A 64,510-nucleotide genomic window follows, 5' to 3' on the forward strand; every position below is an offset into this window, starting at 1 on the left:
GGATGGGCAAAATATCTATATGTCAATTTCTTTTTTTTTTTTTAAGATTTATTTATTTATTATGTATACAGTGTTCTGGTGAGTACACTTGCTCGCCAGAAGAGGGCATCAGATCTCATTACAGATGGTTATGAGCCATCATGTGGTCGCTGGGAGTTGAACTCAGGACCTCTAGAAGAACAAGACAGTGCTCTTAACCTCTGAGCCATCTCTCCAGCCCCTATATGTCAATTTCTAATCTGAAAAATGAGACTAGTAGCTGCCTTGCAGGGTGGTTTTGAGGACTTAGGTTTATAAATACAGTATACTTAACAACAGTATCTGGCACATAATAAATCATTGAAGTATCAGAGAGTCAGTCTGTCTGTCTGTCTGTATCTCTCTCTCTCTCTCTCTCTCTCTCTCTCTCTCTCTCTCTCTCTCTCTCTCTCTTATCTGAAGTACCTATCAGACTTTACTAGAGATGTGGAATAGGCAATGGCACACACACAAGTACTCAAGTCAGGGGAAAAGCACTAGCTACAGATGTATACCTGGAAGGCATCAGTATACAGACAGTACTGAAAATCATGACAGTACTGTCCCTCCCATTGGCTCAAATTTGAAGTAAATTTTATCATAAACCATTTATCTGGTAAGTCAAAATTTAAATTAAGATATAGTAACTTCTGAACCTTTACTATATTTTTAGGTGTTTTATCTGATCCTTTGGCTACAGATTAAATTCACATAATCGTTTAGCAAATACTTTCCGTGTGTAACTCTGCTAGGCTTAAGGAATCCAATAGTGAACAAAGTCAACATAATTCCTTTCTTTACAAAGATTACAGCCTGAACAGAAATGTGGATATTAGTCGAATGGTCACATAAATACAACATAAAATTATAAACTGTGATACAATATAAGAAATTATAACAAAGAACACTAACAGCATTAGTGAGAGGGGGCATTACTTAAAGATTTCTATTAAAAATTTAAAGTAGAAGAGACCATAAATGGGGGGGGGGGCACAGGAGGAGCCAGAGTGGAGGGAAGGAGGAGTAGGAGTCAAATGCAAGTTTAAACAATACCAACTGTGCCAGGCGTGGTGGCGCTGATCTGTAATCCCAGCACTCAGGGAGGCAGAGGCAGGCAGATCTCTGTGAGTTCGAGGCCAGCCTGGTCTACAAAATAAGTCCAGGACAGCCAGAGCTGCACAGAGAAACCCTGCCTCAAAAAAAGCAAAAAAAAAACAAAACAAAACAAAACAAAAAAAATTACCAAGAGCAAATTCTTAAAATAATAAACACAAACAAGGAGAAACTATTACACACCTATTAGAAGGTGTCAAAACAACGACACAAACAAATCCAGGAAGGACGCAGAGCAAGTAACTCCTGCTCTTTGCTACTGGAAATGCAAAATTTTACAGCCACTATAGAAGACCGTTTGGCAACTTCCTGTACAATTAAACATTCTTTGTTGTTTTTTTGAGACAGAGTTTCTCTGTGTGACAGCCTCACAGAGATCTGCCTGCTTCTGTCTCCCTAGTGCTAGGATTAAAGGTGTGAGCCACCACGCCGGGCTACAATTAAACATTCCTATCACACCATTCTGCAGTCCTACTCCTTGATATTTACAGAAGCAAACTGAAAAGTAATACCTATACAAACTCCTCCACACAAATGTTTACCACTCCTTTATTACTGCCCAAACTTGAAAGCAACCAAATGTCCTTTAGTAGGCAAATGGTAAACTGCCGTGCACAGAGGACATGGAGGTTTGGATCTTAAGGGCTGCCCCCTTAAGGATCCTGTGCTGAGGAAGGAACTGTTTCTTGGCTGATGGCAGATGGTACTACAGGATGTAGCAGAAAATAAGGTAGGGCCTAGTTGCTGGAAATAGGTCACCGATATTGGCACAGAGGTCTCTTCATCTTTTTTCCCCCTTGTTTTATAGCTACTACAAAGTAGATAACTTTCTTCTTCCATGGTTTTCTGCCATGATGGGCCTCATCCAAGCTCCCAAGGCATGGTCATTTCACCTAATTGAACTGAAACTTCTCAAACCATAAGCTAAAATAAACCTCTCCTCCTTTAGGTATTCTGTCACACTGGCAAAATGTTCTCTCATATAGCACTAAACCAAAATGAGATATACTGACATTAAGACATAGAACAGGAACAAAGTGATGACTGAGTGGTTAAGAGCACTTGTTACTTTTTTTTTTCATTTGGCAAGACAGGGTTTCTCAGTGTAGCCTTGGATGTCCTAGAACTCACTCTGTAGACCAGGCTGGCCTCAAACTCACAAAAGTTCACCTGCCTCTGTCTCACAAGTGTTAGGATTAAAGGCGTGTGCCACCACCACCGGCATTCTTGTTGATCTTGCAAAGAATGTAGGTTCAGTTCCCAGCATCCACATGGCAGTTCCCAATCATCTGTAACTCCAGCTCCAGAGGATCCAACATCCTTTCTTGGCTTTCAGGAGCATGAGGCACACAGGTGGCACATACACATACAGTGTAGGCAAAACACCCATGCACAGAAAATAAAGAGAAAGAAATCTTGAAAAGACACAGAGGACAGGTAAATGACCATCACTAAGTGAAAGAAGCTCATGGGAAAAGGCTACTATATGATTCCAATTACATGATACACTGGAAAAGGCATTACTATGGAGACAGGGAAAGTCTTCATGGTTGCCAAGAGCTAGGAGGATTTTTAGGGCAATAAAACCTTTCTTTATGATTCTCTAATGGCACATATGTGTTGTTAAACACTTGTCAAGATGTATACAGCCTTTTCTTTTCCACATGGTAACATCCACTCTTCCTTTCACTCCACTTAAATGTCAACACCACTAAGAAGCTTTGGCAAATCCTCTAAGTAAAGCTCTTTCTCCATCCTCCTGCAGCGCTCTGATCATCCCTCCCATAGTACTTAGAACCTACTATTATGACGTACGTACTTTTTTTTTTTGAGTTTTTGAGATAGTGCTTCCCTGTGTAGCCTTGGCTGTCCTGGACTCACTTTGTAGACTAGGCTGGCCTCGAACTCACAGCGATCTACCTGCCTCTGCCTCCCGAGTGCTGGGATTGAAGGTGTGCACCACCACACCCGGCATGACTTACTTTCAAACCAGTTTCTACTATAGCATGAGCTTAAGAAACAGAGGCAAGCGGATCTCTGTGAGTTCGAGGCCAGCCTAGTCTACAAAGTGACTCCAGGATAGCCAAGGCTAACACAGAGAGACTGTGTCTCGAAAAACAAAAAACAAAAAACAAACAAACAAAAAAAGAAGCAGAGACAGAGACAGACTCACTCATCCTATCTCCAGCCTCCAGGAAATAAAAGGCACACAATAAACATCTGAACAAATGCAGGCACAGATAATGGACAAGGCTTCAGTTGTAAACCTTGGTTTGCATTGTTTCTGTAGAACCTTCCAAATGATCCACTTGCTTATTTGCTTCATAATGTGGCCTGGTATTTAGACGCGAGTGGCATTATGCTGACATATGGCCTTGCCAAAACACAATGCACTTATTCTACTCTCATAAATGTTCTCTAAGAGCCCAGTCTCCATTTTATAGTCACTTTCTCTTTATCACTTTCTAGAGAATGCAACTTAGAGTTAGGAAAGAAGAGAGTAAGTGAAGACAAAGTCAAAAGGATTCAGCCAATAAATACTTTAATGAGAACCAAGGTCGATAACATCCATAGCATTAACTATGCTGGTAGCCTTCTGCTGTAGCCTGTGTCTGGGGATAACCAACTACATTTAACCCACATTTGGAAAAAAAAAGGCCCTTTTGAATGTCACCCATCAGTATCCATCTTCACAGAAGACACCAATCTGGGGTCACACTCTCAATGTTGACGCTTCCTCTCAGGGAAGAGGTAACACAAATGCATAAATGACTTGAAGTCATCCTACTACTCTTCAATCAGGGGGCCCTTGGGAGACCACTGGTTCTGTAAACACATACATCTTTGTCAAAATACATTAGGAACACAAAGGAGAACAGTAGAAAGGGTGGCAGGGCTGGGCTGATAGATTTTCAGTTCTTAGATTTGAAGCCTCTTGAGCTGCTCATATGTAATAAAAAACTGAAGAATGAGTCATGGAAGATCTCCAGGTTGGTATTGAAAGCTAAACCCATCTTGAAAATTGTGCATTTCACTCTCTTACACTAATTTACTTAGTCTAAAGGAAATTGGCTTAACAGACTTTTCTTGAGATAAAAATATGTTGAGTGTCTACTATGTACCCAGAGAAGCTCTTATATACAATTCCAAATAGAGAAAGTGATATTGTCTCTGTTCAGCCTACAGCTTCCAGAAGGGTAAGGAATTAATTTTCAGCCCTGCTAAGCTCCCAAGCACACACATAGCACCACACGCAGGATTGAGCACATGGCTCTGCTCATAGGAGGCACCCAAGCACAGCTGAAGGACAGAAACGCACCCATGACAAAAGATTCCTATTTGGCTGTGGATCCTGTCACTCTGTATGAATGTGTTGTGTCCTCTTGGTATTTTCAAGCTATCTGGGTCTCATAATTCTAGGTTACAAAATCTAGACCACAATAGCATGGACTTCCCTGTGAGCATCTTCCATTGGCACTGCTAAAAATGTCATAGCCCTCTTAAGATTGGCTGTCCTTGATGGTTTATTTTATTACATTTATTTGCTTGCTTGCTTTTCTTTTTGTTTGCTGGGGAGGACATGAACCTGCCGGAGCATGTGCATGAAAGTCAGAGGATAACTTATAGGAGCCAATTCTTCTCTCCTTCCACAAGTCCCAGGGATGAAGCTCAGGTCATCAGGTACTGAGGCTAGGACATCTACCCACTGAACCATCCCATCAGACATTTTGATTTAAATAGAACATTTGGCACATCTTTTCTGTCCCTTTAAATGTGTATTTGCCTCCAAAGGAAGTTGTTTCTCTACTTGGTTCCATTCACAGTGGTCTCCAATGGGATGCTTGAGTTTCTTACTTGACTATACAGGATTTAATAATCAAATTTATCTTCCTAAAACCTAGAATTACCTGAGACTTTGAAGCACTGGCTTCCATTCTTGATTTCTAAAAGGATACAATGATGTTCCAGGGTCCAAGTCGAAGCCAGTTTGGCCAAAATCCTTTATAGAGTGCAAAAAAGCCCTCATGTTTCCACATCTGAGGTAAAGACATAACCAAAAATAGTGAGTTTTCCTTTCTTTTTTACATTTGACAACCATTCTCCATGCCCACCCCAGCAACTATAGCTATTATGAACGGTTTCTTTTCTGAAGATATACTTTGTAGTCTAAATAATTTATAGTCTAAATCCATCAAACCACTGATCGATAATTATTTATTGAATACTCACCATACACAATATATACTCCTTAATACTGGGAATATAATTGAGATATAACTTATAATTAATGTAAATAAGAGATGGGCATAGCAGCACATGCCTACAATCTTAGCACTCTGAAAGCAGAGGAAGTAAAATCAGGAGTTCAAGGCTATCCTTAGATATACAGTGCATTTGAGAACAGCGTAGGCTACATGATACCCTGTCTCAAAAAAAATCCTAGTTAATTGTAGTGTGCCACAAACAAACAAAAAGACAAGAAACAGGAGGTGTTGGGTAATGAAAGGCAGTTTTGGGGGAGAAGAACAGGAACAAGAAAAGATAATGCCTTTAAAAAAGGATAACGCAGGATAATTGACCCACGTACATTTATATGCCTGTGTGTAATGAAACTGTGAATATCTGAATTATGAATATATATATAAATCAAAGGTAGCGTGTCTGCAATAACAGAAATAGCTACATAAAGTGATGGCACACCTAAGGGACCCTATCCCCAATCATTCATGCCCTTGCGTAGTCCTCACACTATAGCAGACCGGGACATAGCTGAAATCAACACTATGAGATTATAAAAGGTATTTGATGTACAATAATGTACCTATCTACTTCTTTATTGAATTGTTCATTCTGAAGGAAACCAGCTGTCACACCATGACTAGAGGCCTACGTCATTAGGGAGCTGAGACCTTTAACTCATACCCCTATGAGTCATCTTTGAAGCAGATATGCCAGCTCCAGTCAGGCCTTGATGATGACATGGACTACAACCTCTTAGGAGGTCTTAATGTAGAATCACTCAAAGAAGCTGTTTCTCAATTCCTGATCCACAAAAGCTGCAAAAGAAGAACTGTTCTTTTACAACCAACCTGAGTTTTAGAGGTATTTGTTACACAGAAATACATAATGTATACAGTCCATGCCCCCTATGGAACATATACTCTATGAAGTTGACAAGCAAATACACGCATTGTTATAGACAGACAGATATTGGTAGATACTAATATGTTGATACATACTGTATCCAGAAATGATCAAAGGGATGAAGAAAACCAAGGAAGTGAATTGGGACTTGAGAAAGTCACTTTCCTTCTCTGACTCTTGTTTTCTACTTTTAAAATGAGTGCAACTCCATGGTATATTTTATGAATGGTCTAAGGACTATGTATGAGGAACATGAACTACTTTGCACTCTGGTGCCCTGATTTATACAGTGGGGGTCTCTATATGCACCAAATGGTTTCAAGAACAAGATGACATAGTAAAGGTCAAAAGCTGATGTCATATGCTGAATTCTACATATATGTATATATGTTTATATAATAGACAAAGACTTATTAAGTAATAGCAATATGTTGGATGTTTTGTCAGATACTAAAAAATGTTGTTCTGCTTTTTCATTGGTGAAATAAATTTTACCACTGCTTAAAGAAATGGACACATTTTAATACAATAATGATATGAGGAGGCAGATTTATAAATATCTTTTCTGCCATCCCACAATTTAAGATCCTAGAAATGTGTCTTTATAAACCACTTGGTTAGGGGAGGACAGAAAAATAACATAGTAATGTTACTACTGATGGACAGACATTGATAATATGCTTCTACCAATGGACCTCCAGCAAATTCTGAAGGACTCAAGCCAAAATTCATGTTTTAATTTTGAAAGTTACTCAAAATAAAGCTGAGATGATGGTAACCTAAAAATACAGAATTTCCCTCAGACACAATCCAGTCCTATCATTACCTCAATTACCACAATAAATCCCTAATTGGCCTAAAATCTTCACCTACAAACTCAAATCAAGCTTTAAGAATTATAAATCATAGCCAGGCATGGTGGTACACGCCTTTAATCCCAGCACTTAGGAGGCAGAGGCAGGTGGATCTCGGTGAGTTCGAGGCCAGCCTGGTCTACAAAGCGAGTGTAGGACAGCCAAGGCTACACAGAGAAACCCTCTATGTAGAGAGAAAGGAAGGAAGAAAGGAAGCGAGGAAGGAAGGAAGGAAGGAGGGAGGGAAGGAAGGGAAAGGAAGAAAAGGAAGGAAAGGAAGGAAGAGAATGTTTCCTTAATATTAAAAAAAGGAAATCATGAAATTCCCAGGCAAATGGATGGGACTACAAAAGATCATCCTGGTGAGGTAACACAGATCCAGAAAGATACACATGGTATGTACTCACTTATAAGCAGATTTTAGCCATATACTACAGGAATAACCACACTACAATACACAGATTCAAAGAAGATAAGTCACGAGGAGGATCCAAGGGAGGATGCTTAAATCTCACTCAGAGGAGGAAATAGAATAGACAGAGGAAGTGGTTGAATAGAGGGGAAAAGGTAGTAGAGGGAGCACAGAGAGAAGTAAGGGTGGAAATCAAACCTGGAAGGAGGGCAGGAGGACAAAAGGTATGCAGAGAAAAGAGAAACTAGGGGTGGAGGCGACCCCTGTGACAAGCTGGAGACATAAGTCAGGGTAGGCTCCTGGGGGTAATATGAGGGGGACTCTAGCAGAGACTCCTAGTAGCTGGGGCCACAGAGACTAAGAGGATGCCCTCTAACTAGACCAAGTCTCCTAGCAGAGGGAGGGGAACACCAACCCACCCACAAAACCTTTGATCCAAAGCTTAGCCTGCCTACAAGATGTGCAGGGATAAAGATAGAGCAGATAGAGCAGAGATTGAGGGAAGGCCCAACCAATGCCTGGCCCAACCCAAGACCCACACCATAGGAGAGAGCCAACCCCTGACACTATTAAGGACACTCTGCTATGCTTGCAGACAGAAGCAAAATGATCCTCTGAGAGGCTCCACCCAGCAGCACTTCAAAACAGATGCTGAGACTCACAGCCAAACATTGGGCAGAGGTCACTGATCAGAACACAGAGAGGATGAAGGCAGTTCTGATGAGACTTGATAGGCTGGGGTAAGATGGTAAGGGAGGAGGATTCCCCCTTTTTGAGGACTAGGGGGCCATTGGGGGGAAGAGGGAGGGTGGGACAGGGAGATGAAGGAGGGGGCTACAATTGGGGTGTAAAGTGAATAAAAAATTTTAAATTATTTAAAAAAATGGGTAGGGCACAGGGAGCCTAGTGGGAAAGTGGGGGGAGGGATAAAAGGACCTAGAGATGACAGGAGCTTCACAAGAAGACCAACAGAGCCAATTAACCAGGGCCCAGAGGAGCCTGTGGAGTCTGAGGCACCAACCAAGGACCATGCATGGACTAGACCTAGGCCCCCTACACAGATGCAGCTGATGGGCAGCTCAGACCTCATGTGGGTCCTCTAGTAAGGGGAGCAGGGGCTGTCTCTGACATGGACTCCGTTACATGATTTTCGATCACTTCCCCCTGGTCAGACTGCCTGGCCAGGCCACAGGGGAAGAGGATGAGCTCAGTCCTGATGGGACTTGATGAGCTGGGGTAGATGGGAAGGGAGGCTGTCCTTTTCTGAGGAATAGGGGAGGGGGGAGAAGGGAGGGAGGGAAAAGGGAGAGAGGGAGGGTGGGACTTGGAGGAGAGGAGGGAGGGGGCTACAAGCAGGATGTAAAGTAAATACATTAATTAATTAAAAAACAATTTATGTCCCAGATTTTAAAAAGAAGAAAATTGCTTCCTTAAGCCAAAGGTCTACGCTTATTGCAGCACTAGTTCTTGCTAACTATGAAACTCTCAGGAAGGTGATCCTTCGCTGCTTCAATATCTATCTCGTGAGATAACGGGGAGAATTAAATGACTGAATACATGTAAGTCTCATTGGGACAGCTCTTGTCATACACTAAAGCATTCAATAGACATGAGTTATTATTATTCAATTTACTAACATCTCCAGAGAGCTTATTTCAAACTTCTCCAAGAGTGGGCTATAATTTCCTACCATAGATTTCTGAGTTTATCACTTATGAGGCTGTATTGATTATCTGTTTGTAACTGCCAGTGCTTTAGTAACAGCAATAATTTCCCTGTACCTATTAAAATAGTGCCCCTTAAATAATACATTGCTGTTCAATGAAACTGATAACAGCAGAAAAGCCATATGGCCCCTTCACATTTTATCCTTAAATTTGTTTTTATAGTAGTAATATAACCAGTACTTCTGTATACATTTCTGATATTCTACCCCAACAGAAATATTTACAGCAAAAATGTGATCAACATACTTCCCCCTGGTGGGGCAGCCTTGCCAGGCCAAAGAGGAAGAGAATGTAGGCCATCCAGAGAGGACTTGATTAGGCTGAGGTCAGACGATACTGGAGTAGGGCTCCTGCTTTCTGAGGACTGGAGAGGGGGATGAGAGAGGGAGGGCAGGCCCGGGAGCACACAATGGAGGGAGCTACAATCAGGATGTAAAGTGAACAAATTAAAAATAAAAAAAATTTTTTTGGCTTTTCTAGACAGGATCTCTCTGTGTAGCCTTGACTGTCCTGGACTCCCTTTGTAGACCAGGCTGGCCTCAAACTCACAGCAATCCACCTGCCTCCGCCTCCCGAGTGCTGGGATTAAAGGTGTGCGCCACCACGCCCAGCAAAAATAAATAAAAATTTAAAGTGTGATCAACAGAACAACCTGGAACTTATATAAAGCACTGGGTGTTAAGGTTTCTTAAGTACCAGGCTTTCAACTACACAGACTCTCTCTCTCTTTATTTTATTTTTTGAGGGGGGTGATTCAAGACAGGGTTTCTCTGTGTAACAGCCCTGGCTGTTCTCGAACTCTCTTTGTAGACCAGGCTAGCCTCAAGCTCACAGCAATCCACCTCCCTCTGCTGGGATTAAAGGTGTGCACCAGTATGCCTGGCTACAGAGTCTCTCTCTTATTTGAGGTTGACAAATCTTATTAATTTTTTATTTTACATGTATTTATTTATGTGTTTTGTCTGCATGTGTATCATACACCATGTACATGCAGTGTCTAGAAGGCCAGAAGAGTGCCTTGGATTCCTAAAGTTATAGGTACCATTTGAGTGGTGGGAATTGAACACAAAGCCTATGGAACTTAACTTGTGAGCTATCTCTCCAGCTCTTAATTTAAAAAATTTTCAAACGTAAGTATTCCTTTATGTTATTTCCTCCCCTCGTGTCCCCCTTCCAATTTCCCTATTCATGTCCTAGGATTCATTAAATCTTGATATCTGTAATTCTACAGTTCTAGTAATATATGTATGATATATTTTAAGCACTCAAATTGGAATAAAAGAAGCACTATGCATTAGCAAATTTCCTAGGAGAAACTGTAACCCCAACCTACAGCATACATACCTTTAAAATACCATCCAAAGTCCCCTTGTAGAGGTCCACATGTCCCACTATTGCCCTCTGATTCATCATCCGAGTTCTCACCACATCAACTGGGTTAGATGCCAGAGCCCCAGCCAAACCACAGGTGAAGCTGGACCTGAAGGTGAGAACGAATTTACGAAGATAGGTGACCCTACTTCCACTACCTGCCCACTTCAGCAGAATTTAGCCAAACACAAAAGGTATAATTATTTGGATCCATCAGATAAAATTGGACATCCCTTCATTATAGTCTAAAGAGAAAGAAAATATTTTGTAATAAAACATCATTCAAAGGTTGTTCCTTCTATTTTCATTCTGGAACTCAGCCTCTTTTTTTAAAGGAGATAGTCCATAGACCAAACAACATCCCTAAGCAAGACATGCCCTGTACATGTCCTGTACCATTGACCAGTTACATAAAATTTTCAGACAATGGGATTATATGTCAAATGCATTTACATAGTGAAACATCAGAAGTTATATGACAAAGAAAATGCAAGATGACAGCAGAAATAATCTTCAGCCAAAAACTGTTGAGCTTCAGAAACTCAACAAAATTTTGCCCTTTTATTTTTTTCTCAGTCCTACTGAAAGGAAATTTGCCTTCTGATAAATAAAAAAGTACAGGTTGATGGAGCGGAGGCCATGGCTCTCAGTTCACAATGTTTGACTAGGAGGCATGAAGCCCTGGCTTTCATGCCCAGCAACAAACAAACAAACATACATACATACATACATACATACACACACCATACACACACACACACACACACACACACACACACACACACACACACACACACGTGTAAATCTGAGGCCAGCCTGAGATCTATGAGACTTTTCTTCTAATGCCAGTAGGTAAACAAAGTACAAGCTGTGAAAGAACATCTAAAAACATCTAGTATGCTTCTAGACTACACACAGTTGCCAAGTGGCCAGCTGTCCACATCATCTGAGGGTGTGGGTAATGGGTGGGGAAAATACAATCAGAGTGCTTTACATGCATGTTATGAATATGAGCATAATATATGATACACATGAAGAAAATGTCACACTCAAACACAATCTTCTATAATGAATAATGAACTAATAATGAGAAAAGTGAATAGGACATGCCATAGTAAAACCGACCATTTTATATAGTTAATATATAGCAATTAGTTCAAAAGTACAAAATATTCAGAACGCTTTAAGTATTGGCCATAGGAGATGAGTATTAAGGCCACGTGTATTCATTATAAATCTACCTGAGGATATCAGTAAAAGAGGCTTTTTATGTTCAAACTGCTAAACAGAGAATGAATCAAATATAACTCACTTACACAAAGTGTGTTAAAATTGTGTCTCCCAGCATTCCTGAAAGTATCAGGTGCTTCTTGGTGATATCATAAACTGGCAACTCTACTCCCACCACGATGGCAGCACGCTGAGCAGTCGGGACCACACCCTACAAAACCAAAGTGAGAAATACTGAGAGTGACATGTCTTAAAGTGAAGAAAAATCAGTCGATGGTGGAAATTGCCAGAAAAGTAAACTCTGAAATGTATAGTTCATTCTTTCAAATCCAGGGCTAACACTGGGATGCTGATAATTCCCAATCTACAAATGCTATAGTACAAATAAAACCATTTATAACATCTAAGGAACAAGAGACAAAAAATAGATCAAATATATAAGTTGGGCTTCACCATAATTAAAAACTTGCAATTTAAAGATAGCATTAAGTGAGTGAGAAGATAACCCACACAATGGAGAAATAATTGAAAATCTTAAAAAATTGAATCATTAGAAAAATATACATCAAAGCTGGGCATGGTGGCACACTTGGGAGGCAGAGGCAGGCAGATCTCTGTGAGTTTGAGACCAGCCTGGTCTACCAAGTGAGTCCAGGACAGCCAGGGCTATTACTCAGAGAAACCCTGTCTCGATAAACCAAAAAATGTACATCAAAACCACAATGATAGCTGGGTAGTGGCAGTGTATGCGTTTATTGCCAGCACTAAAGAGGCAGAAGCAAGTGATCTCTGAATCTGAGACCAGAACAGCCAGGGCTGCACAGAGAAACCCAGTCTCGAAAAATCAAGAAAACAAACAAAAACCACAATGATATACCATTTCACACCTGTGAGTATGACTGTAGTCATTTTCTTAAAATATAAAAGTGTTAGTAAAGATGTGGGGAAATCGGAACCCTTTCCAGCTGTTGGTAATATAAAAAATAGGCTGGGTGTGGTGGCGCACACCTTTAATCCCAGAACTCAGGAGGCAGGGGCAGTCAGATTGCTGTGAGTTCGAGTCCAGCCTGGTCTACAAAAGTGACTCCAGGACATCCAAGGCTAACACAGAGAAACCCTGTTTTGAAAAATAAATAAGTAAAGTAATTTAGCCAGGCGTGGTGGTGCACACCTTTAATCCTAGCACTTGGGAGGCAGAGGCAGGTGGACCCCTGTGAGTTTGAGGCCAGCATGGTCTACAAAGTGAGTCCAGGACAGCTAAGGCTACACAGAGAAACCTTGTCTTGAAAAACCAAAAAGAGCACCAACCTGATAAACAATTTGGCATCTCAAAATATTAAACATAAAATGGCCATATGACTAGCAATTCCATTCATAGGTATATACCCAGGAGAACTAAAGCACAGTTTCTTTTTTTTTTTTATTTACTATTATGTACATATTGCTCTGCCCACATATACATCTGCGCACCAGAAGAGGGCACCAGATCTCATTATACATGGTTGTGAGCCACCTTGTGGTTGTTGGGAATTGAACTCAGGACCTCTGGAAGAACAGTCAGTGCTCTTAACCTCTGAGCCATCTCTCCAGCCCCTGAAACACATTTTCATGCAAAAATGTACACAGCAATGTTCATAGTGACAGCCAGCACATCATTGAAAAGCACACATAATCCAAATGCTTATTAATGAATGAATATATAAATGAAAAATACAGCATATTCCCAGACGCAATTGCTATCTGGCCATATAAAGAAACAATATACTGAGACTTGGGTTTTAGTTCAGTGAAAGAGTATTTGCAGAGGAAGAAGAGGAGGAGTAGGGAGAGAGTGGAAGCATGTGCTTACCTATACCCTAAAGACTGGCCTAATACAATTCTACTTGGAGGACATATGTAAAGTAGGCAAATCTATAGGAACAAAACCAAGAGTAACACTAAGGGTTGGCAATGATGGGAATGACTATTAAACAGTAGGGAGTCTCTTTTTGGTAATGAAAATGTTCTCAACTTAGACAATAGTGATGGTGGCATACATCCACCCAATACCACTGTGTATTTTAAAGATGAAATTTTTTTTTTACAGTGTGTGACTCTTCCCAATACAGCTGCTAGGAAAAAATAATAAAGCAAAAGGCACTGAAGAGGGCAGAGTTTGGTGGCAAGGTGGCAGGTTAGAAGTTTCCTTCCATATGATTCCCTAAACACAAAGTCAGGGCAACAACGGGGAGTCTCTATTAAAAGGACAGAATAAGGAATCAAGAAAGGAAAAGAGACAGCTCAAAAACACGGATACAGAAAGGTGAGACAAAGAAATCTAAGGACCAGTCCACAGCTCCAGCCCCATCAAGAAGGTGGGAAGTGGTAACCACACAAAAGCGGAAGAGTCCAGGCAGCCCAAGTAGCAACAAAGTAGACTCCGGCAAGCCTTAAATCCAAGATGGAGATTGGGCGTCACATTGAGTGTTCTTATATGGAGAAGCAGTCCACTGTATCACTCTCCAAATGCTGGAGTGTAATCAGGTACCATCTTGGGGGGCGGGCCCACTGCTTGACTGAGCTAACCTTCAGAACTGAAAACAAAGGGGGGGGGGGAAATCACCAAGTCAGCAATAGGGATGCCTAGGATACCTAGGGATACCCCGTCACAGTGTCTAGATGGGAGGTGACCATCAGAAAAAGTCACATACAGAAGACAAGGTAGTGCCTTTCCTAATGAATTGGGAGTAGAATGAAGTTTGAGGCATGGAGGATGAGGTAGAATGTGCTCCAGAGTGAACGGTGAGTCCTGTCACCTGTGGATTACATTGGAAGCTGAGAACTCTAAGCTCTTGCAACTTCCCCTCCCAGCACCCACATCGCATAGATCCCAACTGCCTATGACTCCAACTCCAGAGGATCCTAGGCCCCTACTCTAACCTCCAAAGGCACTTGCACTCACGGACACATACACATTCATAAACCTATACAAATATATATAATTAAATATATTTTTAAATATATAATCATGAGATCTCAAGAAAGAATAAATCTTGATAGAGCAGGTAAATAAGGAGCCAGACAGTAGTAAAAAAAAAAAGTATTAGTAAAGATGTGGGGAAATTGGAACCCTTCCCAGCTGTTGGTAAATATAAAAAATAGGTCGGATGTGATGGCACATGCCTTTAATCCCAGCACTTGGGAGGCAGAGGCAGGTGGATTGCTGTAAGTTCGAGGCCAGCCTGGTCTACAAAGTGACTCCATGACAGCCAAGGCTACACAGAGAAACCCTGTCTCAAAAAACCAAACAATTTATATACCAATCATAACTCTTCTGTAGGCATAGTCATTTTTAGTTCAAGCAGTTTTCTTTTTATGCTTTTACTTCCTTATGACCTGATACTAAAACTAAAGCATGGGTTCCTCTGATTTAGACCATAATAGGACCTGCCTATAGAATATTTAAAAACCCAAACAAACAAAGATTAGGAGGGGAGAGTCAATCATGATCAACTATTTTTTGAGGCATTCATTTATTAATGATTTATTTATTTGTATTTTTGAGCATAGGTATTTTGCCAGTATGCATGTCTATGTGAAGGTATCAGATACTCTGGAGCTGGAGTTCCAGGCAGTGATGCTGGGAATTGAACCCAGGTCCTCTGTAATAGCAGCTAATGCTCCTGACCATTGAGCTATTTCCCCAGCCCCCGTTATTACCTCTTTAAATGAGCTAATTACTAATATGAGCAACAGAAGAGTGCATATCTTTTCAATAATAACCTTAAGTGTAAATGGTATTATGTCTCAAGTAAAAAGCCACAAACTGGCTATATGGAATTCAAAGTAGAACAACACTCAAGATCTAAGTGTTTGTTATCTGTTAATGACTTGTCTCACTAGCAAAGACATACTGAGAGTAAACAGAAAATAACAAAAAATTATAGTCAAAGCAAAGAGAACTTGAAAGCAAACCGAATTAGCTACACCTATCGGTGACAAAGCTGACTTCAAAACAAAATTAAGACAAGCTAAAGAAGGTCCCTAGGTGGGGCTATAGCTCAGTAGTACACTACGTGTCTGGCATACACAAGGCCCAGAGGTCAATCTCCAGCATAGCAAAGAAAATACAGATGGCCACCACACATTAATAAATGTACTAATAGCAAGAAAATATAACAGCTGTAGATTTACATGCACCAACACAACCAACAGTGACAAGTAAATACAGATGCAATCACAGTGAGAGATGTCAGCACCTCATTGACACCATCAAATCTCATCTAGGCAAAAACAGTTCAGAAATGTCAGCCAAACCACAACACAGGCAAAATGGACAAAATAGAATCTACAGAATATTCTACCCAATAACTGTATAAGACAAATTCTTCTCAGTAGCCCATGGAATTTTCTACAAAATAGGTCATGTTTTAGGCCATAAAAAAAGTTTTAAGGGGAGCCGGGCATGGTGGAGCACGCCTGTAATCCCAGCACTCAGGGAAGCAGAGGCAAGTGGATCTCTATGAGTTCAAAGCCAGCCTGTTTACAAAATGAGTCCAGGATAGCCAAGGCTACACAGAGAAACCCTGTCTCAAAACAAACAAACAAACAAACAAACAACAGTTTTAAGGGGGGCATGCATTGGTGACACCACTTTTAACTTGGGAGGCAGTGGTTGGCAGAGCTCTCAGTTCAAGACCAACTTGGTCTACATAGCAAGTGACACACAAACCAGGGCTATATAGTTAGACTCTGTCTCAATTTAAAACAAAACAAAACAGCCTATGGGGCTGAAGAAAAGGCTCAGCAGTTATGAAAGTACTGACTTTCTTAGGACCCAGGTTCAGTTCTCATCACCTATGTGGCAATTCACAAGTATCTGTAACTTTCGTTCTAAGGGATCCAACAGCCTTGTCTGGCCTCTGTAGGTACCAGGCACTCATGTGGTATAGTCATAAATGCAAGTTAACATCCATATGCATAAATATAGAATTTTTTAAATTAGGGGGGGTTAGAGAGATAGCTCAGTGGCTAAGAGCATGCACTGTTCTTGCAGAGGACTTAAGGTCGATTCTGAGGACCCATGTCAGGGTCACACCTGCCTGTAACTCTAGCTCCATGTCATCCAATGCCACTGGCTTCCAAGAGCACCTGCAAACACAGACAGATATATCTAATTAAAATAAAGACTAGCCAGGCTGTGGTGGCACAGGCCCTAAATCCCAGCACTCAGGAGACAGAGAAAGATGGATCTCTGTGAGTTCAAGGACAGCCTTGTCTATGGAACTAGTCCAGGACAGAAAAGACTACACAGAGATACCCTGTCTCAAAAAAAAATAAAAAGGGACCGGGCGTGGTGGAGCACGCCTTTAATCCCAGCACTTGGGAGGCAGAGGCGGGCGGATCGTTGTGAGTTCGAGGCCAGCCTGGTCTACAAAGTGAGTCTCGGACAGCCAAGGCTAACACAGAGAGACCCTGTCTCAAAAAACCAAAAATAAATAAATAAATAAATAAATTAAAAAAAATAAAAAGAAGAGTAAGAAAATCTATTCTTAAAAAGTCTTAAGGTGGGGCTGGAGAGATGACTCAGAGGTTAAGAGCACTGTCTGCTCTTCAAAAGGTCCTGAGTTCAATTCCTAGCAACCACAAGGTGGCTCACAACCATCTATAATGAGGTCTGGTGCCCTCTTCTGGTGTGCAGGCATACATGCAGGCAGAACACTGTATATATATAAAAAACGAATAAATCTTTTTTAAAAAAAGTCTTAAGGGTCTGGAGAAATGGCTCAACAGAGCTAGTTTCAGGACAGCCAGGACTACCCAGAGAATCTCTGTTTCAAAGGAAGAATAAGGAAGGGGAGGAAAAAGAGGAGGAGGAGGAGGAGGAGAAGAAGAAGAAGAAGAAATCTATTCTTCAACAGTCTTAACACACGGGAGGCAGAGGCAGGCGGATCGCTGTGAGTTCAAGGCCAGCCTGGTCTACAAAGCGAGTCCAGGACAACCAAGGTTCCACAGAGAAACCCTGTCTCAAAAAACCCAAAAACAAACAAACAAAAAAGTCTTAAAGGACTAGAGAAATACCTTAAGCTGTAAAGTGCTAAACTAACTATGCAGGTATGAGGACTTGAATCCAACTCTGAACCCACATAATAAAAAGTGGCATGTGGTGAGGCATACTTGCAATCTCAGTATGAGGAAGCAGAAAGGACTCCCTCCATGAGAGACCTTATTTCAAAATAACGAGGTACACAGCTCCTGAGGAGTGACACCCAAGGTTATTCTCTGTCCCCTATACAAATTTGTACACACACACACCCACACCCAACATGTCTGTGAAGATGAAGGGAGAGGGCAAGTGCACGCAATAGGGGTGATTACAGTCAAAGTATCAGCAGGAAACACATTTTCTGTAATATACACCGATGAAAGGTTTTTAAAAGCCAGGCAGTTGCGGTGCACACCTGTATTCCCAGCACTCAAGAGGCAGAGACAGGTGGATTGCTGAGTTTGAGGCCAGCCTGGTCTACAAAGCAAATCCAAGACAGCAAGGGCTACACAGAGAGACCCTGTCTTGAAAAGAAAAAAAAAAGAGTTTTTAAAAAAAAAATGGTAGAGCACTTAGGAGGCAGAGACAGGCAGTTCGAAGCCAGCCTGGTCTACAAAGTGAGTTCCAGGACAGCCAAGGCTACACAGAGAGATGCTGTCTCAAAAAAACAAAAACAACAACAACAGATAAGATCTATATAGTCTTGCAATTAATCGCAGCTACACATGACACTAAGGCAGGAGACTCCTAACCTCAAGGCCAGTGCTGACTACAGAAGGAGTTCATGGCTAGCCCTATTGAGTGAGACGCTATCTCTCACAATATAGACTAGAAAGAGGCCTGTGGATACTGTTCAGTGGTAGAGCGCTTGCACGGGACAGATGAAGCCCTAAGTTCAATCTGCAGTAGGGGAAGAAGTTCTTTGAACAACACTAGATGTGCATACACACTCATCATAGTGACAGAAGAATAAAACCACTGGCAGCTGGACGTGATGGCGCACACCTTTAACCCCAGCACTTGGGAGGCAGAAGCAGCTAAGATCTCTGTGAGTTTTAAGTCTACACAGCAAGTTGCTGGCCACCCGAGCTACAAGGTGAGAGTTTGTTTCTAAAATAAAAACTAGACCAAAAACGACCAAAAAAAAAAAAAATCAAAAAACAAAGACCAAAAAAAAAACAAAACAAAACAAAACAAAACCAGTCAGTGGGGAGAGAGTAATTTCCCGGTTTGACTCGCAGGTGTGAGGGCAAGAAGAAAGGGTGACAGTAGGTGAAAGAAAAAGTATGAAAAACTAGGGACAGGGCAAAAAGGACACAGCACTTCCCTTCTAGGCCCCCTGCGGTGAGACAGCAGTGAACTAACAGAATAGTCCGTCACAACTCAGAGCAGAGGCCCGGCAGTGCATAGCAAGCCAATCTTAACTCGGGATCCCACTGAGAGGAGCAAAGACACACAACACAGATCCCTGGAGCTTTCTGGACACCCACACTAGCCTTCTTAGGGACTTCCAGCTCACTGAGAAATCCTGTCACACCCAAAAAGGCAAACTGACACTTGAAGTTGTTTCCCTGGCCTCCACACAAGGGCAGCTGTACACACATGAGCAATTGCACACACACACAGACAGACAATCTTTGAAGAATATTAATGATACAAGGAAATCATCCTGATGCCATTGCTTTTAAAAATGCATGATGTGAAATTATATCCAGCACTGCTATACTAAGTTTAGGGAGAAAGAAATATATGCTCTTCACAAAGGATTAGAAGGAAATATATTAAAATAGTTTATCTGTTTGTAATATTAGAGATAAGGTGATTTCATTTTTATACCTTCCTTTTTCCGATATTTATATTTTTATTTTGTGTGTGCATGTGAGTTTGTGTTACATGTGGGGGTACACACAGGCATAGCACACATGTGACTGTGAGAGGACAGCTTGAAGGAGTCAGTTCCCTCCTTACCATGTGGGTCTCAGAGACTGAACTCAAGCTGACAGGCTGGCAGACAGGTGTCACACCACTACCCAATGACCTGTCTTACCAGCCCCTCATTTATTTGCCAATCATTTTGTGCATTTTTGCAATAGATGTTTTACCTTCAAAAGTTTAACGGAACATTAATCCTTTTGTGTGGGGGCAGGTGCGTGTGAACAGTCCTCAGGGGCTGTCCCCCTTGTTTTTTGAGACTGGGTCTTTCACTGAGACCTGGACCTCACACATTAGGCTATGCTGGCTGGCCAAAGGGGCTCAGAGCCTCACCGGTCTCTGCTTCTCCCGTGCTGGGATTGAAGTGCACACCACCATGCCTTGCCAGGCTTTTGATATTATTATGAGAGGGGGAGGTTATGGGACTCAAACTCAGAGCCCCACAACCACATTACTATTTAATTATGTACAAAGGCTTTGTCAAGCACACTTGAATAAAGATAATCAATGCCAATAAATTAAGAACTGAAGATAACATATCATGTACCTAATCACTTTCTGAGGCAACTTTTATATTGAAGTATTTTGTTGTCTCTGAATTCCCAAACTCTCTTACAGGTGATGTGACTGGGCCAAAGTTGACCCTGCTGACTTTCCCTTTATGACTCTCCCACCTGCTTCACTCTGCTAAACAGAATGACCTTCCCATAAGACCACGCTGGTGAACAATGATGCCCTAATTTAGGGACTACTAGCTGATTTCAGTCCACAGGTACATTTATGTATACAATATTCTTAAAAGATTCAGTTAATTGTCAATTAAGGAGTTTCCCCGTTAAAAATGCAAGTTTCTGGCTTCTCTTGATAAGTCAAACTTTAGGGACCAGAATGACAGCTTAGAGCCCTTGTTGCTTTTGCAGAGGACCCAAATTTGCTCCCCACCCACTCACATACATAGTGGCTTGCAACTTTAACTCTGGTTCCAAGGTATTCAATGCCCTCTTCTGGCCTCCACTGGAACTGCATGCATGTAGTGCTCTTACGTAACATTCAGGCAAACCATTCATACACATAAAATAAAAATGTGAAGAGAAGTCAAAATTTAACTACACTCAGCTACCAATTAATGTGTGAGAGCAACAGGCCACACCTAAGGAGCGGGTATCCTCCTGAACAGGGAAGGTGTGCTCCAGCTCACTGGACAAGCCTCACCACACAAATGTCTCTCCTACTCTTATGTAAATTCTCCAATAAAAAGACACAGACTAACTGAATGGGTGCATAAACAAGAGCCAACATTCTTCTGCATTCAAGAAACACATCTCATCCATAACGATAGGCATTACCTCAGGGTAAAAGGTTGGAAAAAATATTCCAAAGCAGGTATATTAAACAGAATAAAAGGGTCATATATTTGCAGGGGTAAAATAAGTGCATTTCTTTGTTGAATTTTTAAAAATTTTTCAAACAAAAATCGATTTTTAAAAAAGGTTTCAAACAGCCAGGCATTGTGGCACATGCCTATACTCCCAGCACTCAGGAAGGCAGAGACAGGAGGATCTCTGTGAGTTCGAGGCCAGCCTGGTCTACAAAGAGAGTTCCAAGACACAGAGAAACACTGTCTCAAAAATAAATAAATAAAAGAAGGTTTCAATATAGATTTATGTGCAGATATACTGGGTTGAACCTAAGGATTCATGCATGCTAGGCAAAGTATCTATCTCTGAGTTATTTTTTCCATGTAAAATAAAATATGCCTACCTCAAGAAAACACATAACAAAATATACTTTTACGTTTTTTCATTATGTGCCTAGGTAAGTATAAATCATCTAGAAAATGAAGGTAGTTTGGTACATCTCCTCAAAAAAATTAAACACAGAATTACTAGATACACCAGCAATTCCACTTCTAGGTATATAGATATACCTAAAATATTAAGTACAGTGTCCACAAAAAGATATTTGTAGACCTGTATTCGCTGCAACATCATTCGCAATAGCCCAAAAATGAGAGACACCCAAGCATCCATCAATGGTTGAAGAGATAAAATGTGGTGATGTGTGCATGCGTGCGTGCGTGCGTGTGTGTGTGTGTGTGTGTGTGTGTGTATGTGTGTGGGGGGGTAAGGAGGGGTATAAATAATATACACACATATATTATTCAGTCTTTAACAAGGAGTAAATATGGATGACTCTCAGGGACATTAATGCTGAATGGAATCTTATAAAGAACAAACTTACACAAATCCAGTTAGAGTTACATAGTCTTGACAAGTTCACAGACAGTAGTATGGGGGTTGACAGAGACTAGGGGAAAGTACAAATGGTTGTTTAGTGATTATTCTTTCAGTCTTACATGATGAAATTCTGGGTCTATCATGCTTACAGAGAGGCTAATGAGGCCCCATTCCTCACTGAGGATTGAAAGGCAGCTAGCAGTTGCTAGAAGGGAGGGGGTCATGAGGCTCCACCCCTCTCAAGGATCTACAGACAGTTTCTGGGGGAGGAAAAGACATTTACTTCAGTGGTGTAGACACTGGCAAGGTGTCCATGCTCCCATAAGTAAAACTAAACACATCAGTTCACAAATAAAAATAAGAACATGGAAGGAAAGAGAGACAAACTGGAAAGAGGAAAAGGTTCAGTAGGAGTGGAAGGGGAGCAAGGTAAGGTCATAAGGGGTGACTATGATAAGAATACATCAGATACATGTATATAAAATATAATGACACTCATTGGGTATAATCAATATATGCTAATCAAACATGTTTAAAGTTCCGGATGCTGGTTGAAAACTATGTGAATAGATCCAATACCCTGAAATTTTATGTGTACTTTATAACAATCACCACAAATAATAAAAATAAGAATAAAAATGTCTGGGTTCCCCTAACCTAATTCATAATCTCCCTGTTTGGTCTTTGTCTCGGCATCAATTCAAGAAAGTGCTCTAGTCAGTTCTATTCTGGTTTTCAACTGGACTCATCAAGAAAGTATAGCCTACCGTTATCAAAGAGCAAACCTCCAGGATCATTAATGGGTACTATGATCATTAAGTTAAAAGTTATATCTATATCAAGAGAATATACAACACAATGTACTTTGCGTCTGTACATTATGTACTAGGATCATGCAAGTAGCATGGCCATAAAAGTAGTTACGTTCAATTATTAGGTATTGAGATATATGTGTGTTATCAGAATTTCACCCCATGAATTACTTGCTAATTGCAAAAGGAAAAAAAGTTTACCTTTTACAACAGCAAGATGTGATTAAGTCGGCAATCTCTACACTGCTTAATGTGCTGGAACCAAATATGACCCTCGATACAAAAGGGTCAGAATAAATATAATAAAGCCAATGGTCTCAAATTTCAGGTGAGAGAGGAGCAAGCCAAAGACCACACGAAAACTATCCTCATCTCATAAATAGGTGCATTCTTAATATGGTCTAGGTCTTAAGTATTAGGTTCATTTTTTTCAGAGTTAATTATTATATATATATATGCAAGTTTTGCCTACATGTATGTCTATACATCACATGTGTGCTTGGTACCTGCAAAAGTCAAAAGAAGACATTGATTCCCCTGGAACTGGAGCTATGGACGGTTGTAAGCTATCATATGAGAGCTAGCAACCCAACTGTGTCCTTTTTGTTGTTGTTGTTTTTTGGTTTTTCGAGAATGGGTTTCTCTGTGTAGCCCTGGCTGTCCTGGAACTAACACACTAACACTCACTCTCTCTCTCTCTCTCTCTCTCTCTCTCTCTCTCTCTCTCTCTCTCTCTCTGTGTGTGTGTGTGTGTGTGTGTGTGTGTGTGTGTGTGTGTGTAGACCAGGCTGGCGTTGAACTCACAGAGATCCTCCTGAGAGCTGAAATTAAAAGTGTGCATAGCAAGTGCTCTTAACCACTGAGCCACCTCTCCAGCCCATTAAGCACTGTCAACTTTCTTACATTTGACAGTAGTATTATCACAAAGAATCTTGTTCTTTTCCTAAATTTTATTTTATTATTTTTCTTACATATATATATATATGTGTGTGTGTGTGTGTGTGTGTGTGTGTGTGTGTGTGTATAATAGAGTATGTGCACGAGTGTAGCTACCTGTGTTATATGCAGCCCAAACTTGGGCCCTCAGCAAAAGCTATCTTTGCTCTTAAGTGCTGAGCCACCTCTCCGTTGTCTTCTTTTTTTTTAATATTGAAAAATAAAATCATTCCTATTATATCTCAATTGCTATCCCATCCCCTGCATCCTCCCATTCCTCCCTCCCTCCTGCTTTCACCCCATTCCCCTTCCCTATGACTGTGACTGAGGGCAACCTTCTCCCCCTGAATATGATGCCAGGGTATCAAGTCTCTTCTTGGTAGTCTGCTATCCTTCCTCCGAGTGCCATCAGGCCTCCCCATCAAGGGGACATGGCCAAATATGGGGCAGCAGAGTTCGTGTGAAAGTCAGTTCCCAGTCTCCACTTAACTGTGGAAAATGTCCTGTCCCTTGGCTAGATCTGGGTAGGGGTTTGATGCTGACTGCACGTATTGTCCTTGATTGGTGCCATAGTTTAAGGAGAACCCCTGGGCCCAGATCCACCCATCATAGTGTTCTTCTTGTAGGTTTCTAGGACCCCCTGGATCCTTCTATTCTCTCATCTCCTATATTTCTCTCACCTAGAGTCCCAATCGGATGTCCTCACCTCTATCCTACTTTCCTGGTAAGTGAAAACTTTCATGGGACCTGCCCCTTGGGCTAGTGTCCAGTTATAAGTGAGTATATACCATTTGAGTCTCTCTGCTTCTGGGTTAGCTCACTCACTATGATCATTTTTAGTTTAATCCATTTGTCCACAAATTTCGGAAATTCCTTGTTTTTAATAGCTGAATATTATTCCATAGTGTAAATGTACCACCGTTTCTTTATCCATTCTTCTACTGAGGAACACTTAAGCTGTTTCCATGCTCTGGCTATTATGAATAAGGCCTCTACGAACATGGTTGAGCATATGTCCCTGTTGTGTGCTGGAGCATCTTCTGGGTATATTCCAAGGAGTGGAATAGCTGGGTCTTGAGGAAGCCTTATTCCCAGTTTTCTGAGAAAGTGCCAGATAGATTTCCAAAGTGGTTGTACAAGTTTGCATTCCCACCAGCAATGAAGGAGTGTTCCCCTTTCTCCACATCCTTGCCAGCATGTGCTGTCAATTAAGTTTTTGATCTTAGCCATTCTGATGGGTGTAAGATGGAGTCATAGAGCTGTTTTGATTTGCATTTCCCTGATGACTAAGGAGGATGAACATTTCCTTAAGTGTTTCTCAGCCATTTGATATTCCTCTGTTGAGAATTCTCTGTTTAACTCTGAGCCCCATTTCTCAATTGGGTTATTTGGTTTGGTGGTGTTTAATTTCTTGAGTTCTTTATATATTTTGGATATTAGACCTTTGTCAGATGTAGGGTTGGTGAAGATCTTTTCCCAGTCTGTAGGCTGTCACTTTGTTCTCTTGACAGTGTCTCCTGCCTTCCCTCCGTCTTTTTCTTATGAGACACATGGTGAAATGTTTAGGAACTTTTATAATGCCTACAACATACTATTATTTTGTTTAGCAAAGTAATGTGTGTGTTTATGTACTTGGAGACAGATCAAGTAACTATGCCAAAACTATCGGTAATCTAATCCAGATCATGTGTGCTCATAATTCAATTCTTTCATCTCTATTTTGCTTGAGGTTTTAAAATAAGAATTAGCTGTAAAAAAAATTATAAAGAAAGAAAATAACAAAGTTTTTTATCCTATCTATGCTTGTTTTCTCTCTCTCTCTCTCTCTCTCTCTCTCTCTCTCTCTCTCTCTCTCTCCCTCCCTCCCTCCCTCCCTCCCTCTCTCCCTCTCAATAGTCTAATAATCTTACATGCTGTTAGAATAATTCAGTGATCACAACAGATTAAAAAGTTATCCAATAACCTATTGTGGTGGCATATGCCTCTAATCCTAGCTCTCAGAAGACAGAGGCAGTGGGAGCTCGGAGAGTTTGAGGTCAAGGCCAGCCAGGACTACATAGTAAGATCCAGTCTCAAAAAGAAAAGTTACTGCAGAATAAGTCAGGTACAGTGGAATGGACTTCACTTCTCAGCACTCAAGAGACAGAAGCAGGAAGATCACAAGTTCAAGACCATCCTGGACTACTTACTAAACCCTGTCTCAAAATAAAGCAAAAATAAAAACAAATATTTTAATAATACAGCAAAAGGCAAAATATAAAGACTAGAAAGAAGATAATGACTAAATGTTCAAACTGATTATCTCTAAGTTGTGGAGTAGGGGAATTTTTCCTCATATTTTTTTAAAGTTTTATCAATATTTTATTGTACATCTCACTTTGTAGGGTTAAAAACAGTCATATTCTTTGAGCATAAGCACTACAGAGACCATCATAGACAAACATAACTAGGTTTAATTCAAAACTGACAAAAAGTATATTGAAATAATTAATTCACTGGGAAGTTTAGGAAAACAAAATGGCTCTCTCAATACATTTTTCTCACACATACAACCCAAGCAAATATGTATAGAAATTGGAACCAGTGGTAAGTTTTTGGTCCTTTCATGAGTGGCAAGGAGCTTCTTACCTTATTTGAAGTTATGAGTCACAATCTCATGACTTAATATGAAATTTCAAGTAAAGCGTATAATAAAACACCAGTAACCGAGTACTCACTCTCCATAGTCCCCTGGTCCCTTCTTGCTGGTATATATCAATGAAGCTGCCAATCATGCTCCCTTGGAACAAACTTCCTTGAGCCTGCATTCGAATCTAAACAAAAAGAAGTGATTATCTTACTTTGACAGACAAAACCAAAATGAGATAGTTCACTCCTTTAAAATTAAGGAAAATGCAGGGCTGGAGAGATGGCTCAGAGGTTAAGAGCACTGGCTGCTCTTCCAGAGGTCCTGAGTTCAATTCCCAGAAACTGCATGGTGGTTCACAACTATCTATAATGCAATCTGATGCCCTCTTCTGGTGTGCAGATGTTCATGCAGACAGAGCACTGTATACATAATAAATAAATAAATCTTTAAAAAACTAAGGAAAATATTTTTTGGAATTATTTTTAAAACTCTGCTATGATGATGAAATTAATTAACTGTACATAAATATAACAAAATAGAATATATTTGACATATAGAATATAGCAAAGTATATTCTATAAAGATTTTCATTAGAACTTATATTCCCCATACTAAATCTATCCTCTCTGGAGTTCGACAATAACAAGTATTCAGTTAAATATAACTAGTTTGAGCCAGGCGTGGTTGCACAAGCCTCTAATCCCAGCACTCAGGAGGCAGAGACAGGCGGATCTCTGTGAATTTGAGGCCAGCCTGGTCTACAGAGCAAGTTCCAGGACAGTCAAGGCTACATAGTAAGACCTTGTTTGGGGCTGGAGAGATGGCTCAGCGGGTTAAGAGCACCACCTGCTCTTCCAGAGGTCCTGAGTTCAATTCCCATCAACTACATGGTGGCTCACAACCATCTATAACATGATCTGATGCCCTCTTCTAGCATGCAGGTATACATGCAGATAAAGCAATGATAATGCATTAAAATTTTTAAAAATTTAAAAACAAAGACCTTGTTTGGGGGAAAATATGTACTAGCCAGATGGTGGTGCACACCTTTAATCCCAGCACTCAGGAGGCAGAGACAGGTGGATCTCTGAGTTTAAGGCCACCCTGGGCCTACACAGAGAAACTCTGTCTCAAAAAAAAAACAACAACAACAACAAAAATAAAACCCAGAAAAATATGTAACTAGTCTAGTAAAAATTTAGGTATGATTCAAATGCTAAAAAACAATAGGAACGGCATATTGGTTACATAAATGATGACAGATTCACTTAATAGAATACAATGGAGCCATAACATTTCCCCTAAAATACTTGTAGGCTTTAGAAGGTGTTAAAAATTGATTGCTAGCCAGGTGTAGTGGCCCACGCCTTTAATCCCAGCACTTGGGAGGCAGAGGCAGGTGGATCTCTGTGAGTTCGAGGACAGCCTGGTCTACAAAGTGAGTCTAGGACAGCAAAGACTGTTACACAGAGAAACTCTGTCTCAGAAAAAAAAGAAAGAAACACAAATTCATTCTGACACCACTTGAAGGGAAGAATACAAAGCAAGAAATCTTGAAGTTGATTCCCTAAAACTGCACAGGCTTTGTGGTGGCTTGAATAGAAATGGCCCCCATAGACACATGTGTGTGAATGCTTGGCCACAGGGAGTGACACTATTAGGAGGTGTGGCCTTGTTGGAGGAAGTGTGTCTCTGTGGAGACAGGCTTTGAGGTTTCATATGCTCAAGGTACGCCAGTGGGATACATTGTCTCCTGCTGTTGCCTGCGGATCAAGATGTAGAACTCTCAGCTCCTTCTCCAGCACCAAGTCTGCCGGAATCGTCATGCTTCCCACCATGACGATAATGAACTGAACCCCTGAAACCGTAAGGCAGCCACAAATTAAATGTTTTCCTTTATAAGAGTTGCCTGAGTTATGGTGCCTCTTCACAGCAATGGAAACCCTAAGACAGCCCTGAAAATAACCTAGAGAACACTGTAAATCCTAGGCTGAAAACCCAATGAATTAATGCATATCACATTAACCTATTTTTGAATCTACTATGAAGCATGATGTTAGACAAATTTACATATATTGTCTCTCATTCTTAACAACTTTATGCTATAAGCACTGCATTATCTTCATCTCAAAACAAGGAACAAATGAGAGGTCACATAGTTCAGAGATTAAGAATCTGAACTCAGCCAGGAGATGGCGGTGCACACCCTTAATCCCAGCACTTGGGGGACAGTTGAAGACAGATCTCTGAGTTCGAGGCCAGCCTGGTCTCCAGAGCTAGTTCCAGGACAGCGAAGACTATACAAAGGAACCTTGTCTGTGGGAGGGGAGGAATCTGAACCAGCATCTGAATTAAAGTTTGCAGTCTTTCCCCTTACATAACAGACCTCTCTTACCTTTAGAACATCAGTGGGATTGGCTATAGTAGAGGAAATCACTCCTGAGACTACCCCACAGATCATATTAATTAGGAGAGTTTCATCTGTAAAAATGCAAAATAAATAAATAAATAAATGTTCATTGTATTAAGTACTGGGTGCTGAGTGTACCTGAGATATAAAGGAAATCCTTTCCGGAGAGCTAACTTAAAAACGAACTTCAAGGATTATCAAAGTAAAGACTCTCAAATATTTGTAGACCATCCCAAATCAGTACAAAGTATATACAAATTATAAACTACAAACCACTATCTCCTTAAAAATATTATTTTTAAGGTGGTAAAATACATCATATTCTTCTACATAATTGTAAGTATACTAAATATATTAGAATGTAGTATTTCCCTTTCAACCACTTCAAACATATAATGGATCTTTTTTTTAAAAAAATTGAGATTATAATTGCAACATTTCTCCCTTCCCTGTCTTCCCCCTAAGCTCTCCCATATATCCTTCCCCACTTTCCTTCAAATTCATGGCCTCTTTTTTTCACTAATTTTCGTTGCATGCATGCATATATATATATATATATATATATATCCATCCCTAAATATAACCTGTTTGGCCCACATAATGGTACTTGTATGTATGTTTTCAGGGCTGACCATTTGGCATTGGACAACCAGTTGGTATGCTCTTCCCTGGGGAGGACCACCTCACCTGCTCCCACCTTGCCCATAGTTCTTTGTGTCGGGTAGAGGCCTCATGGGTTTTTCCCTGTCCAATCTGGCATATCAGTTGACGACATTCTTGCTCAATTGTTAAGTCTTTTTTATAGATAATCAACTTTAAAGACTTAATAACCGGATGTTTAAAAACATGATCTTATGGATAATAAATTCATCTAAATATTAACTTTGAATTGCTTTATAGGTCTCCTAGCCTCCATTTATGTACGGAAGGCTTCTGGTGTCAAATATGAAAAAGTAGTATAATCCCTGGTGTTGGGTTATGAACAGAGAGACTTACACATGCTACGCCAGCATTCTGCTACTGAGTCATAACCCCAGGGGTCCAAAAGAAATTATTTAGAACTAAATCCTCTCAACTAGAAACAAGGAGAGAGAGAGAGACACAACAGAACATATTGCTCTACAGGGAAAACCTAATCTTCATTATTCCTTCTCCTCATGTAAAGCCTATAAATAGAAAGTTAGTAAAGCAACGGGAGTAATCTATGAAAAGAAAACATTTTCAGGAGAGATGAAAGGGAATCCTTGAGGATGCCCAAAGAGGCTCTAGAAAATGCTGATTTAGAATGATAAAATGCTTCAAGAAATACTGCTGACACGAAGTCTCTCCAGCTTTCCCAACCATCTGGCAACACCAGGCCTACAATGAAACACCCATCATGCAAATGGCAGCCTGAAATGGAGAAACATACAGCAACTCTGCATGCGGGTAAGGTGGCCAGAGGTACATCAGAACCCAGACTATAACCAACTAAAATATATCTACCTACCAAAAGCTTATCAAAATTGGCATTGAGAAAATGCCTTCAAGTCCTCTAGCTAATGGAGAGAGCATTCACTTTCAGAACATGGCTGTTCTAGGCTTCAAGGATGACAATACTTTTGGGTTTTTTTTTAAACTTTTTTGTTTTTGTTTTTGTTTTTTGAGACAGGGTTTCTCTGTGTAGCCTTGGCTGTCCTGAACTTGCTTTGTAGACCAGGATGGCCTCAAACTCAGAGCAATCCACCTGCCTCTGCCTCCTGTGTGCTGGGATTAAAGGCATGTGCCACTGTGCCCGGCTACAATTATTATTTTTAATCCAGGTGTGGTGGCATACACCTTTAATTCCAGTACTGGGGAGGCAGGGGCAGGTGGATGTCTGAATTTGAGGGCAGCCTGGTCTACAGAGAGAGTTTGAGGACATCCAGGGGCTACACAGAGAAACCCTTCTTGAAAAACAAAAACAAAAAAGAATTATTTTTTCGGGAAGAACACATATCATGGCACATGTATGGAGGTCAGAGTTCAACTTTGTGGAATGCATTCACTCCTTCCATCTTTGCATAGGTTCAAGACATCAAACTCAGGCAATCACATCTGCATGGAACTTACCCACCAGCCATCTAGCCACCCTAGAAGTTTTTTAGTTGATAGTAAAAGACAAATTTGAAGAGCAGGTGCCTCTAGCCCATGCATCCCTCTGTAGGGAGTTAGCCCAAGTCAATACAAGCTTAGTTTTATGCCTGCAGTCACTGTCCTTCATTCCCTGGCATCATTAGATCAGCATTTCATACTAAGCACGGTTTCAACAATTCATTTGACGAGAACTTCAAAAGAGAGTTGAGCATACTGACCTTCCAAACGTTCTACAAATAATCGCTTCAAGCTTTGATAAATACCAATTTTGATGGTGCCGTATGATGCCTGTCTTAGCAAAGCAGGGGCAATTCTGCCAAAAAAAACAAAAGAGAAAAATAAAGAAAAGTTAATTTCATTTAACACACATTTGTAGAGCTCACAATTCTTTTATCTATATCTTTCCAAGCAATAACAAGCATTTTTTCAATTACCCATGAAAAACTGACAGAGAAAGTTCACATCCCAGGTCATAAAACAAATGTCAACAAAGTTACAGGAAGTGAAACTATACAGGATGTATTCTCTGACCACAGTGGAAACAAACTAGAAACTAAAAGGAGGATGTTCAAAGGCTTATAAATCAAACAATGCACATCTAAACAACACATGGGTTAGAGAAAGCTGCAAAAAAACAAATTTAATGTATGGTCCTGAGTGAAATTTCAAATACATCCTATAAAATACAAGGGATAATAACAATTAAAGAAAAAGATGCCATGAATGTGACCAAGAACAAACAGATACATGGGTGTGGGTTGATGGAGAAAGGGAAGAAGGAAATTATATAATTATATGATAATTTTTAAATATTAAAAAATACTTGAGATATAGCCAGGCTTCGCAGTATAGTTCTGCAATCCCAGCTGCTACTTGCAGGCTAAAGTAGGAGAAGGAGGAGTTCCAGGACCCGTTTAAACTAGGGTGAGGAAAAGGCAAGCCTGAGCAGCTTAATGTGACCCTCTCCTAATATAAGAAGTAAAAAGAGAAGACTAGGTAGCTCACTTACATACCATGTGTTAGGCTCTGGGTTCAATCACCAATATTAGGAAACAACAGAGGGGAAGTGGGGGAGGAAGGAAAGACCATCTAACAGAAGCATAGCTGAGGATAATTTACAGTCAAATGCTTACACTAAAAGAGTAAACTCCCCAGAGGCCAACCTCTAGATAGATCTGTGAAAAATTCATTCTTGCTATTCATATTTTTTGGTTGTGAGCCTAGCCTTTAACAGCTGAGTCATCTCTCCAGCCCAATTCCTGCTATTTATAAACCACCAAGTATATGGTACTTGGTTACAGTGACCCAAACTAACAGTACTAACATTTTACAAACTAAAATCAAATTCATAGTTTTCATTTTTTTTCCAGACGTTATTTACTTTTCTTTCACGTATATGGATGGGTGTTTTGCCTACCAGTCTGTCTGTATACTAGGGGCATGCAGTGCCCAAGGAGGCCAGAGAAGAGGTCAAGATCTTCTGGAATTGGAGATACAGGCACCTGTTAGTCACCATGTGATTGCTGGGAATCGAACCCAGGTCCTCTGGAAGAGCAGCCAGTGCTCTGACCTACTGACCCATGTCTCCAGCCCCATAGAATTCATCATTCTAGTAAAGTTCAAAAAATAGTCATTCCAAGCCCAGAAAAATGCACTGAAGAGTGCCACAAACATTGAAGAATTAACATTACTCTTACACAATCTCTCCAGAAGATAGAAGACAGAATGTTTCCCAAATCATTTTAGCTAACATTACCTGGATAGAAAAAAATCGACAAAGATAGGCAAATAAAAACCACAGACCCAAGGCTGGAGAGACGCTCAGAGGTTAAGAGCACTGCCTGCTCTTCCAAAGGTCCTGCGTTCAATTCCCATCAACCACATGGTGGCTCACAACCATCTGTAATGAGATCTGATGCCCTCTTCTGGCCTGCATGCATGCGTGTGGGACAAAGTACTCGTATATTAAAAAACATAATTTTTTATATTTAAAAAATGTAATTTTTTAAAGGAACATTTAAAAAAAACACAGACCTGTATCACTCATGAATTCAGATGCAAAAATCCTTTACAAAAGATGACAAATTGAATACAGCAATAGAAAAAGTTAGATACTATTACCCACACCTCATAGATTTTTTTTTAAATCAACCTTTATTTCCTTACAATTGCAGATACATCTTTAACCAGATCAAAAAGTAGGCGATAGCACCAAGATCTCGACCTACTTAAATTCTGCTTAAACTGAAGACGTTCTCACTCATGCCTCCTTTGAGATTCCTCCAAATTACAGAACTATACTTTAGCAGATATAAATAGAAGTAAAGCAACAGCTCAAATGGTTAGGATTGAGGAAGGAAAAAAAACTGAATGGCTAAATATGTACACTTCTGACTCTAGTACTTGTAACAGGAAAAGCAAATCTTGAGGTTATCTATGCTAATGAGAGAAAAAGGTAAAAGAGACGATCCATGAATGACTCACATCTGCATGAAGATCTGTTTTTGTTGTGGTGGTTGTTGTTTTCTCCAAGAAAACTACACTTTACATAAGCCCAACACAGAAGACTGGCAAAATTGATTTTCATCCTCTCAGCAATCCTGGCAGCCTAGACTTAGGATGGCTAGGGAATCAACAGCAGGTGAGCCACAAACTGAACAATAAATCATAAACTGATGAGTAATTAAAAGGTGGTGAAAAAAAGATGATGCTCAGCTGGGCGTGTGCCACACGCCTGCAATCCCAGCACTCAGGAGGCAGAGGCAGACTGATCTCTGCAAGTTCAACGCCAGCCTGGTCTACAAAGCAAGTCCAGGACAGCCAACACTACACAGAGAACCCCTGTCTAAAAAAGAAAAAAGGGAAAAAAAAGAAAGAAAAAGAAAAGAACAAACAAACAAACACCAGGTGATTCTCTTTCTCTTATTCTTCATTACTGTTTATGATGCCAGAATAGAGACCCTGTCTTGAAAAACCAAAGAAAGAAAGAAAAAAGATGCCAGAATAATGGTTTTTCTTCACAAAGGAAATTTTAAAGGAAACTAGTGTTTATCAAATCAAAAAAATTGTCACAAGAATGTATCCAGCTAACTGGTGGTGCTTTGCAATAGCCATCAGTGAGTCCCAGGAAGCCAAGAAATAAAGCTTATGCTACAACAACGGTAGTATCCATCGTTGCATTTATTATGGACAGCTAGATGAACGCAAAACCCAAAGCTCAAAACTTACAAGCAGATGAAATACACAAAAGCCCATCAATACAGAACTGCAGGCTGAAATGATGAGCGTGAAGGGTGTTAACCATTCTGCAGATGGAACCTGTGCTCCCTCTTTAAAAACTCCTGCTCATGATATAGAGAAGGAAGCCAGTCTTACCCTGAATACAACGCCAAGATCCCTTCTTCTTTATAGATCCGGAACAAGGCATGAAACATCCCTCTATATTTTATTTCTTTGAAACGAACATCAATGCTCTGGCCTTGGACTTGCAGCCGTGTTTTAGTAAGATCCACAGGGAAAGTGCCTATGGAAGAACACACTCCTAAGTGTTTACAATGAACCCAGTTATGGTTTTGCTAAATACAAGCTAATGACAATATTGGAAATATAAGACAGAGTCATTTTCATAATACGTTGGGTGCCTACTATACCATCACCGCTAGAGGACAAAGGCTGTAAGTGAAGTGAAATGCACTCGCCTTTCTAGGAAGCACAACTTGCCACACAGTGTAGTACCTGACACTGTGACATAGAAAATGCTTGAGGATGGTCAATAAGATGCTCTTTTCCTCCCATCCTCTCCTAACTCAAGTCTCCCTAACTCTCCCTCATAAAATCTCCCCACGTTATCACAGCATAGGAAAGCATGGGATTGGTGCTTCAGATGTTCCCATATGCCATTACAATTGTGTGTGTGTGTGTGTGTGTGTGTGTGTGTGTGTGTGTGTGTGTGTTTACAACTTCCTAATATTATGAGAGGAAAATGACAAAGTCTCACTTGGTTCTACTCACCATGGTACCTTGGATGGCTCAGGACTAATACCAGCAGAGTATTCGGGCCATTCTTTTTTTTGGTTTTTCGAGACAAGGTTTCTCTGTGTAGCCGTGGCCGTTCTAGATTTGCTTTGTAGACCAGGCTGGCCTCGAACTCACAGCGATCTGCCTGCCTCTGCCTCCCGAGTGCTGGGATTAAAGGCCTGCACCACCATGCCCGGCTGGGACATTCATTTTTTAAACTGTGCTTTATTTATTTGTGTGCATGCCCGTGTATGTGTGTGTGTGTGTGTGTGTGTGTGTGTGTGTGTGTGTGTGTGTGTGTGTGTGTGTGTACATTTGCCACAGTTCATGTGTGGAGGTCAGTGGACACCTACAGGAATCAGTTTGGTCCTTCAACCACATGAGTCCTATGCATCAAACTCAGAGCTATCAAGCTTGGTAGCATGAATATTTACCTGTTGAGCCATCTTGTTGCCCCTAGCAGGATTCTTCACTAAAACTCCCTTTTCTTATGTCAGCACATAAACGTGGTTATGGCATGAACTAAATGGGGTTTAAGAGAGATGTAAAGATCTAAAACTAATAAACTCTTTTACGTGTGTAGTTCTGGACTTTTGTGACCTGCATAGTATAAGACCAGAGCATTTAATGAGAAAGTCAACAAACACTGCTGGATTCTAAGCACTGAGGAATCATTTAGGAAAAAGAAGACTCTGAAAAGTGAAAAGTCACAATCTAAAAATATTTCAAAATTAAACCAAGATGACTCTTATTTGATCTTGTTTGCTTCTAAAATGGAAGAGATGTTTGCAAAAATAAAAAAAGAAGCCTGGATAAGAAGAGAATTATAGCCTTAGCATAAATGAAAGATCATTAGTACAGGAATACACAGAAACCACTATCATATACAGTCCTTTATGATCGTGCATGTTTAGCTTTAAAAATTAACAAATCACAGCGGGGCGTGGTGGCGCACGCCTTTAATCCCAGCACTCGGGAGGTAGAGGCAGGTGGATTGCTGTGTGTTTGAGGCCAGCCTGGTCTACAAAGTAAGGTCAGGACAGCCAAGGCTACACAGAGAAACCCTGTCTTGGAAAAAAATCACTAAGCTATCAAAAAAGTTTAAAATTTGACGTATTAACCTCATTCCCCATATCATTACTAATACCCTCTCAGAAATATTACTTGATAGCTATGCAACAATAATTTTGGGGGTTTGTTTTTATTTATTTGGTTTGGTTTGGGTTGGGTTGTTTGGTTGGTGAGTTGTTGTTTGATTGGTTGGTTTTTGGTTTTTTTTTTTCAAGACAGGGTTTCTCTGTGTAGCCTTGGCTGTCCTAGACTCACTTTGTAGCCCAGACTGGTCTTGAACTCATAAAGATTCACCTGCCTCTGCCTCCCTGAGTACTGGGATCACAGGCATGTGCCACCACGCCCAGCTGCAACAATAATTTTTTAAAAAAAGATAATACTTTCCCCACCTCTAGGTTTCTCCAAAAATAACTGGTACCATACATAACCATCTGTGGAACAAAACTGTGGGTTTTTTTTTTCAGATTCTTACCGAACTCGGCAACAATAGAGGCAAGGCCGCCATACACAAAAGGTTTCCAGTTCAGACCAGACATCTCATGGCTTAAAGTGGAACTTTTCTGATGCTAAAAATAAATATGAATCAGAACAGGGCACAAGAGTGAAGAGAGCATTTGTTAACACTTGATTATATGATTTAAATCAACAAAACTGGCAAATCAAACAAATGTAGAGGAAAAAAAAAAACACCATGTGGGATGAGACAAAATGGAGTCCTGTTTTTTTGTGCTGGATGATCCAGAATTCATTCTTTAATTTCATTCTGTAGGGTAGGTGTACAATCACTTAAAACACCAACATGTGCCCTTCATTCCCTCTAATTTTACACTCTTGCCCACCCAAAAAAGCTCCAGCCCATCCAGCACACCCATTTCTGACATTCAACTGGACAATCATGAGTCAAGGAAACTGGAACTCAAGTTACATAGGCTGAGGCATCTTATAAAAGCAGTTCATGGCTTTCAGTTAGCTTGATTCAGGCACTAAGCACATGGTCCCACCACTACCCCGATCTTCTCAGCCCTCTCGGCTCGCCACTGAAATTTCGCATCTCAGTTCCAGGAACTGAGCTGGGTATACACCAAAGCAGCTACTCAGTGAGACCCAGGCTGAGCTAAGCAGCAATTCGCCTTGCTTTCTGGCTCCTGGAGAAATGACAACAAGGTGGATAGATCACACTTCTGACATTGAGCACCATCCACCCAGTGATCTCCTCTCCCCTCCCCCTGGACTTTACAAGTACTAGTCTTCTTTTTATGTTCTAATTCTTTAATTATGTATTCTGTTCCAACCCCTTTTTACTCATCCCCCCATCAACTCTGTCTTAGACCTGTCATCTTCAAAATCCTCAGTTTGGCCAGGCAGTGGTAGTGCCTACCTTTAATCCCAGCAATCAGGGGGAGATCTCCTAGTCTGAGGTCAGCCTGGTCTATAGAAAGCCTGTTTTGGGAGGTGGGAGGTTGTGGGGGGGGCATAGAACTAAAGTGTTATTCTTTTTCTGCCACTTTCATCTCCTTCACTTTTGGATTTGTCTTTCCACAGCTCTAGCATCTAGGCAAATATCTGTCAAACTAACATGTACCAGAATCATCTAATATACCTAACAGATGTATTAAAACGTGGACTGCTGAGCCTCGCCCTGAGAGCTTCTGATTGGTAGTTTAAGTCTTGCCCTGTGAATCTGCGAGTTCTCAAATGCCGACGCCTCCTCCTTTCAAAACTACTATTGTAGGCATCATTTGCTACATCTTGGTCCACTTGGAAATACTACTTTTTCTTAACAGAATTTCAGATTTTCTTGAATTCTTTCTTTTTCAGAGCTTCAAAGTATGCATACTTCCTGATTTCCAAAGGATTTACAGTCAAAAAGGAACACTCTGAAATCGGATCATCTAAAAAAGGTCAAACCACGGCTCCAGATTCAGATCCTGACTATCACTTACTAGTTGTGGCTCTGGGAAAGTTATTCAATCTTTCTCTGCCTCCATTTTCTGAAAACAACAATAATAAAAAATGTATGTAATAGGGTTGTTGTATATAAATAAACAGCATATCTAACACCTAGAAAAAGCTGTGAAACTTTGCTCAATGAGTTAGTTAATTATCATTACTACATGGTTGAATGTACATCGTAATAGCACCTGCTGACCGTGTTCCCCTTGCCAGTTTGCGTTAGCACCTTAGAGCCACGTCTGCGCTTAGAGGAAACAGGACATTTATTTATTATACAAAAGTAATTGTCTGAAACAAAGCAAAGAGCAATTTTCTAGAGAAGCTAGCAAGCATGCAGATAAATGTCTTAGTTACATAGTACAAAAATAAATGTGGACACTTCCTTTCAAACAATACCTATTTCATGTGTGAGAGATGCCCCTATCAGAGGGGAGCTCATTAAAACACTAGAAGAACAAAGTAGGAATTGACAGGAGACACAGGACTGATGGCATACCTCCTGAGTTGACAACACAAACCAGCCACAGTGGCACATGCCTGTAATGCCAGCACTTGGGAAGCAGAGTGAGGAGGATCAATAGTTCAAAGTCACCCTTTGCTACACAGGGAGTTTGAGACCAGCCCGGGTTACATAAGATCCTTTCTCCCTGATGTCAAAGTAAGAGATTCTCCTAAACAGCCTTTGATATTTCAGATGTCTGCTGTGTTTCTGCCCCAAAATTCCCCTTTACAACTTTATGTGGCCTTTTTCAGTACGGAGGGGCAGGGGTGGGGGACTCTACCACAACTTTAGTTCCTACTACTTAGTGTTTTAAACATATTTAGCACTGTACCATTCTTTTCTGTATGCCTGCTGGCCCCAGAGGCCAGATAAGGTGCTTGATCCCTTGAAACCGGTTAGAGATGGTTGTGAGCAGCCTTGTGGGTGCTGGGACTTGACCGTGGATCCTTTCTAAGAACAGCAAATACTCTCCCCTCCCCTTTGGTTTTTTGAGGCAGGGTTTCTCTGTGTAGCCCTGGCTGTCCTAGACTTGCTTTGTAGACTAGACTGGCCTTGAACTCACAGCGATCCGCCTGCCTCTGGGTGCTGGGATTAAAGGCGTGCGCCACCATGCCTGGCTACAGCTAATACTCTTAGCAGTTGAGACATCTCTCCAGTCCCCTACTGAATCCTGGAATAAGGAAAGTGTGCTTAGGGTGCAGGAGCAATAATGAATCACTGGCCGGAGTGGTGGTGCACGCCTTTAATGCCAGCACTCAGGAGGAGAAGCAGGCGGATCGCTGTGAGTTCTAGGCCAGCTTGGTCTACAGAGTGAGCTCCAGGACAGACAAGGCTACACAGAGAAACTCTGTCTCAAAAAACATCATCATCATCATCATCATCATCATCATCATCATCATCATCATCATCATATTATCACTGAAAGTTGGGGACAGAATCAGACTAGGAAGCAGAGAGATCAACCACTGGATCTTAAGTCAGGTAGCCCAGGGGTGCCCCCATGAAGTGTCCACTAAATGTACATTTAGTGTCATTTAAATGGCTATTAAATCATTATCCCTGGAGCACTAACAAATCCCGTTTCTTATATAAAGCAGTAACGGTAGTGGGTAGTTGAAAATATTTAGTGTCTTTATTTGGTAAAGGAAGAATATGGATCTTCATCTATATCCCTTCCACCATACTTTCATTTAAGGTACGTTAGCCCATAAGATTATACAAGCCTGTAGATGCATGACCAAGATTAACACTGTCCCTTAGACTAGCTTCTCAGTAACATTGGATAGTCAAATCTTTCACTCCAATATTAGAAATGAAAGTCACCAGAGAAATTCTCTATCATCTTTGATTAGACTTTATACTGCCCTTCCTCACACTAGAACAACTTGGAGTCAGACTGAATAAATGTATTTCCCCCAAAAGGAGCCCTTCAAATATTTAGAGTCAGTTTCGTGGTCCTATACTTTCTCTTTCTCAGGCTAAAAAGTACCAATCATTTTCTTCATCCTATAAGTTTTTAAATACTCATTTATTTATTTATTTATTTATTTATTTATTTATACAGTATTCTGCCTTCATGTGTGCTTGCAGGCCAGAAGAGGGCACCAGACCATATTATAGATGGTTGGGAGCCACCATGTGATTGCTGGGAATTGAACTCAGGACCTTTGGAAGAAGAACCAGCACTCTATCTCTCAGCCATCTCCCCAGCCCCCATTCTATATGTTTTACTTCAGTTACTATAGCTGAAAACTTCTGTTTCTCTTGAGAGGAGGCATATTACACAACTGAAATATTAAAATTCCAGCAAATACCAGTCTTCTACATAATGCTGTATCCATGCATGTAAGTTATGCCCCAGCTACTCCACAACCATGCTTTTTTTTTTTTTTTTGAGAAATCTTTCTTCAACATCTTAAATTTAGGCATAAAATAATGACTAGGGTGAGGTTTAATTCTCCAGTTGTCCTGTCTGTTCCCCTCTTAAATAGGTAAGAGTCCCTAAAAGGTACCATATTCCACAAGCCTTTTTATAAACCTCACAGCAGCTAGTATAGAATGATTACAAACATATCAAAGAGTTGACTGTCTTATCTATGCAGCCTGTATATAAGCAATTACAGAGGAAGCCACAAGTCATTTGCTGTATCTGGACAATACTACACACCCTATACAACACTCTCCTGATTTCCAGATCCCCTAAGAACAAACCCTGGCCTCGTTTTTGTTGCAGAGAATTGCTTTGTAAAGTCTACGAAGTTCTCATAAAGTTATTTTGACTTGTGGTGGCTAACCTCAGTTCTGGGTGAAAGGACAAAAGACATTATCAATTTACAATATCAATATAGCACCCTAAATATTTTTAATATACGAAATCTGTCTTCAGAATTTGCACATCTATTAATGAGATCTGATTATGTTACTTTTGACAGCCTAACAAGTAATAATAAAAATATCCTGGAATCCATGTTATATAGTCCCTACACTTACTTCAAAGGCTGGTCAGGAAATTCTGGGTGACCTTCTTGGTTTCTCCTTTAAGAAAGAGTAGATATTAGAGATTCTTGTGTTCAGAAAACAGCAATAGGGAGCCTAAAACTATGTGTTGAAGGCACACTAAATACTCGAACCTGCAATGTGCTCTGAATATAATTGGCCATGGTTTTAAACTCACAGCTGGGTGTGCTGGTATATGCCTGTGAATCCAGCACCTGAGAGGCAGAAGCAGGTGGGCCTGTGAGTCTGAGGCCAGCCAATCTATATGGTGAGACCCTGTCTCAAAAACCAAAAATAAAGCACTCGTGAGGCAGAGGCAGGGGGATCACTGTGAGTTCGAGGCCAGCCTGGTCTACAAAGCAAGTCCGCGACAGCCAAGGCTACACAGAGAAACCCTGTCTTGAAAAACAAAACAAAAATCCCCAAAATCAATTCACAGCAATATATTCTAACATAGACAGTATTTGCCATTCCACCTGTCTTTCCTGGACAATCATCTGGTAGGAGAAATTAAATAGTTTGTTCGAGAAAACTTAAAGTGTTAAACTATATAGCAATCTATAAGAGTAAGATGAGCAAAAAAAAAAAAAAAAAAGAAAAGAAAACAACGGCACGTGTGTGAACAATTTGCAAAAGCTGTTGGAAGTGAGAGAACTTAAATTGGGTTTTGACAGAGCAAACTGGATAGAAGCAGATAAGTAAGGCGTCAGGGAGTGGTGAACAGGACACAAAGGCAAATGAGCAAACACAACCATGTGGAAGTAGGCATCAATATGGTTTGTATAGAGACAGAAACGAAGGGGCCCCAACAGAACACACAATACACTTGTTGGCTGAAACAAGTCAAAGGAGTAGGTTCTACTGAAAGGCTTGAAAACAAGGTGTTGGTGGAGGACTAGTTCCATGAATAGGCAAGTGAAGTAAGGTAATAGCGTATTTTAATTAGCTACCGAGGACTAGAAGCACCGTGGATTGCAAACAGAAGAGGTATGGAATAGCTCAGGAGCATGTGAAATAGGCAGAAAAGACCGCTCACTAGCTATAAGGTTAAACCGCTGAAATAGAGACAAAACATACTTTATGATACAAATGAAAAGGAGGAAAGAGTTCAGGTCTACTCTAAGCATCTCTAGGGTTTGGGCAAGTTAACACTGGTAGGAAATTATAAACGTCTCAGCTATTACTTTGAGAAACAAAATTCATGTTGAGAATAGCTATGATCCCAATCAAGTAACTGAACTGCATTTTAATAGATGCCTCCAATGCCTCAACCTCAAGAGTGACAGGGGCGACAGAAAGTGATGGGGAGAATCTTTCAACAGCATCCCTCACACTGATACAATGGAGGTGTTTGCTTACTCCGCTTACAATCACTGCCGCCGTTGCAAACTTCACCCTTAGAAAAATTAGGATTATTCCGGGAAAGATACCCATTCACCCTCTGGGTAGCAGGATCTTGCCAGTTCCTCAGCTGTCAGAGCGAGTTCGTAGAGAGAAGGGAGGCGCCTGAAGGAGGCGGCCTCCCGAGGGGGTCGAGGAAGCAGGGCTCAATCGAAGAAGTAAAGCCACCGGTGCCAGAACAGTGAAAGACAGGGAAGGGACTCAGCTGAGGGGAGAGAGAGATCAAAGGACCGTTAAGCCCCTCCCAGGCTGGGAACCAAGCCAGCCCGGCCCCGCGCGGCCTGGCCCGGCCCAGCCCCGCTCCCCAACCTGGAAGTCCAGGAGCTCCCCCTCACCTGCTCAAGCTCATCAGACGACTGGGAAGCGAAGGCTCCCACTGTAGGAAACGCCACCGCAGCGCCAACCCGGAAGCATTGAAACCAACGGAAGTAACCAAGATGTCGCCTCGGCAACAGTGGCGCAGCCATCCTAACTCCGCCCCCTCCTTGCCTGAAAAGGAAGGCGGGAATGGAAGGGAACTATTAGGTTCAAAATGCCAGAGTCCAGAAGGCTGTGCAAAAGGTCGGGAGCCACCCACTTGCCTTGCGGGAGGCTTCCGGAGAGGAAGCTAAGGCTTGAGAATGTGGCAGCTTCTGCAGCTAAGGTGCTCACGGAGATAGGGCAGAGGCGGCGCCTTGTCATCCACCCACCTGGAGCTTACCAAAGAGAGCAGATGCTCTCCTTAGTCTAAAAAATGCGAGACCGTGGGAGTGTCATCACTTGGAGGGGTGGGGTGGGGCAAAGATAAACGTGGGAGGAATTTTTTTCTTGCTTTGTTTTTTTTTTGGGGGGGGGGAGGGGGTGTCAAGACAAGGTTTTTCAGCCTTGGCTGTCCTGGAGAGCACTTTGTAAACCAGGCTGGTCTCGAACTCACAGAGATCCGTCTGCCTCTGCCTCCCCAAGTTATAAAGAGTTACAGGCGCCACCGTACCTGGCTTGGGAGGATTTCTTTTGTTTTGCTTTTCGAGACAGGTTTATAGGTACAAAACTACCCAGCTTTTACATGAGTATGGAGCATCTGAACTCAGGTTCTTACACTTGTGTACCGTAATGATGAGCTGACTCCCTAGCCCCAACTTTCAGAGATTTTTGCTTAACACTTTAAAGCTGTCTTGTGGTTTTTCCATTAGTCTTCTGAACTATTTCTTAACATTGTGGATTTTTAAAGATTTGAAAACAACACATAAATGAAACAAATATTTTAAAAATGAAAACATATTAGTCAAATATATAAAAGTTACTTTAACAACATCACTCCTGTAGGAATAAGAATTTGTCTCATTTTAGATCCTAGTAATCTGAATACAGGACAATCTAACAGGTTATTTAGAGATCAACCTAAATTGGGCATGGTGGCACACGCCTTTAATCCCAGCACTTGGGAGGCAGAGGCAGGAGGATCGATGAGTCTAGACCAGGTAAGCCTGGTCTAGAAAGTGAGTCCAGGACAGCCATGGCTACACAGAGAAACCCTGTCTCGAAAAAAACAAAAACAAAGATCAACGTAAATTTTTACTGATTGTGCCATTTAGTCTTACTAATATTTTTAATAGTTGCCTACATATGATGGGTCAGAATATCAGGAAACATACTATTTCTTAAACTACTTGGAAAAACAGAACTCAGGAGGCAGAATCAGGCAGATCTCTGAGTTTGAGGCCAGCCTGGTCTATATAGCCCAGTTCCAGGACAGCCAAGGGTGCATAGAGAAACTTTGTTTCAAACACACACACACACACACACACACACACACACACACACACACACACACCTTGAAAAAAACTGCCTGTGTTCTGACCTAGAAGATCATTAACTTACATGAAGAATCTAGCCTTTGGTTTGAGAAATTTTTTGCCTATATTTGTTATATTGGAATGAAATACATTTTATTAATGTAGCATTATTTCTACATAAAAATTCAAGTCAAATGAAATTCTTACTACTAATAAACATCCTCTTCTGGAACACATGTTTCATCTTGTGCTATACCAACAGATAAAAAATTAAATTTCGTTCATTAAAAGTAAGGCCCGGGCCTGGACGGTGGTGGTGTAAGCCTTTAATCCCAGCTGTACCCCCAGCACTAGGGAGGCAGAGGCAGGAGGAGCTCTGTGATTTCAAGGCCAGTCTGATCTACAGAGCAAGTGGCAGGACAGCCGAGGTAGAGAGAGCAAAGCCATGGCCATGAGAACCGTGTTGACGGAGCAGAAGCAGGACCCAGGTAATTTGGGGCATGTGGCTAGGAAGTAAACAAACCAGCATGGAAGATTAGGATAGATGAATAATTGTCCAGCTCCAAGCCTTAAAGCTGGATGAATAAATTCAATAGGCCTCTGTTTCATTATTTAGGAGCTAGAGAGGGTAATTAGAAAAAGCCCCCTCCCCAAATTATAACTTATCTTTTCAAAAATCTTGTCTCAAAATAAAATAAAATAAAATAAAATAAAATAAAAATAAAAGCCTGGCAAAGACCAGCCTAGCCTACAAAGCCACTTCTAGGCCAGCCAGGGCTGCGTAGTGAGACCCTGTCTCAAAATAACAATAAGCCAAAAAGTAAGGGCATATGATACAGATGAGAACAAACGAAGACAAAGTGGAAGAACAGGATAAGAAGGTTACAATCAAGAGATGGTAATGAGCCCCCATAGGCTGAAAGGTGCAAGAGTATCGAGGAAATTCCCCCTGAACACTAAATTGTGTTCTACATACTTTGATGTGTTTGCTGTCTGGAGAAGAAAATAATGAAAATGCATGAGGCATTGAGTAAGGGGTGTGCTCAAGCCTGATAGCCAAGAAGACTTTGATAAAGCAGTACATTTTGTATAAGCAATCATTCCAACTAATCAAATTTAAGGGTTTTTTGTTTGTTTTGGTTTTTGTTTTTTTTTTCGAGACAGGGTTTCTCTGTGTGGCCTTGGCTGTCCTGGACCTGCTTTGTAGACCTGGCTGGCCTCAAACTCACAGCAATTTGCTTGCCTCTGCTTCCCTAGGTGCTTTGATTACAGGCGTGCGCCACCACACCCAGCTCTCAGCTAATATTATTAAAATCACTAAATGATTTCCCATGTAAAAAAAAAAAGATAAATCCCGCCAGGCATAGTGGCGCATGCCCTTCATCCCAGCAGTCAGGAGGCAGAGGCAGGTGGATCGCTGTGAGTTCGAGGCCAGCTTGGTCTACAAAGTGAGTCCAGGACAGCCAGGGTTACACAGAGAGACCCTGTCTCGAAAAAACCAAAAACCAAAGAAACAAGAGAGAGAAAAAAAAAGATAAATCTCAAGTGTCTTAGAAGAAAAGTACACCGCTCAAAGCGCTGGAAACCAGTCTGGAATTAGCTTTGTTGTAACTGATGTCTTTCCATTAGCATAAACTGTATCAACTGGATATTAGGGAGAAGAATGGAAAAAGGAATGATGAAAAGCATTGTTTTTAATATAAAATTCCATATCCACAAATCCCTAATAAACATCTGGGCTAGAGGGTAAGTTGTGATTACACAGTTTTCTTTTCAAATAGATAAACAAAATGATGGATATAGCATTACAGCTTGAAATCTGCAAGTCCATGCATGACATTAAAATCCAGATGGACTACCTCCTTCTCAAAGCAGATGTGATTTACACTACCCCATCACATCGTTTCTCTCGTGCACTGTTGATTTGGCTGGTTGGTGGCTTTTTGTTGTTCTTTCTTCTCTGTGATCCTCAACAGAATCCCAAAGTGCCTCAGAAAGTCCATATTGTCCTGCTGTCCAGAGGGAGGCAAGAGGTATGGCAGCTCAGTGCCCAGGTTGGTGAAAGAGACTATCAGTTCCTCTGTGCTGCCAGAAGCCAAGTGGTCCCCCACAACTATTTGGCTCTCTCATAAGCATCTGTTCATATCACCTGGTGGCTCCTACTCGGTAGGGTGGGTGGCCAGTTTAGTTTCTGCTTAAAGGGAGTGGTGACTGTCAAGGGGAGCTTTGCAATGGCCTAATCACAGGATAAAAATTAAATTGATGGGGCGGGAGAGATGCCTCAAAGGTCAAGAGCACTGTCTGCTCTTCCAAAGGTCCTGAGCTCAATTGCCAGCAACCACATGGTGGTTCCCAACCATCTATAATGAGATTTGATGCCCTCTTCAGGTTTGCAAGTGTACATGCAGGCAGAACACTATACATACTAATAAATAAATACATCTCTTTAAATAAAGAATTAAATTAAACAATTGCATAGTTGCAGATAATTTGCCCTTGGCGGAACAGATTTGGCCACTGACATTCTAAGACCAAAATATCCACAGTGTGATGTGGGGTGTGAGCAAGCTTCTTTCTCGCACTGGGGAAAGGGAGAGACGAGAGGACCAGAAGGGTGACAGAGGGGGAGGGAGACAACTCATGAATCCTTCTCTTACCAATCAATAGTCTTTCTTCCACATTTAGCCTCCTCTGCCTCCTCCTCCTCCTCCTCCTCCTCCTCCTCTTCTTTTTGCTACTTTGCCAGGACTAGCTTGGGAATCCTAAGTGGCCTGCTCTTCTGAGCTCCCAGAGGGACAGGAGCAAGTTGGAGGCGAGTACGTGTGTGTGTGTGTGTGTGTGTGTGTGTGTGTGTGTGTGTGTGTGTGTGTGTGTGTGTGTGCGCGCGCACGCGCGCGCGCGCAACAAAGAGGCACAGGATCAAAGTGCCTCTTCTCCATCACTACCACACACATACACCAATGCTCCACGAACACACCAAGTAGTGGGAATTTTTGCTCCTAAGGCAACAGCCAATGAAGTTCTCTGGCCTAAAGAAACTGGCCTGGCAGAATTCCCTTTTTACCACCAGTGCTCCCTTTGTCCAGCATGGGTCCTTTGATAAGGGAAGGGAAAGCTGCCTGTCCCTCAGAAAAGAGACCTGGGCCTTTTCTTCTCTAGGAGGTATGTTCCTCACTCTCACTCCGCCCGCCCCCTCCCCCTCCGCTGCCCACCCCGCTCTCTCAAATGCCTCCAACCTTGAGAGAAAAGCTCCTAGATTTCCCTTTAGTCTCCAGTTTGCTTCTGCCACCTGCTGGAAGGAAGTGGGAGGCTGCGAAGCAAGCACTCACAGGTTCCCTGAAGGGTGTGCTGCTGTAGGCATAGAAGACCGTCCCCTCCCTCCTTCTTCCTCCTCAAGTTTCCCAAAATGGACCAGAAGACACTGCTGCCGAGGCATGCTGTCCATGCTAAAGATGGCTGTCATCCTGCTGTCCTCGCCTCTCGGAAGCTCAGACCCAGGGAGGCTGAGCCATAAGAGGCTCAGAACGATGATGCTTAGCTCACAAAAAGGAGGAGTGAGTGTCCTTGGTCAAGTTGGATGTGTGTCCAGCGTTTTAATTTTCACAAGATAAAGTGGGCTTTAAGTTTCCAAATACATCACTTACTTGATTCCCCGTGTCTACAATACTTTCCAATATGACTATGAACCACAGAATAACACAGCAGGAAGAAAAATAGATCAAAAACAGTCTTCTTCGTTTTGCAGAGTAGAAGCAGCTACCATCCTGACAGCAGTTTTGCATTTGGTCTGAGGAAGAAAGTTGTTTTGTTTTTGTTTTTTAGAGACAGGCTTTCTCTGTGTGTAGCCTTGGCTGTCCTGGAACTCACTTTGTAGACCAGACTGGCCTCAAACTCACAGAGATCCACCCAGAACGCTGGGATCAAAGCTGTGTGCCATCATGCCCGGCTGAGAATGAAGTTTAAAACAGAGTAGAAAGGAACAAGACTTCAATACTGTTCAATTTGGAAATAGGCATAAGATTTTTTTTCAGATATAACCAGTTTTGGGGGTCTATGGATGCAGTTTAGACTTAAAAGGCCTATGCAGAAGAGACTTGTTAAGGAGGCAAATCTAGCTGGGCGGTGGTGGCGCACCCCTTTAATCCCAGCACTCAGGAGGTAGAGGCAGGCAGATCTCTGTGAGTTCGAGGCCAGCCTGGTCTACAAAGTGAGTCCAGGACAGCCAGGAATGTTACACAGAGAAACCTGTCTTGAAAAACTTAAAAAACAAACAAAACAAAACAAAAAAGAAGGCAAATCTAGAGCAGTAAGTTGCGTGGGGAAAGACAAGGTTTGAGGACAATGACATGGCAAAAAGGAGCTACGTGAACTCTGGGTTGGAATATAATGGAAACTATTTTGTTTTCTTTTTCTTTCTTTCTTTCTTTTTTTTTTTTTTGTTTTGTTTTGTTTTGTTGAGACAAGGTTTTTCTGTGTTATCCTTGGCTGTTCTATAAATCACTCTGTAGACCAGGCTGGCCTCGAACTCAGGGAGATCTGCTTGCCTCTGCCTCCCAAGTGCTGGGATTAAAGGTGTGCACCACCACCACCTGCCTGAAAATGATTTCTTATAATCCAGAGTTGTGGCGTGGGGGGGAGGGGGGAGGCGCGGCAACTGTAGCTAGAGATTTCTGTGATGATATCATCGGTAAGCCTTGATCAAGTGTCAGACCCCATAGTACCCACCCCCAGTTCATAAATGTACTACTTGCCTGCGTATGAAGGGTTCCAATGTAAACAAATTAGCATGATCCCAGCTCAATAAATCTGAATAGCTACATTGGTTAGCTATGGCCATGATGCAATTGAGACCAATGTAGGGGCTGTTTCTCATACTTTTGCTTGCTTTGAGGACCCGTTCCTCTTACTGGGTGCCTCGCCCAATCTTAATATGAGTGAGGAGCTCTTGTTACAATTTGATATGCCATGTTTGGTTGATATCCCTGAGAGGCCTGCCTTTAAGGGTAACTGAGAAGGAATGGATGGGTAGGGGATGGAAGAGGAAGAGGGCAGAGGGACAGAGGGAAACTGCAGTCAGGGTGTAACATATGTGAGAATAAATTACCTTAAAAGGACGTTTTCTTGATATTCTTGTTCTAGAGGAATGTGCTGGCTAGTTTTATGTCAACTTGACACAACCTAAATTGAGTCACTGGGGAGGAGGGTACCTCAATTATTGAGAAAAACACCTCCGCAAAATCAACCTGTATGCAGCCTTTAGTGCATTTTCTTAATTGGTGATTGATGGGAAAAGCCCAGCTCATTGTGGGTGGGACTACCTCTGGGCTGCCGGTCCTGGGAGCTATAAGAAAGCAGGCTGAGGGGCTTGAAAGATGGCTCAGAGGTTAAGAGCACTGGCTGCTCTTCCAAAGATCCTGAGTTCAATTCACAGCAACCACATGGTGGCTCATAACTACCTACAGTGAGATCTGGTGCCCTCTTCTGGCCTGCTAGTTTACATGCAGGCAGAATACTGTATAATTAATAAATAAAATTTAAAAAAAAAAAGCAGGCTGAGCCAGGCGTGGTGGCGCACACCTTTAATCTTAGCACTCAGCAGGAGGATCTCTGAGTTCGAGACCAGCCTAATCTACAGAATGAGTTCCAGGCAGCAAGGTCTACACAGAGAAACTCTGTCTTGAAAAACAAAACAAAACAAAGCAGAAAGAAAGAAAAGAAGAAACACCCATCTACTCCAGTCCTTAGTCATGGCAACTCCTGTGGGGGACTAGCTGGTGAAATGTTTTCACATTTATTATAACCCATAATGGTTTCCTTTATACTTCCTTCTCCTTGTTATACAACAAATTCCCTGAAGGCTAGGGCTGTCAGGCATCATTTCTGCAGCATTCTGTGAACAAACAGGACACTCAAAAAAAATACACTATCTTGGGGCTTTTTGTTTCATACTCAAGTGCAGCCTTTGTATGTGTCATTTTGATTGGAGGATGTTACATTCTTCCCAGCAATATAATTACAATAATAACTTCCCACATGGTGTTAGTAGGAACAATATGATGTTTTAAAAAAATAGTTTAATAACAATCAAATCCTCTAGTTCATGACATACTGGTCACAACTGAATTCTCACTATTTTCCTCTATTGGGCAGCAAGAACATACCATTTACATGGTTTCTTTTTTCTTTTTCTTTTTTTTTTTTTTTTTTGGTTTTTTGAGACAGGGTTTCTCTGTGTAGCCTTGGCTGTCCTGGACTCGCTCTGTAGACCAGGCTGGCCTCGAACTCACAGTGATCCGCCTACCTCTGCCTCCCAAGTGCTGGGATTAAAGGCGTGCGCCACCACGCCCGGCTTACATGGTTTCTTGATAGAATTATTTACATTTATAATTATTCACATTGCTAAATACAGGGGGTTCTCTGAGCTTTGTTGGCATTCATATTTACTTTTAAGATGAAATTCACCTAATATACAAGGACCTGTTTTACAGTGTTCAATTCAGTGGCATGAAATATTTTCATGCTAGACATCCATCACCTCTCTGGAGTTTTAAATCCTTTCATCATCCTCAGAACACTTCCTCCTCATTCACCCTCCACCCACACCCTGGCAACCACTAATTTCCTGCTTGTCTCTATGGATTCAACTATTCTGAATATATGATTTTTTTAAAACTTCAGACAGCATGTGGCTTTTGTGTCTGGTTTCTTCATTTTAGTAGGATGATTTCAAGGTTTATATGTGTTATACCATTTATCAGGACTTAATTCACTTTCAGGATAAATAATAGCCCATTTAGGAATGTATCACATACTGGGCAGTGGTAGCACATGCCTGTAGTCCTAGCACACAGGAGGCAGAGACAAGTGGATCTCTGTGAGTTCGAGGCCAGCCTGGTCTACAGCATGAGTTTCAGGACAGCCAAAGCTACACAGAGAAACTTTGTCTTAGAAAACAAAAACAAAGCCAAACAAAAAAGAATCACATACCCCTTGAGGTGGGCATGGTGGTGCATGCCTTTAATCCCAGCACTCAGGAAGGCAGAGGCAGGTTGATTTCTGTGAGTTCGAGGCCAGCCTGGTCTACAATGTGAGGACAGCCAAGGCTACACAGAGAGACCCTGTCTCAAAAAAAATCACATACCCCAACCACTGCATGAGGAAAAAAATAGTACTTTCATATAACAAAAAGGATTTTGTAAGCATGAATTGATAATAAAATAGATCAAAAACTTAAATATAAGGATTAGAATTTTAGAATTTAGAATTTTAAATATCATCTGGGCAAAGTGGTGAATGCCTATAGTTCCAGCACTCAGGGAGGCAGAGGCAGGAGAATCCCTTAAAAAGGCCAGCCTGGTCTACAGAGTGAGTCCAAGACAGCCAAGGCTACACAGAAAAACCCTGTCTCAAAAAAAAAATAAAAGCAAAAAGAAAAGAAAGATTTTTAAATATTTTAGGCTTGTGAAATGGCTCAGCTATTAAGAGCACTGGCTGCTTTTCCAGAGGCTCTGAGTTCAATTGACAACTACATGGTGGCTCACAACCAGCTATAATGTGATCTGATGCCCTCTTTTGGCATACAAGTGTATATGCAGACAGCACTCATACATTAAAAACTAATAAAGATTTTAAATATAGATATAACTTACAGTGACCTTTATGTTCTTTATATTTGATATCAAAGGCAAAAAGGAGGGAGTTAAATTGAAATTTAAAATATTTATAGCCAGGCAGGGTGGCACATGCCTTTAATCCCAGCACTCGGGAGGCAGAGGCAGGCGGATCACTGTGAGTTCGAGGCCAGCCTGGTCTACAAAGTGAGTCCAGGACAGCCAAGGCTACACAGAGAAACCCTGTCTCGAAAAACAAACAAACAAACAAACAAAAGTTTGTGCCTCAAGCAAATAAAAATAAGGCCACACATTGAGAGAAAATATTTTTAAATTATTATTACAAAATTATGATCAAGACTGTTAAAAGAACTCCTACAAGTCAAAAATATAAACAACTTACTTTTAAAATTCAGTAGCCGGGCATGGTGGAGCACGCCTTTAATCCCAGCACTCGGGAGGCAGAGGCAGGCAGATCGCTGTGAGTTCGAGGCCAGCCTGGTCTACAAAGTGAGTCCAGGACAGCCAAGACTATCACAGAGAAACCCTGTCTCCAAAAACCAAAAAAAACAAAACAAAACAAAAAAAAACTAAAATTCGGTGTGTGGGGTGAAGCACAGCAAGATAGCTCAGCAGGTAAAGGTGTTGTCTGCCAAGTCTGAGAAGCTGAATTCAATTCCTAAAATCCATGAGGTAGAAGGGGAAAAAAACCCAAGAGTTGTATAGACACACACACACACACACACACACACACACACACACACACAGAGAGAGAGAGAGAGAGAGAGAGAGAGAGAGAGAGAGAGAGAGAGGGAGATCTGTGAGTTCAAGGCCAGCCTAGTCTACAAAGTGAGTCTAGGACAGCCAGGGCTACACAGAGAAACTCCTGTCTCAGAAAAAAAAATTAAATGCAAAAAAAAAAAATGACTGCAATACTCCAATAGTTTTCTAAGAAAGATAAAATAGCTAGCCAACACAAGAAGTTATGCCCAACAATATGAATCCTGTGTTTTGGATTTGGTTGTATTCCCCATGGGCTCAAGTAGTTGAAATGTAGCCCTTACCATAACAGTGTTAAGCAGTAAGGAGAACTGAAGGGGTGGAGCCTAGTAGGAAGTCTTTGTATCATTGAGGTGTTGGCCTCAGAAGAAATTGATGCTGGTCACATTTGCCTTGGTTAGTTTTTTCTTTCTTTCTTTCTTTCTTTCTTTCTTTCTTCCTTCCTTCCTTCCTTTCTTTTGTTTGTTTTTGTTTTCCAAGACAGGGTTTCTCTGTGTCACCCTGGCTGTCCTGGACTCACTCTGCCAACCAGGCTAGCCTTGAACTCACAGAGATCCACCTACCTGGAATTAAAGGCATTTGCCACTGCCACCACTCCTGGCTTCCTTGGTTAGTTTTCACAGGAGAATTTCAATTAAAGAAAAGGCCTGAGCAGACCATAAGTGCTCTAACTTCCTGTGATTCTTCTTGCTCAGGCTTCCTCCACTCCATTATCCACCCAAAGGGACAGAGAACGAATGGTAAACAGCTAAACAGAGCAATTCTTATCTCTATCAGCAGTTGTGCTCAGCCAGAGCAGAAAGTCACATTCTTAGCTTAAAGGGGACTGTTTGCGCAATGTCCTTGAGAACTCTAAATTAGAGAAAGGACACTTTTAGCCAGAGGCACTCCTTGATGAGAAGATGCAATCTTCCCAGGAGCCGGGAAGAGGAGGGAGTAAACAAAGCTCTAAGGGAGCAAACTTCACAGTGCAGGGGAATGCAGGAAACTGTATGTTAAATGCAGGCTAATTCACTCCACCTCCACCATTTTAAAAAGAGATGCTGTGAATTTGAAAGAGGGCAAGAGGGGGTACATGGGAGGGGTTGGAGGGAGAAAAGGGAAGGGAGAAATTATATAATTGTATTATCATCTCAAAAATATTTAAATTAAAACAAGGAAAAGAAAAAAAACAAGAAGCAAACAAAAAAAACCCTACTACTTCAGGGATGGAGAGGTGGCTCTTTGTTTTAGAGCACTTGTTGCTTGGGTGAGGGCTAGAAGAGGGCGAAACACAGTGACTCACTCAGGGAACTGTAATTTACAGAGGCCCAGGGATGTGATGGTTATCTGTCACCAACCTGGGAACCTAAAGAAGAGACTTGGGAAATAAGATTGTGGGATTGTGCCTTTAGCGATAAAAGCACATTTTTAGCAGATAATAACCCTACAAAGCCAGTCGTGGTGGTGCATGCCTTCAAGCCCAGCACTCCGCAGGCAGAGGGCAGATGAGTCACTGTGAGATTAAGGCCAGCCTGGTCTACAAGGAGAGTCCAGGACAGCCAAAGTCACACAGAGAAACCCTGTCTTGAAAAACCAACAAAACGAGTGCCCTGAAGCCACCTTTCTACTTCCGGTCTCTGTGACCTTAGGAAGGTTCTGGCGTCTCCACACTGTGGGGGTCCCCCACTCTGGCTTGAGAAGAGCCATGGCTTCAAGCGTCGCCTCCTATATCAGCTGCCGGCACTCAGAAAGAGAGGGAGTGAGCTAGGAGTCCTCAGCAGTGGCCTACAGCCAGCTTAGTCAGATGGCTTTGAGACAGGGTCCTGCTACTCTGTAGCTCCCGCTGGCCTTGAACTCGCAATCCTCCTGGCTCACAGTGCTGGGTTATAGGTGTGTACCTCCATAGATGGTCCGGAAATCATCCCTTTATAGAATCTTACAGTGACCCCAAGACAGAGACCCAACCATCTTCCTCCCTAATCTGTGGCAAAGAACACACCTGCCACAGTTGCTCCGTTGTCAGCCGGTGGAGGCGGGCTGTGTGGGGAGCTGGTATCCCGTTGTCAACAACTCGCTGCGTTGCCATTTCATAGGAACAGAGAAGTTGAGGCAGCAGTGTTGGGCACAACCCAAGGCACACAGCAATACCAGCCAGCAGTCTCCCTGGCTCGGGTCTCCTTGCTTTCCAGAGGTGTTGCCTGTCTGTGGTGGGGCTGCTTGCTGCTGGAGTCACGGGGTCAGGCCTGGCCGGCAGGTCACAGGATACATCCCCCTTGGAGGAGCATCCAGGCCACCAGCTATCCACTGCCAGGCCTCTGTTCCCCCTATTCTTCATCTAAGTGTTAGTTCCTAAGTCTCCCCCAGACTCCTGAGCCCCAGGTATGTTTTCTGGGGGTCTCAGTGCCCACACCGTTCAGCGCCTTCTTTTCAGCCTACTGTTCTAAAGACTCTGCACAGCGGACTATTTGCATTAGAACTTGAGTGTATATGCGTGCAGCTGCGTGTCTGTCACGAGTGTGTCCGCTCCTGTGCACCTGGAGTCACAGGCAGTTGTGAGACGCCCACCATGAGTGCTGGGAACACAACTGTTTTAAACCTCAAAAAAAAAAAAAAAGAAAAAAAAAGAAAAAAGAAAACCCAACAAAACAAAACAAACACAAAAAAACAAAACCACAATGATAGCTGGGTAGTGGCAGTGTATGCGTTTATTCCCAGCACTAAAGAGGTAGGAGCAAGCGATCTCTGAGTCTGAGACCAGCTTGGTCTGTAGAGTTGAGTTCCAGAACACCCAGGGCTGCACAGAGAAACCCAGTTTTGAAAAACAAAAACAAAAAACAAAACAAGCAAACAAACAAACAAAAACCCTACAAATACTGGATGTGACAGATATGTTATCTGGTGCTGTGACAAAACACCCTGGCCTGCACTGAACCCTGGCCAAGACAACTTATTTTTTTTAAGACAACTTATTAAAGAAAGTGTTGGTATTGAGGCTCAGGAGTCCAGAGGGTTGTAGTCCATGACTACCATGGCAGGAAGCAGGCAGGAATGATGGTGGGCCCTCACATCTCCATCCACAAGCTTGAGGGAGAGAGCTACCTGGGAATTGTTTGGACTTCTTGAAACCTCGAAGCCCATACCCAGTGACAACCTCCTAATCATTCCCAATCAGTTCCATCAATATGCGAGCCTTAATTGGGGCCCTTCTCATTCAAGCTACCACATCTGAAGTCAATCTTTGTCATCCAACCAAAGAATACTAAGGGAGACAAAGGTAGCATGAATGAGAACGTTTTCACTCAGTTAATACTCAGCATCACATAGTTCATATCAGAGAGAAAATTTTGAAATGTAACCATCATAATAATGCCTTTGGAATCATAGTGCCCACTGCACTGAACATTGATGAACTAACCAATATTAAAGAGAAGTCATGAAGGTAGAAAACATGTAATTGAAACTCAGACTTTGCCAAATATCTCTACGAGAAGAAGTGTCATGTACATGAAATTCAGAACACATCATTCATTCAGCATCAGAGAATCCAAAATGGAGGGAAACCTTATAAATATAACGAATGTAGAAAAACTTTCAAGGATGACTTGGTCTTTAAAAGTCTACCATCATAATGCCTATACTGGAGAGAAACCCTATTAATTCAGTTTGAGTGTGGAAAGGCCTCTACTCTGATTTTATTTTAACATCAGTAAATTCTTATTGAAGAGAAGCCTTTGAATGTAATTCCTATGGTAAAACCTTCATTGATAATTTATATTACACACACACACACACACACACACACACACACACACAATTTGTTTGAGACAAAAATCTTACTAAGTAGCTTTGTATTACCTGGAACTTACTATATAGATCAAGCTAGCCTAGAACTTATGAGCTACCACACCAAGATTTTCATCTTTTTTGAGCATCAATTTATTCACACTGGAAAGAACACTTGTGAATATAACAAACGTGGAAGGGTCACTCACAGCTTGCCTGGTTACAAGCATCTGAGCACTCACACTAAAAAGAGGCCATAGACCTGCAATGTGTGTGGGGGAAAACTTTAATTGTTTGTCTGCCTTTATTTGACACCACAGAGCTCATACTGGAGAATGACTGCAGAGAGAATGAGAGACATGAAAAGCTGACAGCATCCCCCCCCAAAAGAAGCAGTCTAGACAGGAACTCTTTCAGCTTCTGATAAGGATACTGAAGTGTAGCTCTTCACAGTTGATGGCTTCTGGTGGAGATGGGGGTGGGCAGGGATTCAGTTTTCTTTAAGGAGCTGAGCACTGGGAGTTTGACCATGCTCCAGTGAGTATATGGGCAACAGAACTTAGAGTTAGCCGCCGCCTTCTTCTTCTTTCTTCTTCTTCTTCTTCTTCTTCTTCTTCTTCTTCTTCTTCTTCTTCTTCCTCCTCCTCCTCCTCCTCCTCCTCCTCCTCCTCCTCCTCCTCCTCCTCCTCCTCCTCTTCTTCTTCTTCTTCTCCCCTCCCCCCAGCCATCAGGAGACAGTGTAGGCACTGGTGAAGAACCCCCTGATCTTGATGAAGGTAGGTCTGTCAAGTCCTGTGTGGCCCTTCCTGGTAAGCACTAATCGCAGCCTAGGAAGGGCTGCCATGCCAGAGGACTTTCAACGGAGTAAGGTTTCCTCTATTTTTAACCTTAAGGATTCTCTATGCTTTACTTTGGTAACAAATCATTCTAAGCTTATGGGAGCTTGTATGGACTCCCCCCCCCCCCACCGCACCAACTAGGGCCCAGATGTTGGCCAGGGTCACTAACCTTCTGGCGAGAACTTCCTCTCCTTTGGGGGGACTGTGTTACTGGCTTCTCAAAGGGAGGTCCGATGTCTGGTGGTACGGGCATCGCCCTCCTCTTAAAAAAAAAAAAATCAAACTACGGATGCCTATCACAATCCTCTCCAGGCTGGAGTTCAGCTTACCTTTTCAGGCATGTATCTGTGTGGGCGCAAAACCTGCATGGATGCGGTCCCTTTAGTAATTAGAGGTGTTGTGTATTTTATTTAATGCTATAGTCAGCTGGGATACTTCGTAAGTCTTTGAAACGTCTTTTCATTTTAGTTATGGAACAAACGAGAAAAACATCTCTATTCAGTCCTATGTATGTGTCATGCCTCCTTTTTTCTCTGTTGTTAATAATGACTCCTTGGAGGAGGATTCTTTGAATTGTTCCCTTAAGGTTTGTCATTTACGAAGTTGCTGGAGTAAAGAAAAGACTGCTGTGGTGGCACAAGTACCTGGTGTAGTCCCATTTCCGGTGAAACATTCAGGAGAAAGCCAATTGATCCTCTTTCGAGAGAAGAGAGATTTTGACATTACTGTCGCCATTATCAGAGGCATCACGTTAGCTGCCACCGCTGCAACAGCTGCTTAATTATTTTAGGAAAACCCACAGGATGCAGCTTTAAAAAAATCACTCAATTTATTAGGGGGATAGTGATTATCAAACTGACTAGAGATAGAGGACAAAAATATGACCCAGTCATCATTATTATTTTGCAACCATAATAATTGTTTTACAGAAAGATGTGTAATTATACGGTCTGGACTTTTGCCAAAGGTTTGCATATTTGTTTTACAGGCCTTGAAAAGAAGTGATACTACAGCCTGTGGGTAAGACATGACCATTTTTGCAGGAGATGCTTGTGAATGAACCCATACGATGGGTCCCGTTTGCCAAAACACTTCTGTAGGGGCATGGGCCGTACAAAAGACCAGTGGCTGTAATGGCTGATCATAATCTATATAGTTAACATGTGCCTTGGTTGCCTTGGGTACACTGCCGCTTGAAATGTCCTGTTTGTCCACATCGGAAACAGGTTTTAGGCCAGCCCTACCCGAGTACAGTTTTCCTTGCACGCAGAAGCAAGGACTTGTCCCATGATATGTGTGGAGTCAATGTCCCAGCATATTTTTAGTCATTTATACTCTTGTGCTTATGTGGGCGTAAGGCCTCTTGACAATATTTATTGGCATTTTCAAAGGCCAATTGCTTGATGATAGGCATGGCTCCTTCTACATCCCCGAATATCCGACCAGCTAACTGCATAAGGCGATCTACAAATTTCTGAAATGGTTCCGATGACCCCTGAATTACTTTGGATAGCTGCTCCCCCGCCCCCTTATTAGATAAAGATTTCCAAGCCCGCACAGCGCACGTAGCAATCTGAACGTATATTGCTGGGTCATATTGAGATTGAGTATTCAAAACAGCATATAGTCCCATGCCTGCAAGCATTTCGACATTCCTTTGAGAAAACCCAGCAGCTGCATTTCCAGCAGCGGTTTGTATGCACTGTTCCTGATAATCACTGTGCCAAAGCAGGTAGTCACCACCGGTGAGTACAGCCCGGCACATTTGCTGCCAATCACTGGGCGTCAGGAATTGAGAACTAAAAGATTCAAAAATGGCCAAAGTAAAAGGGGCGTGAGGACCATGAGCCATAAACCGCCTCCTTTAATTGCTTTATATCTTTAAACTGGAGAGCCTCGTGTCGTCTCTGTGTTTGTCCTGGATTATTAGGGTTAGGCACTTCCACCACAGGAAAAACAACCCCTTTTGGAGGTGCGGAGGCCTCGACCAAAAAGGCTTGACTTTGAAAATCAGGATTATAAGGCGGAGGACGGTCCTTACCTTTCACTTTCATGCCCTTTAAGCGGTCTTTTAAAGCCCTGGTATCAGCCTTCAAAACCCTCTCCTCATCCTCAGACTCCAAAGAGGACGTGCCTAGCATATCTGAGGCCAAGGACTTTAGGCTTTCTTGTTCTTGTACTTCATTTAAAGTCTCGTTCAAAGCCCCAGCTGCTCTTTAGTTTTTTCATTGGGACTATGTAGGGCGTCGTGGACTAGGCGCCACAAGGAAAACGTAGCTATAGGGGACCCTGTCGGAGCCTTCTCTCTGCAGCAGTTGTAAATCACTTTTTACCTGATCCCAATCCTGTGGATTTAATCCTCCTGACACCAGGAACCAAGGGCTGCTCAGATCTATGGTCTTAATAAAATCTTTAGCTGTCTTATGTTTAATTTCAGTACCTTGTTCCTTTAACAACTTAGTCAATTGATCTACCATAGTGGTGGCAGACATAGCAGCACCCATTTTCCAATACGCCCGTGTCTTACCTTTTTCAGACGCTGGCCAGCTTCCCCGGGCGACCTGTCAGTAACTTCCCTTCTTTCTCGGTCTCAGTGGGACCTCCACTTACCCCGAATTATCAAGCGAGGGACTGTGGATTAAAGAACACTCAAGAGAGCGGTCATTCATGCTAAGAGAATGCCGTTTATTGGGAGTAACAGAACTGCTTGTATAGGGGAGGAACCAGCAATGGAACAGCACTGTGGACTCAAAACAAGAAAAATGAAGGCAACCAGTGGAGCACAATGTTTCAACTGCGGAGAAAAACAAGTAATGTCTCAACTGCAGAGAAAAACAAGTAAAGTCTCAACTGCAGAGAAAAACAAGTAATGTTTCAACTGCAGAGAAAAACAAGTAAAGTCTCAACTGCAGAGAAAAACAAGTAATGTTTCAATTGCAGAGAAAAACAAGTAATGTCTCAACTGCAGAGAAAAACAAGTAATGGTCAGTACCAGCATAGCTGCAGTTCCCTACAACACATAAGCATAAGATTAAATTAAATAAGTCTTTTTTAAAAACTAGCAAGGCACTTTGTGACTATAATGAGATTGGTAGAATTTTCAGGTGTGATTCAGCCTTCCTTAAATGCAGGATACATCACAATGGAGACTTACCCTGAATGTTTGGACAAATACATTAAGATTTTCATTCTTTTTTTTTTTTTAAGACTAGTTAAGTGCAGTAGTGAGAAGGGGGCAAAGTGTAGAACAGGAGTTCAATCTGTAACTGACTGTGAACAATTGTGATAACTCACTACCTTCTTTGGATAGTTACAACTATCGTATATTTTATTTGGAAGGATGCCTCCCTCTCTCACTCTTTCTCCTGCAAAGTACTATCTGCTAGAATAAACTAAGAAAATCGCAACATAAAATGGTAGTGCCTTCTTTTTTTGTAGTTATTATTGTTACAATGTGTACTCATCCTTCAGAGAAATAGTGCCGAGGCCTGAAGAGAATACTGATTGCTCAAAAGATCTCCATGCATCACCAGAAAAAAAACCTCAGCCTAATAGATGCAAAATTCACAACATAAAAATATAAGAAATATGAAAACAAAGATAACACTAATATTACAAGGCTTCAATATTAGAATTCAAAGCAAATGATTAAACGCAAATGAATAAACTCAAAAGCCTAGAATTAAAAGTTATTACCGACATCAAAGAAGATATGAATGAGCAGAAAAATAAAGGAAACAATTCAATTCAAGACTTGGAACAAGAAATTTAACAACTTGGATGAGAAATTCATTAAAGAGAAAGATTCTGAAAAATAAAATCCAAACAAAAATCTCAGAGATTAAAATCTCAATAAAGAGGCTAGAGAGATGGTTCAGTGTTTAAGAGCAATGTCTGCTCTTCCAAAGGTCCTGTGTTCAATTCCTGGCAACCATATGGTGGCTCACAACCATCTATAATGTGATCTAATGCCCTCTTCTGGCCTGCAGGTGTGCATGCAAATAGAGTACTTATATCCAATAAATAAATAAATAAATAAATAAAATCTTTAAACATTTTTTAATCTCAACAAAATTCAATTAAAAATCAATGGATGGGTCGGCTGTGGTGGCACACGCCTTTAATCCCAGCACTCGGGAGGCAGAGGCAGGTGGATCTCTGTGAGTTCAAGGCTAGCCTGGTCTACACAGCGAGTTCCAGGACAGTCAGAACTGTTACACAGAGAAGCCCTGTCTCGAAAAAACAACAACAAAACAAAAAACAAAAAACAAAAACAAAAAAACCCCAAAACTCAATGGATAGGATACCTTGTCTTGGAAAAACACAAATCAAACAAAAACCCAATGGAAAGCATCACCAATACAATAGACCAAATGAAAGAAAAATGTCAGAGATATAAGGCAAGATTAAGAAAACTTCATAGGTTCACATAGCAATAAAGAAAAAAAGTAGGGGCTGGAAATAGTGGCTCAGCAATTAAGAGCCCATACTGCTCTTGCAGAAGAACCAAGTTCTGTTCCCAAGACCCATGTCACTCAGCTCACAGCAGCCTCTAACTCCAGTTTTGGGGGTATCTGATGCTGTCTTCTAGATAACATGGACATCCAGACACATGCACATACCCACACACAGACACACACCCATAAACATAGGTAAAAATAAAAATAAATCGTTGGGGATTTTTAATCCAACAGCATGGCTAGTGTGGCAAGGTTAGTCCAAAGACCTAGGTCTGTGTGATCCAGCTGGGACAGACCCTTAGTATACATACACACCTTTAATCCCTCTGGTTGGAATATTGACATGACACATCTTTAATCCCTCTGGCAGGAATACAGACCCCCTTTAATATGCACCTTTAATCACAAACAATGATGTCTAATTGAGGGACAAAGTGATGAATCAGAGAAAGAGTTGACAGAATGAGTCAGTGGTAGCATATGCTTGACGAGAGAGAGAGAGAGAGAGAGAGAGAGAGAGAGAGACAGACAGACAGACAGACAGACAGACAGAGAGGGGGGAGAGAGAGACAAAGAGAGAGGGAGAGACAGACAGAGAGAGATAGGGAGAGAGAGGAGAGAAACAGAGAGAGACAGAGACATAGAGACAGAGACTATGTAAGAGCAGTGCAGAGAGAGAGTGAGTTAGAGAGACAGGTAATACAGTAAAGGAATAGAGTGCAATATAGGAATACACTCAGGCAGTACAGTGCAGCTTGGTGCAGTTGAGTTGAGTTTGGTGCAGTTCAGTTCGTAGAAATCAGAGGCAGTTTTTCCAAGCAAGCAGAGCAATTCAGTGATAAACTGAGAGAAGCCAGTTTGAATCAGTGAGCTTGAAGAGGAATTTCGAGCCAGAAAAGGTGAGTTGAACGAACCAGCCATAGTTAAAAGAGCTAGAAAGGCTTAGGCATAGCTTTTATCTAGTACCCATATCAAAGGAAATAAAAACAACATTTAAGTAAATGTTTTGTTTTGTTTGTTTTTGTTTTTAGAGACAGAGTTTCTCTATGTATCCTTGGCTGTCCTAGACTCGCTTTGTAGACCAGGCTAGCCTCGAACTCACAGCGATCTGCCTGCCTCTACCTCCCGAGTGCTGGGATTAAAGGTGTGAGCCACCACGGCCCGCTCATTTAAGAAAATATTTTAAAAAGAAAGAATAAGTGATCATGATCACAACTCTCAAGATCTCTGAGGCATAATTATGATATGAAAACCTATAAATTAATGTAACAATGGCTCTATACAATAGTCCAAAAGTCAGCATTATATTGAATGGGAATATGCTGAAAGCATCTTCTCTAAAATCAGAAACAGAACAAGGATGTCTATACTCACTACTCTTCTTCAATGCAGTATGTGGGAGAGATAAACATGTTTTTTGTGTTGATCCCAAGTGTGAGATGGAGAACAGCCTAGTGAGAGAGCAGGACGTTTTCCATTTAGAAGTCGAACCACTTTGTGGGGGGAGCTTGGATGTCGCCAGCTGAAAACATCCCAGTAGAGACTCTGAGAGGAGAGAGAGAGAGAGAGAGAGAGAGAGAGAGAGAGAGAGAGAGAGAGAGAGACAGAAAGATACAGAAAGACACAGAGAGAGAGAGACAGACAGACAGAGACAGAGACACAGAGAGAGAGACAGACAGACAGAGACAGAGACACAGAGAGAGACAGAGACAGAGAGAGACAGAGACAGAGACAGAGAGAAAGGGAAAGGTCTTGGGATTGTATTGGCTGTTGATTGCAACACTTGAAGAGACACTCCGAGAGAATTGCTCCAGGGAAAAGCTTCCTGGCTTCGGACTCCAGCTGAGGCTTCAGGTTCCAGGCATTCCAGGTGTTCTGGCTGCCTCAGGTGCCGGCAGCAACTTTGATGGGATTGCTGATTTGCTGAGGTCCTGCTGACTACGCCAGGAGCCAGGAGAATCTTCCTCAGAACTGATATCCTTAAGGCTTCATTATTGTGTTCTTTAACCTCCTTTTCCTATTGTTTGGATTAGTGAGGTTGTAAGGGAGGTAGTCTCATTTAATAAGTTCATAATAAAATATAGTTGTTAAGAAAATTGAGCCTACAGCAGTACTTGAACATTTATTCAGGGAAAAAAGAAAAGAAAAGGAAGAAAAGAAGTTACATAATGACTTCATAGACAATTCCCTATTTTTAGAATATCCTAAATTGTACAACAGAAGGCTATTAGAGCTGATAAACAAATTCAGCAAGATAGCAGAATATAAAGTCAACGCTCAAAAATCAGTAGCTTTTCCATACACCAATAATCAATCAATCCACTGAGAAAGAAGGTAGAAAAATAGATTGTTAGGGTCTGAAAAACCAAAACAATCCAAGCAGTCATAAGGGTCCAGCAAAGTGAAATCTTTACTTGAATAAGGCAGCAGAAACTGGCCAGTCAGGGCTGACTGTGTCTTTGAATGTTCATTGTAGTAAGTATTTAAGCAGATGAAACAATCTTATTGTATCTAGGCCACTAGTGATCTATAGGGGTCACAAAACAGACTCAGGAGCTTAACTGTGACCCCAAAGAAAATTGTTCAGCATTTTAAAAGAATGGATCCCTAAAGAGAGGGGTAGCAGGGCAGACTGTAGCATTGTCAAAACATATTTTGACACAAGGGGCTGAGCAAGGAAGTAAACTTCGGTGACCGGGCCTTATCTGGGTCACCTGATTTCAGGGTCTTCGACTCAGCTTTTTGCAGTCAGGCCCCCTCCTGGACTCTGGCCCAGGATTCAGTGTGATAAGGGACCAAAGGGAGAGGACAAACTGTACCTAGGCACTTAAGTCATGGCAGGCAATACATTTACTATTTGTGTGCCTTAGTTTAGATA

At 41.6% G+C, this 64,510-nt stretch overlaps 1 protein-coding gene across 5 annotated transcripts; it reads right to left on the bottom strand.

Moving 5' to 3' along the window:
* Positions 1-3,656: 3,656 nt before the first annotated feature.
* SLC25A14 (solute carrier family 25 member 14) lies at positions 3,657-42,895 on the bottom strand. 5 transcript variants are annotated; one of them, XM_084789137.1, is made up of 12 exons: positions 42,742-42,793; positions 41,000-41,044; positions 37,998-38,045; positions 36,527-36,620; positions 34,342-34,489; positions 31,185-31,279; positions 28,837-28,922; positions 26,530-26,625; positions 11,957-12,081; positions 10,614-10,749; positions 5,088-5,168; positions 3,657-4,092 (listed from the first exon to the last, which is right to left on the bottom strand). In XM_084789137.1, the coding sequence occupies exons 4-12, from the start codon at positions 36,588-36,590 to the stop codon at positions 4,051-4,053; spliced, it is 873 nt and encodes a 290-aa protein (XP_084645263.1). In that variant the 5' UTR covers positions 36,591-36,620; positions 37,998-38,045; positions 41,000-41,044; positions 42,742-42,793; the 3' UTR covers positions 3,657-4,050. The 5 variants fall into 5 exon arrangements, with proteins under 5 accessions (XP_084645263.1, XP_084645262.1, XP_084645261.1 ...); XM_084789136.1 differs by lacking the exons at positions 37,998-38,045; positions 41,000-41,044 and adding an exon at positions 42,374-42,611 and having other exon boundaries at positions 42,742-42,851; XM_084789135.1 differs by lacking the exons at positions 37,998-38,045; positions 41,000-41,044 and adding an exon at positions 42,365-42,611 and having other exon boundaries at positions 42,742-42,851.
* Between the last annotated feature and the right edge of the window lie 21,615 nt (positions 42,896-64,510).

Source organism: Acomys minous (assembly GCF_964271855.1).
Source record: "Acomys minous genome assembly, chromosome: 7".
NCBI lineage: Eukaryota > Metazoa > Chordata > Mammalia > Rodentia > Muridae > Acomys > Acomys minous.

Excerpts from the sequence above, each read along its gene's own strand:
- SLC25A14 (XM_084789134.1), bottom strand. The coding sequence starts at position 42,873 with ATGGCTGCGCCACTGTTGCCGAGGCGACATCTTGGTTACTTCCGTTGG. Across the intron at positions 10,750-11,956 it reads ACAATTTTAACACACTTTGT|GTCCAGCTTCACCTGTGGTT; the intron begins GTAAGTGAGTTA and ends TCTCACCTTCAG. Across the intron at positions 5,169-10,613 it reads CTTTGGATGGTATTTTAAAG|ATGTGGAAACATGAGGGCTT; the intron begins GTATGTATGCTG and ends TCTTTACCTCAG.